The sequence below is a fragment of the Letharia columbiana genome (genome assembly GCF_014066305.1).
Source record: "Letharia columbiana isolate WasteWater2 chromosome Unknown Sc0000015_s1, whole genome shotgun sequence".
NCBI classification, from domain to species: domain Eukaryota; kingdom Fungi; phylum Ascomycota; class Lecanoromycetes; order Lecanorales; family Parmeliaceae; genus Letharia; species Letharia columbiana.
In genome coordinates, this window is record NW_023501055.1 from 1 (window position 1) to 72089 (window position 72089).

The 72089-nt window shown below is 25.6% G+C and overlaps 7 protein-coding genes across 7 annotated transcripts; 1 reads left to right on the plus strand and 6 right to left on the minus strand.

Annotated features, from left to right (window-relative positions):
* Positions 1-2557: 2557 nt before the first annotated feature.
* Positions 2558-3031, minus strand: HO173_005521 (uncharacterized protein; the record flags this gene model as incomplete). Its single annotated transcript, XM_037307437.1, has 1 exon — positions 2558-3031. The coding sequence occupies one exon, from the start codon at positions 3029-3031 to the stop codon at positions 2558-2560; it is 474 nt and encodes a 157-aa protein (XP_037165619.1).
* A 252-nt stretch (positions 3032-3283) lies between these two features.
* HO173_005522 (uncharacterized protein) lies at positions 3284-4607 on the minus strand (the record flags this gene model as incomplete). Its single annotated transcript, XM_037307438.1, has 2 exons — positions 3284-4328; positions 4417-4607. The coding sequence occupies 2 exons, from the start codon at positions 4605-4607 to the stop codon at positions 3284-3286; spliced, it is 1236 nt and encodes a 411-aa protein (XP_037165620.1).
* Positions 4608-7788: 3181 nt separating this feature from the next.
* HO173_005523 (uncharacterized protein) lies at positions 7789-8603 on the minus strand (the record flags this gene model as incomplete). Its single annotated transcript, XM_037307439.1, has 3 exons — positions 7789-7822; positions 7878-8389; positions 8454-8603. The coding sequence occupies 3 exons, from the start codon at positions 8601-8603 to the stop codon at positions 7789-7791; spliced, it is 696 nt and encodes a 231-aa protein (XP_037165621.1).
* A 2971-nt stretch (positions 8604-11574) lies between these two features.
* Positions 11575-12435, plus strand: HO173_005524 (uncharacterized protein; the record flags this gene model as incomplete). Its single annotated transcript, XM_037307440.1, has 3 exons — positions 11575-11589; positions 12200-12275; positions 12332-12435. 3 exons carry the CDS (start codon positions 11575-11577, stop codon positions 12433-12435), a joined length of 195 nt encoding a protein of 64 aa, XP_037165622.1.
* A 279-nt stretch (positions 12436-12714) lies between these two features.
* HO173_005525 (uncharacterized protein) lies at positions 12715-13515 on the minus strand (the record flags this gene model as incomplete). Its single annotated transcript, XM_037307441.1, has 3 exons — positions 12715-12924; positions 13070-13153; positions 13210-13515. The coding sequence occupies 3 exons, from the start codon at positions 13513-13515 to the stop codon at positions 12715-12717; spliced, it is 600 nt and encodes a 199-aa protein (XP_037165623.1).
* A 2250-nt stretch (positions 13516-15765) lies between these two features.
* On the minus strand, positions 15766-16350 carry HO173_005526 (uncharacterized protein; the record flags this gene model as incomplete). Its single annotated transcript, XM_037307442.1, has 2 exons — positions 15766-16115; positions 16221-16350. The coding sequence occupies 2 exons, from the start codon at positions 16348-16350 to the stop codon at positions 15766-15768; spliced, it is 480 nt and encodes a 159-aa protein (XP_037165624.1).
* Positions 16351-48520: 32170 nt separating this feature from the next.
* Positions 48521-48735, minus strand: HO173_005527 (uncharacterized protein; the record flags this gene model as incomplete). Its single annotated transcript, XM_037307443.1, has 2 exons — positions 48521-48658; positions 48721-48735. The coding sequence occupies 2 exons, from the start codon at positions 48733-48735 to the stop codon at positions 48521-48523; spliced, it is 153 nt and encodes a 50-aa protein (XP_037165625.1).
* Positions 48736-72089: the final 23354 nt, after the last annotated feature.

Here is a 72089-nt window from a genome sequence, read left to right on the forward strand (position 1 = left end):
TTACTTTTTTTTTTCTTAAAAAAATCTTTTATATATATCTTAATAATAGAAATAGATTTTAAAAGTATTCGATTAATAACGAGATTAACATATTTAAGAAATATTCGAAATTCTATATTTCTAACTTATTTAAAAGAAAGATTTTAAGTTATAGTCTATTAAAGATATAGATATTTTAGAGTATTCTTATCTAGATTAATATCTATTAACTTCGCTCTTCTTTTCTCTTTTAGTTATATATTAATTTTCGCTCTATAAAGTATAGCTATATTAATATCTATCTTATCTTATATTCTCTTTTTAGTTATTATATTAATTATAGAATTAATAAAATAATTCTTCTTTAAATATTAAGAGATAGCTCTTAAATCGCTACTATAATTATAGATCTTTAAGTATTAATTATAGACGAATTTATTATCGCGTATAATTCTATATTTATAAATTATAGAGATTTTAATTCTTTATCTCTTATTAGATATCTCTAATATCTAAGAGATATTAAACTTCGAGTTTAGTATTTATAGTAAATCTAATATAAAATTCTCGAATTCGAAGAATATAAAGGTATTTTCTCTATTATTAAGTCTTTTTATAGATTTAATAGATATCTTAATAAGTATTAAATAATTATTTAAGATCTAAGAAATAGATTATTTCTTTAGTTTAATCTTAGAAATTACTAATCTTTACATCTGCAAATCTGAAAAGTTCCTTTCCGCACGATTTCCGTCGGGTTCGTATTATAAGCACGATTTAGCACAATTTAGTCTATTAAGCAAACTTTACCTATATCTAACCCTTTTTACTAATTTAGTAACTATCTTAATTCTTTCCACTAGTTCTATCAGTTTAGCAACTTAAAAAAAATTTATAACTTTAAAAATTTTACGTAATATACTCTAATATACTCTACTAGTAAGTATTATTCTATATATATATAACATTAATATATATCATCATTAATATACGTATTATTATACGCTATATTAGAGTATTATCTACGTAACTAATTTTATTAAATTATTTAATTTCGTAGCTAAATTTAAGTTAATATTAATACTCGTCGTCGTAGAATCTTATCGTCATAACGTCGATTATTAGAACTTTTCTTTTTTTATATATATTACTATTAAACTAGTAGAACTAGCGGAAAAGATTAGAATAGTTATTAAATTGACGGAATTTTAACTGATTTTTAAGATAGTTATTAAACCGGCGGAATTTTGGCTGATTTTTGAGATAGTTACTAAACCGGCGGAATTCTTAATTTCAGCCCTATTCGCAAGATCAGCAATTTGAAATTTAGTAGGAACTTTTCAGATTTGCAGATGTAAGAGTCGATATTTCATATACGCTTAATAATCTTATTATTAAAGGCTATAAACTTTATAGTAATATTAAATAGATTAATAGTAATAGTAAGAGCCTTTAATAGCTCGAAATCGCTATTATTATATATTATAATAATATATATATTAAATAAAGAATAACTATTTATATAGCGTATCTTAGAGAAAAAACTTTTTTTAAGAAGAACTATTAAATAAAAAAAAAATAACTTAAATAAATTAAAAAAATTTATAATTTTTTAAAAATTAATTTTTAAAATAAAAAAAATTTAAAAAAAAAAAATAAAATATTTTATTTTTTTTAATTATTTTTTTTTAAAAAAAATAATTAATTTTTTTTTAAAAAAAAAAAAAAAAATTATTAAATAAAAAAAAAAAAAATATAAAATAAAAAAAAAAAAATAAAAAAATTAAAAAAAAAAAAATTTTTATAATTATTATAAAAAAAAAAAATAAAAAAAATTTTTTATTAAATTTAAAAAAATATTTTTTAAATTATTAAAAAATTATAAAATAATAAAAAAAATAAAAAAAAAAAATAAAAAAAATTAAAAATTAAAATTATAAAATAAAATTTAAATTTAAAAAAAATTTAATAATATTAAAAAAAAAAAAAAAATAAAATAATTTTATAATTTTATTATTTTTTTTTTAATAATTTATTATTTTATAATTTATTTTAAAATTTAATAAAAAATAAAAAAAAAAAAAAAAAAAAAAAAAAAAATAAAAAAATAAAAAAAAAAAAAAAAAAAATAAAAAATTTTATTTATTTTAAATAAATTTAATTAATATTATATAAAATAAAAAATAATTAATATTATTTTTATTTTTATAATTTTTTAAATTTAAAATAAAAAAAAAAAAAAAAAAAAAAATAATAAAAAAAAAAAAAATAAAAATATAATAAATATATAAAAAAAAAAAAAAAAAAAAAAATAAAAAAAAAAATAATATAAAATAAAAAAAAAAAAAAAAAAAAATAAAAATAAAAAAATAAAATAAAAAAAAAAAAAAAAAAAAAAAAAAAAAAAAAAAATAAAAAAAAAATAAAAAAAAAAAAAATAAAAAAAAAATAAAAAAAAAAAAAATAAAAAAAAAAAAAAATAAAAAAAAAAAAAAAAAAAAAAAAAAAAAAAAAAAAAAAAAAAACAAGGCCCCCCCGCCCGCCCCCCCCCCCCCCGCCCGCCCGGGGTCGTCTTCGTTCACAATCCATACTCCTCGACATGAAGATGGATACCCTGCGCACCGGTACCTTTATGAACTGCCCGTTCATCTGATAACGTAGCTACACAATTTCGTACCGTGGAGGTCACGCCCTTGCCCCCACAGATTGTAACGGAGGTTTCTCCTGCCGACGCCTCAACGGGTTTGCGCACAAAGCTCGCAAGACTTGGTCTCCCGAATGTATACTGGACTGAGCTGCCTTTCTCAGGACTACGATCGTGGTGTCCTTCGTTAACTCTGATCCCCACACTATGCTCCTCTCCTTCTATCGAGCCTTCCATTTTGGAATCGACAACGACCTTGTCGAAGCTAAAGGACGATTGTTCTGTCTTCGTTTGCATCAGAGTCTTAGCAGGCGTGTCGAAAGAGCTGAAATTCGACAGATTGCCGATTTTCAATGCAGCGTCGTCTTCACAGGCAGGATCCTCCTCATTGACTGTGACGGCAACCATGATATGCAATGAAACCTTCGGTTTAGAAGCTGCAGCGAGCAGCCGTGAAATGTAGCCGTCGATGTGCGATTTATGCCTAATCAATAAAAGGCAGTCAATCCTCCTTACGCAGCAAGGGTCTTTGAGGACAGTCTCAAGAATTGGGAGGGTAAATGAGGCACCGGTGGATGCGGAGATGAGAACGAGAGTCTCATAAGTGTTCCAAATTGGAAGGTTGCCGAAGGGACCTGTCAGGAAGGCTGTCACCGCAGCTCAGGAGGTTGCCTGGGAGGAAACAGCTCGTCGGAATAGCTTTCGTGCGAAACCAGAGCGAGCGCGTATGATCAATTGCACTTTGTTGGGGCTGTCCTCGCAATTTCCTCCATCGGGGATGTTTGCGATTGTGAAAGGGTGCGATTCCAGAGGTCCTAAGGTTGAGCACCACAAGAGCACGTGCTGCCCAGCCTTCCAAGAGAACCCAACATCATGGACAGTCAGCACTGTGATTTCTCCAGCCAAAGCCTGTAGTTCCGCGGAGTGGCCTAGTCGCTTGCCTGCAATCAAGCCGAACGTCTTTTTCCGAATGGCAATGTTACGGCAGAGCAAGATACAGAATTGGTACACTCGACCAGAAAGTGCGAAAGCCACTGCCATCCAGAGGTTATATGATGCATACGCAGGCACGTGGCTATGCAATAGCCACAGGAAAACGCCGGCTGAGAGGATATGCTGAAGCACGAAGAATTCGTAGCACAGACGCCGGAGAGGGATGAGAGAGCTGATCGTAGTCCAGGCCAATACTGCCCAAAGTCCAAGGCCGTACTTGACCATCGGCATCATCGCCAATTCAATGCGAATGAAATCCGCCCGCACCCATTCACTTAAGAAAAATGAGCCGTGGATTGTGACCGTCACAAAAAGGGTTCTAGACACCCATCTATGCAGCCAATTCACATCGACATAAGATGATCCGAGAAGGAAGCTGGCAATGTTGACTTTGCCAGCCAGGAGAAAGATAAAAGGGACCTGTGTGACAGACACCCATGCCGCTCTAAATCCCACACGCTCCCAATAATATGCATCGTGGATAATAGACCTTGTTATCAGGGACAAGGCAATGATAATCCAGTATATTAGTATGACCAGCGACGGCCCTAGAGGCGGAGGAGTCAACCACGCGCAGCCCGGCCGGATAAAGTGGACCACTTGAGGATAAGACACTTCTCTAAAGATTGCGACTGATGTGGCATATGCTCGGGATACCAAATCCCGAGGTCTCGTAGGATGAGAAAGGGAAAGCGCACGCGATAACCGTTTACTTGAAAAGAGCACAATCAGCATCGTTTCCCAAGGCTACAGCTTAAGGGCCCGAGATCGCAGGCCGTCAGGTAAGGCAGGATACTAACTGTGACCAAGACCCGAAGGCTCCAAGACCTTTGAGGAACAATGCAGACGCGAAGAAGGCGGCGACGAGGTACCAGTACATGCGAGCCAGCATCTGGTTAAGCGGCCGAAACATGCCATCTAAGCCCATATCCATCCCCGTACCCTCCATACCAGACATGCTATCAAAATTAGTCATAGAGGATGAGTCCATGTTCTCTTTCTCAATTCTTGAGCCGAGTCGTTTGCTTAGAATCTAAACTGTGGAAGACGCTGACGGCAAAAGGTGAAATAGGTAGCAGCTAATCGTATGGGAACACGCTTAAGTGTAGCGTGTTCCCATACGATTATTCTACGTCAGATGGTGCTTTGATGAAATTTGCCACATGGCGACACTCTTTGCTGAGTGAGGGACCGAAAGGGTCCGAACATCTCTCGTCTCGTTCAACTGCACATCGGCAGCAAGTGATAAAATACTAAAGTGGTATCATAACGGTCGGGTTACGGATGTATCTTTCGGACCGTTTACACTAGCTTCATGTCGACGCCCTGCAGAAACTTGCTCAAATCCACGCAAATAATCCGCAAAGTCTCCGTCGTTTCCCAGAGCACGTTTCAACGCAACGTGGGTATCTAGAGTAGTGCATGTTCACAGGGTCCAAGGGAACACGCGACCGAGGCAGACCGATCTTCGGAACGCCACCAAAGCCACGGTATAGGTTGCCATATCCGCCCTGATGCTCATATTATTATTCGGCTCGTCTCATCGGCCAATAAGCAACAAGACGGCGTTGCTTTCCATCGCCCATTCCTCACCGGCTTTGAATGGCATCCAACGTCAACGACATCTTTTACCGCCCCTCTTCCCCAAAACATTCTCAAACCCTCTCACATCTGACCATTGAAGGATGACAAAGCAGTCTCCTCTGCTGCTTCATCGTGCTCGGCCGAGACGTTACTTTATAGATCAGATACATGCAATTGCCATCAATGTCATGTCGTCCTCTGGGCATCAGCCTCGTTCGCCGCATGTTTCTGCTATTCGTTTGGGGACCCATGCTGACTACGTCTCCTTCTCCACATACGCTCCTAATGCTCCAGCAAAACATCTCTGACGAAATGAATATTTTCCATCTTGATGCACCTGTATTGTCTATCAATTCTCACGTCTCCAATATCACTCACTTCATCACATCGACATCATGGATATGTCCTCTTCGCCTTCCGCATCCATGCCCATGCCCTCCTCAAGTTCCATTACAGCCACGATGTCTATGTCCACCATGCAAATGGTCTTTTACACCTCTACCACTACACCGCTCTATTCCAGCTCTTAAACACCCTCAACCACGGGGCAGTACGCTGGCACCTGTATCTTCCTAATAGTCCTCGCCACCCTTTTTAGAGCCTTGTTCGCGTTACGGGCGGTCCAAGAGCGGATATGGCAGCAGATGAAGTCAAGGCGCCGGTACATCATTGTGGGCGCAGAGGAGAAAGAGAATAACAGTAGGTCGAGCGCGGATGATTCGAAGATGAGCGTATCCAGCGAGCAAAGTAACGAGGGGAGCATGGCTATCTTGAAGGGGAATATTTCGGGCGTCCGGCCGTGGAGAACAACGCAAGATGTGCCGCGAGCGTGCTTGGATGTGGTAATTGCTGGGGTTGGGTATCTATTGTAGGTTTCATTTCGGCTTTCTTTTCACCTTGATATTACTGACTATGATTCAGAATGGTGGCAGTCATGAGCCTGAACGTAGGGTACTATATGTCTGTTCTTGGTGGCACATTCCTCGGCAATCTGCTTGCTGGCCGTTTTTCAGCCGCGCCTACAAGCCACTAAAGCCTGAGCCGCGAGGTCGAAGCCGAGAGTATCTGACACTCAAGTATCCATGCGAACACTCTGGACTCACGTGTCATTTCCAACGCCTTAACGGTAACCCTGTCTTACCCCAACGACAACTCATCACCTTGAGCGTTTCGGAATAGGCAGCGAATGATTTTTGAGCAAGGGCAAGAGAAAATAATGACCGAGAGATGGCGCTCCCATTGACAAAAAAACAACACTAGTAATGTAATGAGGAGACAATTGTGACATACCTTTCAAGCGTCTCCGACATTTCGGACATCTTTGTGATGTTGTCGCGCTTGACTCCAAAGGCAAGCACGACAACGTCAACATCAACAAAGAAATCACCAGCCAGAGCTGTTTGCCTTTTTTCCTGCTCTTAGCCGATTGATTGCTAGCTTTATAGAAAAACAATGGAGCAGCTTCACCATGATCTGGCCACAGATCACAAAGTCATCATACAATGTCTTCGGTCTAGCGTGAGCAGGTTTGCGCATATACCCCGTTCCATGGCCGGTAACTTGAACGGATCAACGGTAAAATTCGCAAACTTGATCAACCAATGTGTTACATACATGTACCGTGTTTTGATAATCAGATGTGTGGCTGCGTGGTCCAAGAACGATGCCATCATGAACAAATATTGGAACAACGCTCGCGCAACAACCGTTTCTTTGGGAGCTGATATTCGGCTTGCCGAAAACCAGCACTGGCATCTTAGAATACCCCTGCCAATCCAACCATTGATCACCTTCCTTCATTTGGAGCTCAACAGCACTGCCATTACTAGCCACACTCTTTAGCCTATCTTACTCTTTGTCTTTACTCATCATACACCCTTCCCTTCAAGAAATGTGGTCTTTTTGAAATTCTAAAATCACGAAAGTTCCATTCTCAGACTTTAATTATCAAGACGTTTGAGCAAATCAATTCAAAAATATCTTATTGATCTTGGCATCCTAGATTATTGGGTCTTCTCTCTTCCCTTTGGCTAGATCAAGCACGTTTGTTTCTTTCTCTGCGCCTTCTAGTCGACACGGCGACCTCACAGCAGCGAATCCAGCAGTGGTGGATCCTGCATCAATGCTTCACACCATCCAAATCAAAGATACACCTAACGGCCAGAATGAATCAGAGCTAGGGGAGAGGCTAAACCTGGCCGTTGGAGGCAGTGGAGTAATCGGACGCTTGTTATCGGTTGTAGCTGGGGGGGGGGAGATTGGAAACGTGGTCATTGGGTGGGACTCGGCGGGTGTACTCGGACTGACTGGAGTTGGTTGGGTCATACTGTGCGAATAGTGAGGCATGAGAGGCGGTTATCCAAGCCTTCGGACTGTAAACACTCCGAGAGAATAAGACGCAAACTATTCATTGATGGAAAGCAGTTGAAGTGTATCCTACCGCATCTTCTGCGGTTATCTCCTGGTTAGTCGTGGTGGTTTCATGGCTAAGATTACATGCGTATTGTAAAGCATGTTCTGCTCTTGTTCCCCTTTCATTCCGAATATCACATTATGAGTTTTCTGCCATATAAACGCCATCGACCAACTCACGCGCAGCACGCGGCGTTCTCAGACGAAGTACTTGTCAAAGCAATCGTGGTCAGCAGAGTGCTCGGCTTGAAAAGAGGATACTTACATGCTTGCAGCGCCCGATGCATCCCAGGAGAAGATGAAAAAGCCAATAAATGCTCCTATGAAAACGCAGGCGAGTATGTATCCGTTGTAATACATGGCCAAGAGCATGATCAAGTACGCAACGGAAAACTGCAGCGTGTAGATGCCCGCGCGAATGGCTTGCTGGAGCACGCTTGGGACATGACCAGGTGCTCTCAGCGGTAAAGACCTTTCCCAGTCCCCCAGTAAAGGAACAGCCGAATGAGGAGGATCTTTCACATTGCTGATGTCATTGCTGTCGGCACTGCCCTTCCTGTCGGACTTAGAGGTATTGAAAGCACGACCTGCCTCGTAGTCATACGTGGCGTGTTGCTGGATCAGCCGGTCGTATTCGCGCTGCAAGCGGCGCGAGAATTCGAGAAGAAGCACAAGGCCGATGACGCAGATGCATGAGCCGACAAACATGCCTCTTGAGGTTATGTGCCATGTCGTCGATAGGAAGCACGCGTCGAGGGTATACCAGTTCCAGAACATCTATGATAAAATGTAAGTTACGTAAATGAGTATTGGAAAGTCGTGAGCAAAGGACGATACGTACTGAAGATTTGCAATTCACCGAGCTACCCATGTCCATACCGGGCATACCTGGCATGCCCATTTCAGGTGCCCCAGTGGCGGAGCTGGGTATTGGGATACCTGGTGTGTATGTTACCATGGCCGAACCCATTGAAGTTGTCATCATGTCCATTGCGAGTATGATCGTTCTGTATGTAGGCTGAATTCAGGGAAGCTGTCAGAGGCTCATAACATGTAGCGTAGCCTCGACGTGAGACGTGGCGATGATTTGCCAGGTAAGCGAAGTGAAGGTGCCAGAAGATGCTTTAAGCAAACGAAATCATGAATGCTGAAGCAGCGAGTCTTCTCACATGAGTGTCTCAGGCACGCTTTCAAATGGAGCTGAGTTGGGGGCGTCGGCACTATCGTTGAGTTTACATCCTTCTAAGTCGAGAAGGGTGGGCCAAAGACGCTTACGCAGGTCTGCAGGGTATGAATCACGGTTCGATCGTTTGTCTTGCTCGTTACAAGGCCATGTCACAACGTGTTTCACTGTAGGGTTGTTTGTCGTTGCATTACCGATCCTTGTAGCGGAAAGTTCGTGTGCGCAATTTTGAGCAAGTATTCGGTGAATCCGGAAAAATACACCGGCGAGCATGTGCGAGAGACGCAACGTGTGTATCTGGAAAAAAATCAAGTTGATTCAGTCTTCTCCGACAGGCAAAGATCTTCATCTAACTGTGGACTTTTTCATGGCACACCTGTTATTGATTGATAGTAACAGTAGTATCTTGGTCTGTTTTCCTTATTGCTGTTGATCAGAAACACCAGTCACAGCGTTCTAACATCTTTGATGGCCAGATACTCTTTCCTGTGTAAGAAGGCCCCTTCTCTGGATCTTTTCGATTACACTTCTTTCTCAGCAATGTTCGTCCGATAACGCCAGGTCATCAGAACAATGACATCAGCGGCTCATGTCATGTCAATGGCCTCAGGCGCCTCTTTACAGGCCTGGCCCACGAGAAGCAGAACCTTTTCCATCGCTGGGTCAGTTGTTTGGTGTTCGGGCTCACTTGCCTCGTACTGTGCCCTTCATAGTCGCTCCTCGGCATTATGGAGGATACCCGGCTCTGCACAAGCGATACTACAACCCTGAGGGTCCCGAGGTCAATTGACGCCCCATCTTCCTTATACGTGGTTGTGTCTATCCAGATAGTAGACGAGTGTACCAGCGTTGGCGAATTTTTTCGGGATTTTTGTCCCTTTTCTGCCACACATCCGTCACCGATTGTATGAGACATTTTACTTCTCCCATTTTTTCCTTGCTGTAACCTACGTCGGGCTTTGCTTTTGGCATCTTTGTCATTAGGGCCGTTCGTGGGCGTATCTTTGGGCAACATTGGCGTGGTGGATATTGTCAATCTTCGGACGTGTGTCCTAGCACAACCAGTCTTCCAGATTTAACAACCCGGGGCTGACAGGATTCTCAACTTGTGTCCGGGCTCTCCCTGACCGCATGACAAGGGTTGATGTCCTGGTTCCTCAACGTTTCCCTGGAGATCCGGCTAACACGGCTCCCTCCGTTCCCCGTCGCCCTCTGTCTTTTACACCCATACTTTCTCTATCGCTTCCAGTCCCCAGTGGGCAAGCGATCGACATAGTCAGAATACCTCAGAGGTGCAAACAGTTAGCTTTTTCGTACGCTCACATGCAGGATTCACACGCAAGCTCTCATGCTATACAAGCAATAACAATAATAGCCTATACACTTGTAGATAGACGGCCCGAACTGTGGAAACGGTCGTCGCATAGAGAATGAGTATGACACAATCATTCTTGTTGCTGGGGGCACCGGGAGTACACGCTGCCCCCCGTTACTACAGCACATTTGGCTGGAGATGAAGGAGTATACTACTCGCGCGGCAAATGTTAAGCTGCTTTGGGTAATGCGAGACACAGCGTCCCTAGGATGGGTGTCACAGAAGCTAGGGGAAATGTCCCATTTGGCCACTGGAGGGACAGTCGTGACGGAATTCTTCGTCACAGGTCAACCTCGGCCGGAGGAAAGGTTGCCTCTAGGAATATATAAAGGAAAAGCTGAAGCTGGCGATAGATAGGATCCTGGAAAGAAATCATGAGGGAGCTGCACGACCAGTAGTTCGGGCCCATAGCATTTAAGATGACCCAATCTGATTGAAAGGATGCCTAAACTGAGCCATTGCTTGATTTTTAACCTTAAGGCTTCGAATTTCCAATGAAGGAGTAGGTGGGGTACGATCCTCGAGCGAAGGAATAAGGGGAGGCTTGCAGGTATTGTGGGCGAAGAAAGAAACACCAAGTTATCGCTAAGCGAGGTATACAGGAACTTCACTTGCTACGAGTGATGGAAGGTTGAAAAGGAGAAGATAAAGCTCTTCAGTACTATTCTTGGTAGGGTGTGTGCGATTTTCCCTACGTTAAGGATTTAGCGTATTCAAAAACGTCTGGAGTGCTTGGCACCGGAGATCTTTCACACACCACACTGTACAAGTAGCATAGAAATCTCTCCGCAAAATTATTCAATAACACTGCTATCGTTTCAATAGGTCCCAAATGAAAAATGAAGCTATGCTTAAGTCTTGGCATGTTCCTCAGCCCCCCAGTCACCTGTTTCTGAGCTTCTTGAGTAGAGGCTATTTCAGTAGTTGTGGGGGGTTAGTTCTTGCTGCGACGGCGACTGAGGGACGGCGACGGCGGCGGTTCGGTGGCTGCTGCGTTATTGGTGCGTTCGGGAGGTATAGCTGAGGTTGTATAGCTTCAAAATTGATTAAATGCGACTATTTGCGATGTGGCTTTTAGATTTGAATGATTTTGCGGAGAGATTTCTATGCTACAGTACGTTCTCCGGTGCCAAGCATTCCAGACGGTTTTGAATACGCTAAATTCCGGACCTTTGTGCATACACTAATTAGCCCGGCGAGGTGTCGCAAGAAATCCCGCCGAAAGCTTTCGTTCTGCTACCATATTAGTCCTTTTTATTCTTCCCGGAAATCCATGTCCTATTATTCTCACAGGCTGTCAGTTCGATCTTTCTCCATGCTTCACGACTTCTCAAAATTCATTCTAGCGGCCGAAACACAAAGTGATGCCGGCAACCTTTGCTTCCTCTTTCTATTTGACCTCTAATGTCGATTGCCAAGGTATGCTTGGAAGACTACTTACAATATTGAGCATGTCAAATACCATCGTCGATCGCCGAGCCTATCTCTCTAAAGCTGCAGTCCTTTTTCTCAGCGTCCCGTCGTTGCATCGGCATTTGAAACATGGCATACGGAGTACTGCAGGGGCCCATACTGCCTGAGTATCTATTGGATGAACCCCACCGTACATGGAGACGCTTGCGTTGAACATGAGCTCCCCACCAATGACTTGCAATCTTTCCAGCAGCCACTTCCAGAAGAGGCAGTTGATCTGTGCTTTTGATCCGAACCCACCTTGCCACCTTCACCCTGTGACTCCTGCCTACAAATACCCGCTTCCCTCTGCGACTTTCCATGCTTCTTACAGTTTCCCGATAACACCTTCCAGCTTCCACGATTTCACCATAGTAGAGCAGCCGCGTCACATTCGCCCTCAAAAAATCGCATCCTTCACAACAATACTGACACAAGCCTCACTACCTTTTTTCACCCAGCAGTCTATACTCCAGAAACAAAAAAACATGGGTCAGTCACCCATTTCATTTCTCCACGTTGCCCTCTCGTTTGCCCTTCGTTTTCCCACCCTCCAAACATATTGACGTTCGCCTAGCTCCTGGATGCTCTTGCAGCTGCGGCAGCTCATGCGCCTGCCCAAGCGGAAAGTGCACTTGCAAGTAGACACGTTGGTGCGCACTGTAGAGAACGGTAGTCCAGTATTGATTGACTGACTGGCGGACGGCAGATGAGAATGTCGGGAGAGAGGCTCTTCCGAAGGGATGGTCGTTCGGATGGTGGTGCATTCTTATCGTGAGGGTTTCATGCATTGATGGTCGTGGCGGTGGCTGATGGCTGATGGCTGATGGTTATAAGTCAGCAGTACAAGTTGAGAGGCATGATTGATTATTGTTCTCTTCGTTACATGTCACATTCCTTTGAAAGCAACGGGTTATTTGTCCTTTAGGTCCTGAAGCAAGCTCTTCCTGTGTTGCTGCAGTAGTGCTTGAGAATACGAATCTACTACTGTCGTCCTTGGCAAAACAGCATGCAATTGTATATACTATGTACCTCGGAGAGCCCCGGTAGTCCGCCCCGTGGGTATTGAGCCCGCGTTTTCCCATTCTCCGCTCACAGGCGGCCCGCCATAAGTGTCGCTGAACCGATCGTAATGAGCCCCACGAGCATACTCAGTCCACCATATGGATCGATAGTCTGGGCTTCTGAAGCCTTGGCAGTGCTGGTAGCGGTAGAACCAGTGCTAGTACTGGTGCCGGTAAAAGTGGCCGGGTTTGAGGTTGCAGCTGCGGTGGCGGGAAGAGAGGAAAGCTTCGCATCAGTCTATCATCATGATTTGCTTGTCAGCGTTTTTTGTTTGAACAGGACTTGGAGCCTTGATCAGCCTCCAGAGAGTGTACTCTCACAGCATGTCTCAAGGCTCAAACTCGGGTTTGAAGAAAGGGACAAGCACTGAGGAAATACTTACAGTGTACGCCGCGGACAGGCCGGTCACGTTCTTGCAGATACCGGAAGGCGTGATGAAGCCGGCGATGAAGTTGACCGTTGAACACTTTAACATTCGGTATCAATCAGTAGACTGCGAAATTGAGAAATAAGCAGACTCACCTGATACAAAATTCCATCAGGCGCATCCTGCACAACTCCAACAACGCCCTTTGAACCAGCCCAAGTCGAAGGTACCATAATACCAGTCTCGCAGTAGTCTCCAAGACCCGTCTGCACGACGGCCGACAATAGATCTGACCAATTCCCTGACGCGGTCTGATCAAGCGTGGCGCGGAAGAGCCAGGTTGCCATGGGGTGGATGGAAGTCATTGCGATGAAATCACCGCCGACGTGGAAGTCTGTGACATTGTCCTTGGAGAAATCGACAGTGAAGCTTCCGCAGGGAGGAGTGGCCGAGACTGTCATCGAAGCCTATCGTAGGGGGGAAATTGAGGAGAAAGTGCGCTGTTGATTGACCAACTAACACGACCGTCAGGCAGAATGCTAGACTCGCAAGAAACCCCATCTGTACTTTGGGATCGCTGGCTTTCCAGTACTTTCGAAAATTGCAGTGCTCAAGTGAAATGGGGTTACTCCGTAGAAGGAAGAACAGGGAGGTTCTAGCAGAGAGTCTTACAAATGGAGATACAGCACGCAAGATCCAACAATCTGCAAAGCTAATGTAAGCTTGTGACCGGCCCTTGAAATGGTAAAGAGTAATTGTTCATTATTCCCTTTGCGCATCGGCAATTGAGATTCTTTCTTTCTTTTTTTCTTCCTTTGAGCGAAATTGGCCGACCTGAGCAAGTTTGAGCACATTATGCATGTCAACGGTATTAAACGGTATTGGCGTACCGTTACCGAGGTATTAGTACGCGTTCAGGTATCTTGCACATCGCTGAAAATTGACCTTATCTTATTCGTTCAGGAACCCATGAGCCTGCATCCCCACTCGGTCCTGGGGAGAGCTCATCCAGAATCTCTCAAGTCTCTCTTTCTTGTGCTTCTTCTCTTCCGCTCCTGCAAATAACTAGAGACCTTCCGTTGTTGTGAACCACTGTCAGAACAACATCCGCCAGATCATTTGATCCATAGCCATGGTACTCCTATCTCTTTTCCCCCTGCTGGGTCTGACTCAAGCCCGAACGTCTCCCACCGCTGTACCGAACAGCCTATCGATGCCGGCAGCGTCGACAAGCATGGCCATGAGTGCAGCCGCGACTTCCTCTTCCCCAGACTATAGCATCACCGCACTGGCGGCGGTCATGTCGCAGCCGTCCTGCGTATACAACTGTCCAATTCCGATCGGGTTAGCCGACCCGTCGGGTTGCGACGACGTCTCCAACGACTGCGCCTGTCTGAGCGCCCCCAACGACGTCTTGGACGTTCTTACCGGCTGCTTTCATACAGTCTGCAAGTCTAGCACCAGCACGTACGCTGCCACTGCGACGAGCCTTTATGAAAGTTACTGCCAGAGCATCTATGGCACAGCAAGCTTTTCGCAGGCTTTTGTCGCCGAGTCTTCAGCGGCAGCGTCAAGCAGCATAGCTGCGGCCATGAGTGCAAGTAAAAAATCGAGTACAAGCATAACAGCAACAGCAACGCCAAGCCCTACTGCAAAGAGCTTATCATTAATGTGGAGACCGTCTCTGTTAGTCGCTCCAGTCCTAGAATCTTTGCTTCTTGGTGTCCCAGAGAACAAAGAACAGTTTGGAAGCGAGCCTTGCTGCAATTTCTGGTATTTGGGTTCCCTTCGTTGTCTAGAAAATGAACGACACAGGAAAAGCTTGATCAAATTCATGTACATTGAAAGGCATGATCCATGGGGGTGTCATCAGCTAAGAATTCAAGTACGGAGCAGTACGCCTACACTATAGTGTCAGCGGAGGTGTGTTTCTTCATCGAGAGACCTTGCACCTCCCTCACGTTGAGAACTGATGTCCGAAACATTTTCCATCTCTGCCTGTTCAGTCGTTTCAAGTCCGTTTACAGATCAGCATTCGTAATCCAAGCGCTTTCTCGACGCTGATTTAGCCTGTTTAAAGAACCTGCCAGGCGAATTATCTAGTGTTAGAACTTCGCAGAATGAGTTTTGCCTCAGACTTGTGGAGTTTCGAGCCAGCATCTGAATTGGCCATCGAAACGAAAGCGAGTAGTGGAGCAACGACCCTTTTCCCCTGATTTCTTTCAGAGCAACAGGAAGCTTCCATGGGAGATTTTGCAGGATTCGACATGTCGGCGATTCCATCGGATAGCAAGGCATAGAGTTTCGACGAAGGGTTTCTGACCTTGAGATAGATCGTAGTAGAAGGAACGTTCTCTGTCGATTCTAGTAACGCATAGCAATCAGAAATACTGGGGGGCGACCTTCATCTTCTGTGGAGATTTACGACCGCCATAAGAGCGACGTGTGAGTTCAACCATCAAGCTAGTCAAGACTTTGATGGGGGAAAAAAATTGAGAGTCCCTCCACGTACGGCGCCCTCCCCCCTCTTTTACCTCTGATGAAGCTTTTGCAGGTTTGCAGGGGAATTCTACAAAAACCCGCTTTTTTGGAGGTCACTCCCACCGGAGTCCACGATTGGTGGAATTTCAAGTCTCGATGTACCGCTTCTCCGTCTTGAAAGGAGAGAACAGCCGGGACGGAGAAGTTATCGAAAGACTAATGATGATTAGTTACCGCTTGACCATTCTGACCTGCACCTTGCTCAAACGGCTAGGCATCATCTCGACGCTCTTCGTATGCGTGCCCGGATTGATGTATTTCCCACTCATGCTAGTCGTCGACTGGGCAATTGCCAGAGCAAAACCGCTACCACGAATAGTGGTATAAGGACTGCCACACTCTAATCCGTCGAAGTCAGTGCATAACAACTCGAATTTGGTATTGCCGCCGCGGACATTGACGTTTGAGGATGCGTTAGAGAAGAGAGGATCAACGCCAGTGAGGTACTGAATCTGATCTGTTTGAAACCGAATGTTGTAGAACCGTCGTCCGGGCGTTCCACCATTAGCGGAGACCGTCGCTGGTCGCGGTGAAGGTGACACAGACGCCGGTAAGACAGGCGCAGGAGCCTGCTAGCCAGAGCCTGAGCCCAAGCCCGTGCTTAGGCCAGGAGTGAAATTTGTACCTCCGAGGGGAGGAGCGAGTAGAGAGAGAGACAGCTGCATTTGATGAGAGTGAAGATGGTCGTGAGTAAGTCGGCCGGCGCCCATGTCCCTGACCCCCTCCTTGGTGTTCGAGGACATTTTAGGATCCATTGGGGCGAGAAGGAGTCTCACAAATGCATAGGCCAACGTCATATAGAGGGGCTTGTGCGTCGTATTAGGGGAACTAGAGAATGTTATACACCCGAGATCAGATTCAGCACTGGGCCGGAAAGTAGAAAGCAGAATGCTGAACGTGATTTTGTACTTACAAATGAGTGTATGCTTCTGGGCCTGCAGTGAAATGAGGGGGCAAGGACTGTCAAAGCGGTGAACAACGATATGAGAATGATATAGCCTTGAAGGTAAGCCACAATCCGCACAGCATCTGGCGTGCCCATCCATATCCTGCTTTTGCTGCCTTTTGTCTCTCGACGTCAGACTAGATAGGAGCTGAAAACGCCCAAGGCGTATATTTGGACTCCACTGCAAGTCTTGTCAAGCTTTGACACATAATAGTCGCACACGATCCAAGCTGATGAAAGTGCAATGTAACCGGCCTATCAAACCAGTTCATTGACTCTAAGCATTGTCTGGAGGAAACAAAGTCAAGATCTTGATCTATCAGTGTACTGTTTCGTGCATAAAATGACGGATGGCCTTGCTTTGTACCCCAGCATCTCAAATAATTCATCGATGTCGCATGCCTCCGTTCTCTCATGCTATGGAAGCTTGAAGCACAAGCGTATGAGCAATGCCAAATCTTTGCGACAGAGTATCAATAGTCCGCAGAAGCGCAGAAGCTTAAAAGCAAAAAGAGACCGCTGTTGTGAGAGAACTGAGCACATCTGAAGTGGTTAGAAAACCTAAAAGAGTTTCAGCTGGGCAGAGGGCAAAGATTTGCCATTTCCAGTCAATGATATTCAGAATTCCGAGCCCTGTACCACAAACCATGCTGTGGCATTGACTCGCGCTCTAGTCGTCCCTCCAATGGAATGTAGATGGACTGAATGTGTACAAGCAACGTGTATACATAACCGCCACAATCTTAGCCAGGTGTCCCAGCGGCTCTCGAAGCCCAAGAGAGGCAAAGCGTATTACCGAACCACTGGTGCCATTGGAGATTAGACAACGCTGCTCGTCGTTCGTAAGATCTGTGGAAATCCAAGAACAACTCGAGTCGCAGTTGGTTACCAGATCTACTAGATGTGGCTATCTCCATGTAGCGCCCTATGCCAGCGAAAATCGGATTGTTCCACTTGGTGCAATTTCTTTGCCGCCCTCCGTGCGCTATCACCTGCAGCGGCTTGGCCGCGTACTGGGACAAATGCGGATACATTGCAACAATTGACGTTAATGGCCGCTCCCTGGAGGTGGTGGAGACAACGATGGAAAAGCTGGGTGGGGTGGAGAGCGCCGGTGACGCAGCAGGGAACTGGTAAGAGATTATCATGTTTACACGTGACAGTCAGCGGGACGCTGTTGAATTTGGGTACTCTGTTCGACGGGGGCAAATTCAGTTCGGTGTTACTCGAGAGGTTTCTGCTACTGATAATCCGAATCGTTATCAAGCTCATCAATTGTCAGCGCGAATTAAGATTAGATCTCCATATCCACAATCCGGTCTAGGTCCGAGACTTTTGTGATGACGCGCTTCTGATCGCATCCTTTAATAGAAAACCAAATCGCCGACATGCTACCAGCGTGTCTGGTATTGGTAGACATGAGAACGAGTTGTCCTTGTTTCCTGAGCGAAAGGTTGACTACCACGGCTGAGTCGGCAGAGGTTATCACCAAAGGTTCTGCGCAGCGCTAAAATTAGCCCTAGCCCTACTACGAGTAAAAGGTCTTGTTTATGTTCTAAACCCACAGTAGGGAGGTTTAGCAATGTAATTTAAAAGAATGATTTAAAATGAAAAGGGTAATAATTTAATAGGCTAACTATATAGAGTAGTTATTAGCCTTATCGATTATCTATAAATTAAATTATTATTTTATATTATAAAACGAGTAAAGAATCTATGAATTAAATTTATAAATATTTTTTTAATTAGGGCTATCGAGTAAATAGGTAAGCGATCTTTAGTAAGCGAACTTTAATAAGCGATATTTGAATTCCTTACGCTTTAATAATTATAAGACTAAATTTAAGAATTCTTTTTTTCTCTAAAAGTCTATATTTCGTTCTATAATTTAAAAAAAAAATCTTAAAATTTAAATAGAAAATAAAGAAGTTATTTTAAAATTAAATAATGTATATCTGATTTTTAATTAGGGCTATCCGGTTATCGAGCGAACTCTAATAAGCGATATTTGAATTTCTTACGCTTTAATAATTATAAAACTAAATTTTAAAATTCTTAAAAATTTAAATAGCCTAAATAACGCTTTATAATTTAAAAAAAAAATTTTAAAATTTTAATAGAAAATAAAAAAGTTATTTCTATTATAAATAATATATATCTATTTTTTTAATATAGAAGGCGCGTAAGGGCGAGATTTTAATAGTTATAAATCTTTATTTATTAGTATATATAATAGAATAAGATAGAGTTAAATTAGAAAATCTTAAATTTATATATATAGCTAATTATTAATTTAAGATTATTACGTCTTTTAATTAAATTAACTAAGTTAGCTTACTAGCTCTCTTAAGCTCTCTTATTAAAAATTTATATTTAAAAGCTTTTTATAGATATTATTTCTTTATAATTTAATAAATTATAGAGCTTAATATACGCTTTCTAATGCTATAAAAATAATAAAGTTTAGCTTATTATTAATAAATTAAATTAATACTTAAATATTATAATTATATTAAACGCGTTCGAGATCGAATAATAATTCTTTTATCTATTTATATAATTATTATTCTTTTATTACTTTATTAATTTTATTAATTTTATTAATATAAATATAATTATTCTTAATATCTCTCGCGAAAACGTTATTAAACGCTTTAGATATATATATATTTTTTACTCGCCTTTTAGAGTCTTTATTAATATCTTTAGATTAATTATTATTAATAATCGAGGTCGTAATCTAATAGCTATCTATTATTACTTATAAATATATTAAAAGACTCTTAAAAAAAGTCTAAACGGATTTATAGCTATTATTCTTTTTTATATACTTTTTCTAAGTTAATAATACTCGATTAGCTATTTAATTAATATTATTTATTCTATTAACTTAATAATTTACTTAATTAAATTATTAATTATTTATTTAATTATTTATTTAATTAGTTATTTAATTAGCTATTTAATTTAATACTCTATAAAAAAAGTAAGAGAAGAAACTATAATAAATAAATATAAAGAATATTATAAAGAATATTATAAAGAATATTATGAAGAATATTATAAAGAATATTATAAAGAAACTAAGCGGTAATAAAGCTATTATCGTTAAAAATACGACTTAACTCTTTAAGATTTCACGTTATATACTCTTTATAATTCTATATTAAATTATTACTTAATAAGCGAAAAATATTATTATAACTTAGTTTATTATTTTTATTATATTAATATAGTATTTTATTATAATAATATTATAAGAGAAGAATTTATTATAATAATTATAGTTAATTAGATCTCTATAAAAGAAATATTAAATAATATATATTTAAACGAATTAAAACTATTTAATATCTATAATTATTTTATTATTCGAAAAATTTTATTATAATAGAAGATATTATAAGATTTATATTACTAATTAATACGTTATCTTTATTTCTTTTTAATATTTTAATACTTCTTATTATAAGAATATAGTCTTTCTTTATTTTTTATAAATAATTATTACGAATTAATTCTTTATACTTAATATATCTTTCTAATTAAATCTTAGCGCGCCTCTCTTTATATATATATATTTATATACTATATAAGTAAAGGCCTATAAATTAAATTTATAAAGTTGAATTTTTCTAAGTTAAATCGAATTTTAGCTCTAGCTCTAAGTTAAATCGAACTCTAATCGCTTGCTATACGTTTTTAATCTATATATAAATACATATATATAAAGAGAGATACGTTAAGGTATTATATAAATTAAATTAATTTTATAATAATAAAAGTAGATTAAAAATATATAATAAGCGATTAGAATTCAATTTAATTTAGAGCTAAAGCTAAAATTTAATTTAACTTAGAAAAATCTAACTTTATAAATTTAATTTATAAGTCTTTATTTATTTATTTATAATAACTTAATTAATCTAATTAAAGGGCGTAGCGAATTTTAATTTATAATTAACTATATATATAAATTTAAGATTTTTAAGCTTAGCTCTATTTTATTCTATTATATATATTAATAGTAATTTAATTATAAAGTTACTCTATATAATATTAATATACTTATTTATTTAAATATATAAAATTAAATAATTAGTTAATAGATCTATTAAGCTTTTATTATATATAAATAAAAACCTATAAATTAAATTTATAAAGTTAAATTTTTTAAAATTAAATCGAATTTTAGCTTTAGCTCTAAGTTAAATCGAACTCTAATTACTTATTATATATTTTTAATCTACTTTTATTATTATAAAATTAATTTAATCTATATAATATATAAATATATATATATAAAGAGAAACGCGCTAAGATCTAATTAGAAAGGTATATCGAATATAAAAAATTAATTTATAATAATTATCTATAAAAAATAGAGAAAAACTATATTTTTATAATAAGAAGTATTAAAATATTAAAAAGAAATAAAGATAATATATTAATTAGTAATATAAATCTTATAATATCTATTATTATAGTAAAAATTTTCGAATAATAAAATAGCTATAGATATTAAATAGTTTTATTTATTTAAATATATATCGTTTAATATTTCTTCTATAGAGATCTAATTAGCTATAATTATTATAATAGATTTTTCTTTTATAATATTATTATAATAATATACTATATTAATATAATAGAGATAATAAATTAAGTTATAATAATATTTTTCGTTTATTAAGTAATAATTTAATATAGAATTATAGAGAGTATATAATATGAAATCTTAAAGAGCTAAGTCGTATTCTTAATATTAAGAGTTTTATTATCGCTTAATTTCTTCGTAATATTCTTTATAATATTCTTCGTAATATTCTTCATATTTATCTATTATAGTTTCTTCTTTTACTTTTTTTTTTATAAAGTATTAAATTAAGTAGCTAGCTAAGTAGCTAACTAAGTAAATAATTAAATAATTAATTAATAATCTAATTAAGTAAATTACTAAGCTAATAGAATAAATAGTATTAATTAAATAATTAATTAAATATCGCTAGCTTAAAAGAAATATATAGAAAGAAAAAAAATAGCTATAAATTTATTTAGACTTTTTTTAAAAATCTTTTAATATATTTATAAGTAGTAATAAATAACTATTAGATTACGATCTTAATTACTAATAGTAATTAATTTAAAGATATTAATAGAAACTCTAAGAGGCGAATAAAAGAGTTATATATATCTAAAGCGTTTAATAACGTTTTCGTAAGGGGTATCGAGAATAATTATATTTATATTAATAAAATTAATAGAGTAATAAAAGAATAATAATTATATAAATAGATAAAAGAATTATTATTCGATCTCGAACGCGTTTAATATAACTATAATATTTAAATATTAATTTAATCTATTAATAGTAGATTAAACTTTATTATTTTTATAGCGTTAGAAAACGTATATTAAGCTCTATAATTTACTAAATTATAAAGAAATAGTATTTATAAAGAGCTGGTTATTTTAGAGTATAAAACTTTTATATATAAATTTTTAATAAGGAAGCTTAGAAGGGCTAGCGGGCTAATTTAATTAGTCTAGTTAAAAGACGTAATAACTTTAAATTAATACTTAACTATATATATATAAATTTAAGATTTTCTAATTTAGCTCTATCTTATTCTATTATATATATTAATAACTTCTATCTTTTAATAAGTAATAGCTAAATAAAAAGAGATTTCTAATATTTATATATTAAACGAGTAAAGGCCTATAAATTAAATTATATATTTTTTTTTAAATTAGAGCTATCGAGTAAATAGATAAGCGATCTTTAATAAGCGATATTTAAATTTCTTACGCTTTAATAAATATATAACTAAATTAAAAAAAATCTCTAAAAGCTTTTATTTCGTTTTATAATTTAAAAAAAAATCTTAAAATTTTAATAGAAAATAAAAAAGTTGTTTTAATATTAAATAATATATATCTAATTAGAGCTATTCGACTATCGAGCGAACTTTAATAAGCGATATTTAAATTTATTATACTTTAATAATTATAAGATTAAATTTAAAAAAAAATTATCTAAAAGTTTATATTTTATTCTATAATTTAAGAAAAAATTTTAAAATTTTAATAGAAAATAAAAAAGTTATTCTATATATTAATAACGTACCTTATATCTATTTTTTAATAATTACGAATATTAATTTATTTACTCGCGATATCTAATTAAAAAGCGTAGATCTATCGAATTTATAATTAATTATATATATAAATTTAAGATTTTCTAACTTAGCTCTATCTTATTCTTTTATATATATTAATATAAGATTTATAAAGAAGTTTTAGTCTAAAAAAATCTATATTATTCGAAGTCGCCTTTATCTTATTAGAAAATTCTATTCTATTAATAAGTTAATAACTCTTTATAATGTACAAGTAAAGGCCCATGAATTAAATTCATGGAGTTGGATTTTTCTAAGTCAAATCGAATTTTAGCCCTAGCCCTAAGTCAAATCGAACTCTGATCGCTTGCTGTGCGTTTTTGACCTACTTCTATTATTACAAAATTGATTTAATCTATGTAGTATATAGGTATATATGTGCGGAGAGAGGCGCGCTAAGGCCTAATTAGGAAGGTGTAATAATTGCCTACAAAAAACAGAGAAAGGCTATGTCCTTATGGCAAGAAGTATCGAAATACCGGAAAGAAATGGAGACAACGTGCTAATTAGTGGTGTGAATCCCACAATATCTCCTGCCGCAGTGAAATTTTTCGAATAATGAAATAGCTGTAGACATCGGACGGTTTCAATTCGTCCAAATATGCATCGTTCCGGAGTGATGATTTGATGTGGAACCGTGGAGAGCATATGACGTGGGATCTTGGAGAGCTGAGCCGTGTTCTTGACGATGGTGGCCTTGTTGCCGCTTGGTTTCTCCGCAGTGTTCTCCATAGTGTTCTCCGCAGTGTTCTCCGCATTTGCCTGTTGTAGTTCCTCCTCTTACTCCTTAATGTAGTGGGGATAATAGGCCAAGTTGCAGTGGTGTTCTCCGCTTACTGAGTGATGATTTGATGTGGAATCGTGGAGAGCATATGACGTGGGATCTTGGAGAGCTGAGCCGTGTTCTTGACGATGGTGGCCTTGTTGCCGCTTGGTTTCTCCGCAGTGTTCTTTATAGTGTTCTCCGCAGTGTTCTCCGCATTTGCCTGTTGTAGTTCCTCCTCTTACCCTTAATGCAGTGGGGATGATAGGCTAAGTTGCAGTGGTGTTCTCCGCTTGCTGAGTGATGATTTGATATGGAATCGTGGAGAGCATATAACGTGGGATCTTGGAGAGCTGAGCCGTGTTCTTAGTACTGGGGGCCTTGTTGCCGCTTGGTTTCTCCGCAGTGTTCTCCGCATTTGCCTGTTGTAGTTCCTCCTCTTACTCCTTAATGCAGTGGGAATGACAGGCCAAGTTATAGTGATGTTCTCCGCTTGCTGAGTGATGATTTGATATGGAACCGTGGAGAGTATATGACGTGAGATCTCGGAGAGCTGAGCCGTGTTCTTGACGATGGTGGCCTTGTTACCGCTTAATTTCTCCGCAGTGTTCTCCGCATTTGCCTATTATAGTTCCTCCTCTTACTTCTCCTCTTATAGAGTATTAGACTATATAGTTAGCTAAGTAGCTAACTAAGTGAATTACTGAGCTGATAGGGTAGATAGTATTAACTAAGCGGCTGGTCGAGTAGTATGTAGGGGAGGATAATGGCTGTAAATCCGTTCGGGCTCTTTTTAAGGGCTTTCTAACGCGTTTATAAGCAGTAGTAGATAGCTGTTAGGCTCGCTTACGGCCTCGATTGCTAATAATAACGGATTCGCGTTAGTAGAGGCTCTAAGAGGCGGGCAAAAGGGGTGTACGTGTCTGAAGCGTTTAGTAACGTTTCCGCGAGGGGTATCGAGGACGATTATATTCATATTGGTAGAATTGATAGAATTAATAGAGTGGTGAAAGAATAATAGTTACACAAACAAACAAATAGGTGAAAGAATTATTATCCGATCCCGGACGCGTCTGGTATGGCTATCATAACTACCATATTTGAATATTTATTTAATCCATCAATAGTAGGCTAAACTTCATTATTTTTACAGCGTTAGAAAGCGTAAACTAAGCTCTATAATTTACGAAATTATAAAGAAATAGCATCCGTAGAGAGCTGGTTATTTCAGAGTATAAAACTTCTATACACAAATTTTTAATAAGGGAGCTTAAGAGGGCTAGCGGGCTAACTCAGCCGGTCTAACTAAAGAGCGTAATAACCCTAAATTTATAATTGGCTATATATACAAATTCAAGGTTTTCTAGTTCAGCCCTACCTTATTCTTTTATATATACTGATAGATCTCTTAAAGCTATATTAAAGTACTATCGCGCTACTTTTCTTTTTTATTTATCTAAAATATAATCTATTATACTTTTAATTAACTCTAAGAAACCTCTAGTATATTATTAATAAGATAAAGATCTTATAATTATATAATATCTAATTACTTCTCTTTATAAGTAAAAAGAAAAGAAATAATATTATTTAAAAGCCTTTTAAAAGAAAAGAAAGAGTTTTTAAATTATATATAAGAGAAAGAGTAAAGAGAAGAAATATATATTATTAGCTGAGAAGAAAGATAGTAATAACTTATTTCTATAGAATAATTCTATCGCTATTAATATATATAAAAGAATAAGATAGAGCTAAGCTTAAAAATCTTAAATTATATATATAGTTAATTATAAATTTAAAGTTACTACGCTCTTTAATTAGATCGATTAAATTATCGCGAATAAAAAAATAGATATACGTTATTAATATATAGAATAACTTTTTTATCTTCTATTAAAATTTTAAGATTTTATTTTTAAATTATAGAACGAAATATAGGCTTTTAAATAAAGAAAAAACGCTTAAATTTAGTCTTATAATTATTAAAGCGTAAGGGATTTAAATATCGCTTACTAAAGTTATCTTATTAAAGATCGCTTATCGATAGCTCTAATTAAAAAAATGATTATGAATTTAATTTATAGGCCTTTACTCGTAAGATTATATATAAATAAATAAAAGTAAATAATAAAGAATCTATAAAATCGAATTAATAGTAATTAATTAATAAAGAACTCTTAAACTCTAGCTTCGACTTTTATATTATATATATTAAGAAAATATTATTATAAATAATAGCTAAATTAGCGTCTTATAATAGAAAAGCGATTAATAGAGAATAATAAGATTTTTATTATAGATATTACTTTTAAATATTAAGCGAGATATAAAGTAAAGTTAATAAAATAATTTTAAAAAAGAATATAAGAGAAGTTTATAAAGATTACTAAGCGAGATTACGCGAGTATTAAACGCCGTATAAAGAAGTACTTTAATTATAGATATAATTAGCTAAAATAGAATAAAAAAGTAGATTATAATTATAAGATATAAAAGAATATATAAACTTAGACGATAGATAATTAAGATATAATAGTTTAAACCTTTAAGAAGAAGAAGAATATTAATAAAGTAGCTAAAGAAAAGAAGCTATAAAATTTATAAAATTACGATTAAGATTATAAGCGTTTAAATAAGAGAATAGATAATAAGAAGAGAAAAAATAATAATGATAATAATAATAATAATAATAATAAGAGTAGTATTAATAAGATCTTAAATAACGACTTTTTTATACTATTTAACGATCTTTCTATATTATATAATCGCTCTATATCTAAACTCTTATTATTTAACTTATTAATATTAAAATTAAGATAAAAATCTTCTATTTTTAAAAACGATTCTATCTCTAATAACGGTTCTTTAAATCTACGTATATATACTATAATTAAGAATCTTAATAATATAAGCGAGCTATTTAGTATATTATATACATTTTTAAAAATTGAAAAAATTTGAAAAAGGAGAAATTTTTAATAAATCTTATAGAAAGAAGAAGAATTATAGAATTATAGCTATTAAAGAAATTATTAAATTAGAAATAATTTTAACTATATATCTTAAATGTTTAATAAATTAATTTATAATATTTATATATTAATTATTAACTCTATAACCGCTAGCTTAGTCTAATTAAACTCGAATATTATCTAATAAAATTTAAATAAATAAATAATTAGATATTATAATATATAATATTAAAGATTATTATAATAATATAAAGAATTATTTAATTTATATTAGATATATAGAGGATTAAGTAAAATAACTTATTTTTATATTAACTAATAAGTAAAGGCCTATAAATTAAATTTATGAAGTTAAATTTTTCTAAGTTAAATAGAGTTGAATTTTTTTAAATTAAATCGAATTTTAGCTCTAGCTCTAAGTTAAATCGAACTCTAATCGCTTACTATACGTTTTTAATCTACTTTTATTATTATAAAATTAATAAAGAAGATAAAAGCTTTAACTCTAAGTTAAATTAAACTTTATTTACTTTCTATATAATAAATAGATTATTTCTATTATTATAAATCGCTAACTAATTATATTCTTATCTAAAAAAGAAGTACTTACTTAATAATCTTATTTCTAATATATCTTATTAGTCGAGTAGATTATCTTTTTAATAGATTATTTAGAGTTATAATTAATAGATTAATCTTATTAATAATTTAGTTTAAAGCTATATATAATTAGCTATAGATAAAAATCTCGAGATATAAATATAGATTAACGTATTATAATAACTAGTTTTAAGATTTATTAATTATTATATTAAAGAGTAAGGGCGTAGTTTACTAGCGATTAGCTAGCGAATATAGACTATAAAAGACGTAGTATCGTTATAGGATTTAATAGTATATTTAATAATAGAACTAATCTCTAAGAAATACTAAAACTTCGAAGTATACGAAGTAAACCTATATTCGCCAAGCCCCTAGGTATATAAAACACGTTATTAAAACTAAACCCTAAAAGGGACTCTGACGTAGTATATGCGATGTCGGCGTCTTAATATAAATAGCGTCAAGGCCTATAACGCATTAGATCTAATAATTACCTTCTCTCTTAGATTTTAATTTCTAGACGCTTAAGTAAAGATAGAATACTTATTAAAAAACCTTTAAATTCTAGTAGAGAAATAAGGGAAAAGAGTCGATTTATTAAGATTATAATATCGTTTTAATAACGCGATAGAATTAACCCTTACGCGCTATAGGCGCGTTACTAATATATTATATAATAATATTAATACTATCTTTAAGAATAATATCGTATTTATAATATTAATTAATAGTAATCTATAGTAAGTCAATACGCTTAGTATTAACGTTTCTATAGCGCTAGTTAATAGCCTCTATAGCGAATAATATTAGATTTAAAAACTTATAATAAAATCTTAAAAATCTAGTAAATAAAAGAAGGGAGAAGTTTTTTTTATAAATAACGTTATTTCTATAGTATATTACGTCTATAGCGAAATAACGTAATAATAACCTTTATTATAAAAATTTAAAGGGAGTAATTAATAGAGCGACGCGTTCGCGATAACGCTCTTAATTATTAATTAATAATAGTAGAAATAATAACGATAGCTAGACGACGCGACTTAATAAATAGCAGTAAAATATTACCGCATCGCTATTATCTATATTACTAGATACTATTTACTAGTATTAACGCTACGATAAAGAATATAAAAACCCCTTTTAAATTATTTATTTTTATTCTTTATAACTTCTAACGTCTCTTTTATAAGTGCTTACTTTAGCGTAATAATATCGATATTAATACTAATATAAGTATAGTATATCTTATTATATTAATAGTCTACTTCTCTTTATTATAAGTATTTTATTATTATTGATCGCGTTGATACGTAGACTAATAATTTTATAGTACTCTTTTTTAATAATAATAATAACTTTAATAATAAATATATAATCGCTTTATAAACGTAATTACTAATCCTTAACTATTCCCGCTACTATCGCTTTATATATATAATTACTAATAAATTCTAGTGTCTAGTTTATTATATAAAACTTACTTTTATTAAAGCGACGATTTATATATTTAAGATAAGTCTTCTCTTTATAATAATTATAAAACCGAAAGACGCGATATTAGTCGCTATATTAAAATTCCCTTATATCTTTAGACGTAAATAAGAAAATTAATATAGCGCTATCGCCGCGCTAAATAATCTTAAAAGCTATCTTATTAACGGGCTAAGCTTAATAAGAAGATTACTTAATAATATAAGTTATAGAAATATACGATAGCGACGACTTCGGCCGCTCTTATTATAATTATAGATTTTTAAAACTAGTTTATAGCGGTATATAAGCGTATAAAGAAATTAAAGAGAATAAACGAGTTATTAAAGAAGAAGCTTAAGAGCCTTCGTCGATATATAACGAATATCGACGAGTATTAACTCGAAGACTATACTTTAACTATCTCCTCGTTAAAGAATTAAATTAATAAACTCAACTCGACTTTTAACGCTAAGATAGCGGAGGATATTTAAATAATAATCTTTTTTTAGTAGTAGCGCTAACGTAAGGTTTTTAGGTAATTTTTTAATAGCTACTCTAGATAAAAATATATTTATATTAATAATATATATCTTAATACGATAAATTTTCTTTATAATAGAGTTTAGTAGATAGTTAAATAATATAATTATTTTATTAATTTATATCTTAATAATAATAAATATAGAGGAGTACGCGCGTAGTATAAGTATTATCTAGAAATATATCTAATCTAGTCGATAATTATATCTTATTTTATCGCTTTCGCTTACTCGTTATTAATCTATATAATTAATTAAACTCTTTAATAATAAGAGACTTATTATTTATTACTTAGTATTTTCACTTATTACTCGCCTATTTATAGACTTAAATTAACTCGCTAATATTAATAAGTTTATTATTTAATAATTATTAATTATACTCTTCGCCTTAATTAATTTATTTAACTTTATACTAAACGCCTTTCTTATATTTAACCTTATTAATAATTTCTTTAATCTCTTAAAACTTATTATTATTAATAAAATCGAGAGTCTATATAAAGGCTTTCGCTATATTATTATAATCGCGAAGATAATAAAGCTTAAATAACGATATATAAAAGATATTATAGATTTTATATATCGGGGGTAGAAGTAGGCGATATATCTACGCCTCTACCTTATCTATAATCCGAAATAATCTTATAAATTTATAAGATAACTTCTTATTTAGGCGTTTCTACTTTAGATTCTTAATCGCTAATATTATTAAATCGCTTATATTATAGCTTTAAGATTAATATATTTTATTATAATATTTAGATTAAGCCGTAACCGCGCTACGAAAGCACTCTATTATCTTATTTCTTAATGCTTATAACTTCTTTATTCTATTATTTATAGCGGATATCTCCCCCTCGATAAAATCGTTTTCGATTTCTTAACGAATTTTAAGATAATATTCGTATATTAGAAAGAATAATATCGTTTCGATAGAGGAATATCAACTATTTATATAAGCGAACTCTACTATTAATAGTTATTTTATCTAAATATTTTACTTATCGTTAATAAATACGCGTAAGAAATATTTTAGTATTTAATTTTATCGCTTAATTTATTTATTAATTTACGAATAAAAGGCGATATTTAGATATCGCTTAATTTTAAAATAGAAGTAAATAGCGGACTAGAAGCTATTAATAAATATAGAGTCTTTATTATTAATAATATCGTTTAATATACTATAGCGATATACTATTTTAAAATAAAATACTTTCGCTAGCTAAGCGATATCGATTATAATAGATATAAAAATATATCTTATTATTTTTATAAATTAATTTATTATAACTAAAATAATATCGTAGATAATATCTTTATATTTACTCGCTAATAAGTCGATAATAAAGTCTATAGAAATTTTCTTTTATAGCTTAATAGCGATAGAAAGCGAGCTTAATTCGCTATATAGATAATATCGCGAAGCTTTAGTTCGCTAGTAAATATTATATATCTTAATATAGTCGATAATTTACTTTAGGCTTTTATTCTAATAGTATTTATAGATAAGTAGCTTATACGTCTTTATAGTGCTAAAGTATTCTAATAACGAATTATTATAATATTTACTAATAAGCTCTTTTCTTAAGATCTTATTTTTAGAGATATAAAGATAACTATTATATCTTAATAGTCTCTTAAAATCTAAGATTTATATTTAATTATATATACGACGCTTAACCGCTAACTTATTAATATTAATTCGAAAAAAGCTTATTTAATTATTATAAACTTATAGATCTCGAATTAATATTTTTATTAATCTTTAAAATATATTATAAGTAATCTCTTATATGATCTTAAACTCTCTTCTAGAAATAATTATTTAAATATTAATAATATAAAATATAAGTATTATCACCATTATAAGCTTCTTATTTTTTTATAACTATTTATTACTAATTTAAAGTACGAGCTTATTCTATAGTATCGATAAAAGTTTAATATTTAACGATAAAATTTTTTTATAATTAAGACGTCGCGATAGCGGGTTAATAGAATTTAATTTATCTATTTAATAAAAAATCTTAAAGTTATAAATAGCTAACTTTAGCGCTTAATAGACTTATCTAAAGTTTAATTTCTTCTACTTTATAAAGCTCTTAAGATTATTATAATTCGTTAGAATCTTAATATAAAACGTATTACTTTTTAGATAGTAATATTATTATTTTATAGACGCTACGATAGCGAGTAGCTCTTAATTATAAATCTTATAATTTTACTTTATAGAAATTATTTTCCTAGATTAGAATATTACTAGTCGTTAATAATTATTCTTATTCGATTACGAAAGTATAGTCTTTATATCGAAGTTAAAAGCGTCGGTCTTAAGATATAACTTTAAATTTAGATCGTAGTGGCGTAGAAATAACGCGGTTATAAAAGTATTTCGAAGCTATTAAAACGCTAGCTCCGCGTTATCTATTTATTTTAATAATTTAAATTTCTTATTATTTTTACTCCCTTTAAATAAGTTAATAAGTAACGCTATTATACTAAAATAGTTATAAATAAATCGTTAATAGAAATTAATAAAGTCTAAAAAGACTTATATATTTTAATAACTTTTTAATTTTAGCTACTTCTTAATAATAGCGATATATTTTTAATTTATCGCGATACCTTCGATAAATACGATAAACTCTAGAAACTTAATCTATTTAATATAGAATTAATACTTTTTTAGATTAGCGTATAGTTGAAACTAGCGTAAACGCTTAAGTACTTACTTAACGTATTATTAATACTTCGCTAAATTAGTATTATAAATTAAAATATTATCTAAATATACTATATATATTATATTTACTAGACCCGCAAGGGCTCTATTAATATATACTTAAAAAGTTATCGATATATTAACGAGCTTAAAAGATATAATTAAATATTCGAAGTAGCCGTAGTAACTACGAAACGCTATTTTCTACTTATTATTTTCTTTAATTTAAATTTAATAATAGATATTCTTAAGATCTAGCTTTATAAAGACTTTAGCGTTATATAAGCGATTTAGAGTCTTAATAATTAAAGATAATAAGTATCGATTTTTAATAATTATTATATTTAGACCTTAATAATTAATATAAAAATAAAATCCTTTATTCTTTTTAAAAACGAAAAGAATTAATATTTCGACTAAGAAAGTTAAATAATAGATCTAATTTTTCTAAAAAGAATTTTTTAAATAGCGTCGTAGCTTTATTAACTTCGTTTAAGATAGATTATATAAAGAACTATATAGCGGTTTTTTATCGCTCTTAATCTTAATAATATAATCTCTCTATTTAAGCGTAGATAAGATTTTTACTTTTTTATTAGAAAAAACGTTATTAAACTCTAGTAACTTCTAAGAAAGCTCTAGACTACGCCTATTTTTTGATTCGCTTCGTATTACCGCGGCATATATAATTATAAATATATTTAGCTTTTATTCGATAGTTCGAGTAAACTTAATCGATTTTTTAATCTATAATTTATTAGCGTTAATCTTAAATCGCTATTACTCCGCCGTTAAGTCTAATAATACTTATAATTAACTTAGTCTAAGTATATCTAATATAATATTAAGGCCTTTTTTAATTAATAATATAAAAAGTATATTATACTTTTTATTTTAATCTTAGCTATTTACTAACTAGTAGTTCAGCTAATACGCGCTATAGTAATATATACTTTAATCGCTTAACGCTTTCGATTATAATAAAATAATATCGCAAAATTTTAAGTTCTATTAAATTACGAACTTTTATGAAATTAAATTAATATATATTCTAATATCGAGTAGAGTAACGAGTTACCTCTATTTACTTTAAAGCTTTATTCACCCCTTTATAAAAATAGAAGAAATTATCTCTATTAATTATCGTTCTTATCTCGCTTTTAAGGCGATTATAAGGCTTAATCTTTTTTTGCTAATACTATATCGATATAAACTATAGGCGATTTATCGAGATCTAGATACTTAGATATTTAATAACTTTATTTATTATAATAGAAATAACTATTTTTCTTATAATTAGAATTAAAGGATTTAGCTTTACGCTTTATATTATTATCTTAGATACGCGCTATATAAGCGCCGTCGTTTAAAGCTAATTTAGATTTTAAAATTTAATTCTTTAAAGATTTATCTTTAATAAATTTTCTTAAAGACTTCGAATAAGAATCGTTATCGAAGCGTACGCGTTTTAAAATCTTTTCCTATATAATAGCTTAAGTAAGAATTTTTTCTTATTATTTCGATATATTACTAGTACTTAGAATCTTATCTTTAAGCTCTAATTTAAACTTAGTTAAGAAGAAATTAATTTAATATTTCTTAGAAAATAGAGTTATATAGGCCTTTAGCTCCTCTAAATAAACCTTAAAAATAGATATCTTCTAATTAAAGCGTTATTTAGCTTTCTCTTACTTTTTATATATAAGAAAATAGCGATTTATTAAATTCGCTATTAAATTAAGTAAAAACTACTTAAAGAATTCGAAAGTTATATTCTTTAGGCTATAAACTTAATAATATTTATATTATTAAGTATTAAAATCGTCTTCTAAAAATTATATATAATAGATAATCTTTAATTAATTAGTAGTAAAATACTTAAAACTAAAAAAAACCTAAATTTCACCTCCCCAAAATAAAAAAAAAAATTCTTATTATAATTTTTTTAAAAAAAAAATTTTTTTTAAAAAAAAATAATTTTAATTAAAATAATTTTTTAAAAAAAAAAAAAAAAAAAAATAAAAAAAAAAAACCTACTCTTATAAAAAAAAAAAACTTAAAAAAAAAAACCAATAAAAAACAAAAATAAAAATAAATTATTTTTTTTTTTTTAATCAACAATTTTAACCCCTACAATAATAAAAAAAATTTTTTATTAAAAAATTTTTTTTTTTTAAAAAAAAAAAAAAATAATTAAAAACAAAAAAAAACCCCATTATATTTTTTTTTTTTTTTTTTATAAAAAAAAAAAAAAAAAAAAAAATTTTAATAAAAAAAATATTTTTTTTTTTAAAAAAAAAAAAAAAAAAAAAAAAAAAAAAAAAATTTTTTTAAAAAAAATAAAAAAAAAAAAAAAAAAAAAAAAAAAAAAAAATTTTTAAAAAAATAAAAAAAAAAAAAAAAAAAAAAAAAAAAAAAAAAAAAAAAAAAAAAAATAGACCTATATCCCCAGCACTGGCACACAGTCGGGATATAGAACACGTTATTAAAATTGGACCCTAAAAGGAACCCTAACGTAGCATATACGATGTCGGCGCCTTAACGTAAGCAGCGGCAAGGTTTATAAAGTAACCGGGCCAAAAAAAAAGGCTAATCGAATTAGAAATTAAATAAATATTAAAAGAGAGTATATAGATTATTTAAATCAGATGAAGTTAGAGGGATATATAATATATAATATTATTTTTATTATATTCGCTTTTAAAAATCTAGTTATTAATATATTATATATCCCATTCTTATATCAAATATATATCTAGCTTAGGGTATTATTAATAATTTAATTTTCTAGAATAGATAGCTATAAGGGATCTAAAGTATCTTATAGAATTATTTTATTAACTGTAAATTAATGGATTATCAATAGATTATTAATGGAGAAGAATAATACTTATCGAAATAGCGTATTTATAATTATAATATCGATAGATATAGGCGATAGAAAGCGTAAATTAATATTATATAATACGTATATAATATAGTTAACTTAGATATTCGCTATTATAAATAGCGTTTAAGCTAAAAAGTAGCTTAAACGATAATAACGAGGTATTATAATTTTTTTAGATCTTAAATAAGATTAAAAAGTATAAATATATTGATAATATAGGACTTATAGATATAAGAATAAAATTCTATTAATAGAATACTTATCTATTAAGTTTAGCGATAAAGATATATTAATTATTCTCTATATATTAAGTCTTCTCTAATTCTTCTTTATATCTAAAGATATTAGAGAATAGAATAGCTATATTAGCTATTATAATTATTATTTAACCCCTTATCGTAGTTAATATAAAGTATCTATTTCGTAATTTTAATAGTATTATCTTATTCTAAAAAGATTATATAAACGATATAATTTAGTTCTAAAGAGACATCTTTAAAGTCTAATTAAGAATCTCACCTATAATATAATTAGCTTTATCTCTAATATATTTAAGATATTAGCGTTAATTAGTTTATAACTTATCTAAGTATTATTATACTTATTCTTCGTTAAAGTCTATTACTCTACTCTCTCTCTCTTTAACTTTATAATCTTATTTCTTAATATTAATATTTATATCTTCTTCTCGCGTAAGATAGACTTAATCTCATATACTTTATTCTAAATAATATTATTAGATTTCGCGTTATTTTAAGCGAGGATTAAGGCGTAAAGCGAAGAGGTAGTATTCTTCGAGAAATTAAAGTTATTACTATATCGCAAGTTAGTTATTTAATCTTATAATTTTAAAGAGTTAGAAATAGTAGATAGATAAATAAATATACTATTAATAAATATATCGATTATTATAGTATTTATACTTTTAAAAAAGCACTTCGTAGTATAGCTAGTTAGTTTATTAGATAAGTAATAAAGCTTATTAATACTAGCGCTAAAATCTAAAATAAAAGATATTATTTTAAATTAATATACGTAATATCTAATATATTATATTACTTACTATTTAATTAATATAAAAATAATATAAGATTTATAGAGTTTAAATAATCTACGTAATATAGAGTTAAAATTAAAAACGATTAAAAAGTTATAAGACTTTAAATCTTATTTTATTAATTTAGATTTTTACATAATAGAGTAGAACTTAAAGAAAATTATAATAGTATATAATAAAACGAAGTAAATAAATAATTTATCTTATCGCTATTATCTTATATAAAGTCTATATATTTCTATTTATACTTAATATTATTTAATAATTATTCTTTAGAATTTAAGATTAATCTTATTAATATTTTATAATAAACTTTAATTTTATCTATTCTATAGCGAAGATATAATTAGAATATTAAAGTAATTATATATATAAGAAATATTATAGCTCTTCGAGAAAGTCTAAGAGAATACTCTTTCTTCGTTATCTTATTATTATAAATTACTCGATATATATATACTAAATAAATATCTTAAAAGTATAAAAGCTATTCTAATATTATATTCTACTTAAATTATAAAATATAGTTTATTTATTATATCTCGAGATATTATTATTATAAAAGTAGATATTAATTTTAACTCTTTATTTATTATAAATTCTTAAATAGCTTAATAGATTATATTTTTTTAAAGATATAATATATATAAAGTAGAGATAGATAGTAAATTATAAGTCTAGATAAATAAGTATATATAGAGATAATAAAATATAGATCTTAAGTAGTAATAGATACTTAGCGTACGATCTACTTCCCTTTAATAAAGATATTATTAATCTTTTTAATACGTCGAAAAGATGATAATAGCGTTCTCTTAAAGTAATAGTCTAGATCGTTATTCGAGAAGTCTAATTTATTCTCTACTTTACTATTATATTATTACTTACTCTTTAATATAATAAGATTCTCGCCTTAATAGTTATTATACTTCGATAAAGAGCTTATTTTATTTATTTAAAGAAATAAATTATAATAAAAATAAAAAGACTTAATATATCTATCTTTATTTTAAAGTTAATTTATATATAGCTTAACTCTAATATCGAAGATTAATTAGATATTTTATAAAAAGATTAATATTAAAGTATTAAAAACGAGTATTTAGACTTAATCTACTTTTAAAATAGAAGTGCTATTCTTTATTTATTTTATTTAATTTAGATATTAATAATATTATTAAAAAAGTTAAAAATCTAGATAAAAGAATTAGATAAGTATTTACTTATAAATTAATATATTAAAGCTTTAGATCCTACGATAATAGCTAAGGTATCTATTATATTCTTTTTTAAAAAGTCTATAATCTTAATCTTTTTATAAAAGTTAGTTAACGAATAAACTACGAAAATAATATTAAGATAAATTATACTTATAACTATATTCGAAATAAATTAAATCTTTTAATTTATATCGTTTTAATTAAGGTGATATCTACTCTTAATTTATTTTTAATTATATTATTTAATATTATCTCTTTAGATAGATTTAATAATATATATAATCTTATTTAAATTAAAATATATAAGATATATAACTCGATAATTATATAAAAGCTTATTAAATTTAATTTAAATATTATTAATAAAGCGCGATAAGCTATTAATCTTAGATATAAATAATATATTATCTTACTAAAACTTCGACTTAAATATCTTAAATATCTATTTAATACTCTTTTTAAGAATCTCTTCTTAATATATAATATTATTAAGCTCTTTATCTACTTTATTCTCTTTTAAAATACTATTACTCTAGATATTATATATTAAAAATATTTATATTTTAGAAAAAGAAAATTTACTTCTCGCCTATTCTTTATAGGCTTTAATTTATTAAATCTCTTATCTCTATTCTTACTCTCTTCTATATCGCTTAATAGAGTAATTTCTTAATAATTTAATTATACTTTAAAGAGTTTATATATTTTAAACTTCTTTATATTAGCGGGCTAAGAGGCTATCTTTCTTTTTTTTAAAGTCTTCTCTAAAATAAATTTAGGCGGAGGGCTTATAGAAATAGACTAAGATTATATACTTATTCTCTTAATTTATTTTATACTAGATATCTTAAAAAACTTATTATATATCGTAATAAATAAAAGAATAACTATTATTACTATTAGAATAAATAAAAAGAATAAGAAAAGTAGAAGATTACGGAGAATAATAAATAGTATAAATAAACTAATTTCTCGAGCTATAGATTTTTTATAATAATATTTATCGAAGAAGCGAACTTAGCGATTTTAATATCTCGAAAATATTAAAAAATTAGCTATCTTTCCTTTATTAACGATATTACTCTTATACTTTATATAGATTAAATATCGTTATATTTTAATCTAGAATATTTTATAAAACTATCTAATATTTTAAAAGTTAGATCTAAGTATTTACTCTTTTTATAGAGAGCTTTTTATAGCGCGAGAGTAAGATTCTAAATTTAATTCTTAAGTCTTAAGACTAATTATCTTTATAATAATAAGATATCTATATAATTAAAGAAGGTTTAAAAAGATTTATTAATAGATATTAGAATAAGCTAATTAAAATATTTAAGCTATTTAGAAAATCTAATTATATAATATCTAAAGCTAGATAATAATTTAGAGAGTTAATAAATATATTTATATAATATAGCGAAGTATTAATAATAATAATATTATTTTATAAATAATAGAATTAAATCTTATAAAAAGAAATAATTAATATTAAGTAGATAGATAATCTCTTTATTTCTCTTAATAATAATATTAATAAGAATTTAACTAATTAAGTAATAGTAATATTCTAAAAAAAAAAGCTATTATTTAATTAGGTAATAAGCTTAGATATCTATTATAATATAATTAATTATCTTTAAAATATCTTTATATTCGCCTATTTCCTCAAGACTCTTCTTTATTTCTTTATTTTCTTATAAAGATAGTATATTATTAATCGCCTTTTTAAATCTATAAGTATCGTCTATTCCTAATATTTATTTATTCTATAATCTTCGATCTACTAAAATCTTAATTTATTAAATTAATTTACTTTAAGTATTTTAGTATAACTCGCGATATTATATAATATATATCTCTTCTAATTAGTGAATATATAGTGGGATAATAATATATAAGCGCTAGATCTCTAATATTTTAATTTTAGATCTATTATTTTTCGAGATAATTATATTAGAAAATAATAGAAAATAGTAATAAAAGAAGAGACTTAAATAGAGTAAAAGAGTCTAAATAAAATTATATTTTTAAAATATCTTAAGAAAGATAATATTAATAAATATTCTAAAATATTAAAAAGCGTTATAAATAGCGGAATAAATATAAGTATACGAAATTATATTTTAATTAATTAACTTTAAACGTTTATTAATTTTAAAAGAATATTATTATTATAACGAATAATCTCTATTAAGCTATTAAGAATACTATATTAAATAATAACTTAAATACTATATTAAATTAAAAAAACGAATCTAATAATAAAGAAGATTTTCTATTATTTATATTAAACTCGCCTTTAACTCTTACTTCTCTAGAAATATTAGTATAAGACTTTAAGAATAATTTTAAGAATAATTTTAATGAGTTAGTATTTAAGGATAATTCGCGTAAATAGATTATAAATATACTATCGCTATTAAAACGCTTTTTTATAATTAATCTTTTTAAGACGATTCTTTATAAGAGAGTCTTTATAGAGCTAAAAATCTTTATAATAGTTTTTAAATTATAGTATTAAGTAATTAAATTAAATAGATAAAGTTATTAGAGCTTATTAAAGATATTTAATCTATTAAAAAATTTAAAGACTCTAAGAAATCTATTAAAGTCTATTTTTATTATTAAGAAATATATTAAAGTATAATTATTATTTATTAAACTATAACGTTAAGAGATAATTATAATACTTTAGAAACTATCTATTTAAAGTTCTAAGAGCGTTTCTTATATTAACTAGAAAGATATATATTTCTTTAATCCTCTATATCTCTTTAAGATCGTTTTATTATCTATTAATTTTCGTATAAAGATATATATTAAAATAACTTATTTTATAAATAAATCGATAGAACTCTATTATTCTATAATATAAGCGATATTAATAAAAGTATATTCTAGAGATTATATTAAAAATTATGATAACTCTTTTATAATTCTCTTATCTAATTTAGTTTATTATCGTTATAAAAAGCTAAACTACTATTATTTAGCTATAATAAATATTAAATTTTATTTTAATAGAGTTTTCGAAGTTAAGAAAGATTTTATTAAGATAATAATCTCTCTAAAAATAGTAAAGCTTATTATTAATTCTCTTTACTTCTTATTTTATTTTAAATTAAGTTAATTAGATTATTTAATTTCTTTATAATCTATAGCTATAGAACTATTTCTCTTAAAAAACGAGTTTTATTATATTATTTAAGATTAAATCGATTCTCTAGAAATAGAAATATACTATAATTATCGCTATAAGAGTTTAAATATAGATTTAAATAGAAAGTTAGCTATCTATAAGACTCGCTTTATTATATAAAATATTTATAATATTTAAATTAAGTTAATAAACGCTTTATAACTCTACCCTTCTTATCGCGATAAATTAAAACTTCTAATTTATAATCGACGTTATCTTCTTAATTTCTCTAAGTCTTCTTATATTAATATACCTCTTCTTACTTTTATAAATATATTTAAATTATATCGAAATATATATAGATTAATTCTTAAAATATATATTATTATTATAAGATTAAATTAGCGCGAAAGAAAGAGGAGAGCTAATATCTTATCGCTTACTTTAAAGTCTTATAAAAGCGAATTTATAGATATTATTAAAGTTATTAAGTCTAAAATAATAAAATTAAATAAAGAAATCTTAATAAAGATTAACGAAGTAGAGTATATAATATATGTTTATATAATAACGTTTATTAGAGATATAAAGTAATAGATATAGAATATAGAATTTAGCTCTTCGCTAGTAAATCGAGACTATATGAAATATCTAATTCTTAAGAAGTATAAGTCGAATTTAATATTTAATATTAAATTTAATAGACGCTTTTATTAAAGGATTTTATATAAGAAATTAAAAGTAGAGTCGTTATCTAATTTTATTAACTACTTAAAAACGCTAAAAATAAATTTAAAATAAACTCCTCTTATTAAAATCTTATTTTCTCTAGATTTTATTTAAAGTAATTTAATTAATATAGTATATTTAAAGTTCGTTAATATAGTAAAGTAAGTTTAATAAGTTTTAATTAAGACTATTCTTATAATAAAAAACGCTAAAGCCTATATAATTAAACTTTATTACTTTTCTTTTTTATTAGATTAAAATAGATTATAATCTTTTATTTATTATTTATAAAGCTATCGAATATAGAAATATATGAGAATCTCTATTATTATATTACTACTTTTAAGAATATAATTATATTTAAAATAAATAACATCGCTCTTCTTAAAAATTATAGAGAGTACTATTTCTTTAAATTTAGAATATAACGCTATAAATTTTATTATATAATATTACGCTTATATAATAAAGAGTAATATTATTATTTTAATTTATAGTATAACTAGCGAAGATAGAAATAATATAATTACTCTATTACGTTAATTAAAAAAGTTATTTTAAAAGCTATTTTAATATATCGCTCTCGCTATATTATCGAAGTTTAAATATAAAAAGAGATTTATTTTATTTAAAGATATAACGTTAATAGAATCTTAATAAGAATTTAATAACGAGTTAGACGTTTTTAATATATTTAAAAATCGTAAGATATAGAAGATAGAGCGCTTAAAGTATAAGGATCTTATAAAGTTTTTTATTATAAAAGAGATATTATTAAAGAAGATAATAGTATTTTAAGCTTTTATAAATAGACTAAATATTTATACTAAATTATATTTTATTAAAATAATATAAAAGTATATAACTTTAAATAATTTAATAATTTTTTTTAAAGAAGATAAGTATCGATAAGAAATCGTTTTAATAATTATCGTTATATTTCGCTAATTTAAATATCTAGAAACTTTAAGATATCTATTCTATATATAAATTACCGCGATATTATTAAGATATTATTATTTAAAAAAAGCGTTTATTAAATACTTCGCTTTATACTTATTAATTTAATATAATATTTCGAGTTAAGATTAATAATAAAGCTATAAAGAATTTATACTTAATATCTAATACTATTTAAATAATTATTACTATTTTTTAAGAGAAAGTAAAAGAATATAAAGAGCGAGTTAAAATTAATTATCTTAGAGGACGAATTATATAAGAAGCTTATTATTTTAAACTATCTTAATAAGAAGTTTATTAGAAAGTTAAACTAGCCGCTTTAGTCTATTGATCTTAAATATAATAATTTATTTATTTTAATATTATAATAGATATATTAGATTAACTATAATAAGTTTAATATAATCTTTTCTCATAGTGCTAGATTATAATAGTATTAAAAGTTAAGCTTTATAAATAGATATATCTTACTTCTTTTTAAATTTATTATATTAAGATATTAACTACGCTAAAGATAAATTTAGAATAAGATTAGAATATTAATTACTAAGATATAGAAAATCTAAATATTAAATCGTATTTAAAGTTAATAACTTTATTACTATTAGAGCGAAAGAACTTACTCGTTTAAATAAAGTATTTCTATATTAGCTTTTTTATATAGTAAATTAAAATATTTACGCGTATTACTATAGTAAAGAACTTTTATATTCTCTAGATTAATTTTATTCTAGATGTTTTTTATTTTAAGCTATCTATAATTATAGATATTATAAAACTTTCTAATATTAGAAGTAAGAAGTATTATATTATATATATTAAATATATAAAGTAACTTAATAGAACTCGGCGATTAATTTATAAAGAAATTATTTTACTTCTAAGTTGAGATTATGATATTTAATTTATATAGAATAAAGATAATTTATTTTAAAGGTTTTTATCTCGATAATAAAGAATATATTTATTTAAGCTATAAAATAATAGAACTTATAAATACTTACTAAGTAAGCGCTCTCTATAGGAAATTCCGCTATATTCTTCGCGTTTTAGAATTATTTATCTCGATATTAGATTATTAAATTTAAAATATAATATATAAAATATAATATTTAAATATAGATATTAAGGCTTAAAGTATAAATTATTAAATTTCTAACTTAAAAACTACTAGAAAATCTTTAAAATATAGACTTAGCGAAAATTTAAGAAATACTTAATATTTAATTTAGAAGAATTTCGAGAAGATGGATATAATTCGTTTATTAACGATATTATTCTAAGCTCTATTATATATTTATACGCCTATATTCTAATCTAGATAATTCTATAAAATAATCTAAGAAGTAGAAAGTTAATTTTAGCGTAAAGCTCGTAGTATTAATAGATATATTTAAATAATAAGTATCTTTCTAAAGTATTTAGTAATAGAATTCTCTCTTAATTAAGATATTTAATCTAAAGTTATATAAGTATTTATATTATCGAAAAATATCGAAGAATAAGATTTATAGATAGCTAGGGTTAGTTAATTAAAAGTTAGAAAATAATATAGTATCTGCAAATCTGAAAAGTTCCTTTCCGCACGATTTCCGCCGGGTCCGCACCATAAGTACGATTTAGCACAATTTAGCCTATTAAGCAGACTTTACCTATATTTAACCCTTTCCACTAATTCTACTAGTTTAGTAACTTTAAAAAATTTTTAGCAACTTCAAAAATTTTACGTAATATACTCTAATACACTCTAAGTATTATTCTATATACATATAGTATTAATATATATCATTATCAATATGCGCATTATTATATATGCGTATTATTGTGCGCTATATCAGAGTATTATCTACGCGACTAATTTTATTAAATTATTCAATTTTATAGCTAAATTTGAGTTGACGTTAATACTCGTTATTATAGAATCTTATTATCACAACGTCAATTATTAGAACTTTTCTTTTTTTATACGTATTGCTATTAAACTGATAGAACTAGCGAAAAAGATTAGAATAGTTACTGAACCGGCGGAATTTGGGCGGATTCTAATCAGATTTGCTGATCCGGCGGATTTTGTGATTTCCGCGACAAACGCGCGATCAGCAATTTCAAATTTTGCAGGAACTTTTCAGATTTGCAGATGAGATATTTATCTTTTAAATGCTATAATTTAAGCTATAATCTCTTTAAAAGATAAGAGTCTAGCGAGCGTGATTTATATATATAGAAAGATATTAGATATAATTATAAAGCTCTTCTTTAATAGTAAGATATATAAAAAAAGCGATTAGTAGATTAGTGCTTTTTTAATAGAAAAATTATATAAATAAATAATATCTTCGAGTATTCTAGAATAGGCGATAATACGTATTTTCTTATTAATATAATATAGAAGCCTCGCGATAGAATTATTAACGGTTTTAATATTAATATAATATTTTCATATATTAAATATCTTTATTCATTTTTAAAGGTATCTTTAGCTTTTTCTACTTTTTTCACTTTTTCTAGACTTCTCCGACTTTCCTATTAATTAGATATTTATTAATTTATATTTTATTCTTATAGATCTCGTCTATAATAATAATAACTTGATCTTTAATTTTAGATTAATTAGAATTTTAAATTTAGATTCTTAAGCTAATATAGCGATAATAACGATAAGATATAAAGTATATATCTATCTTCTTATAATTAGCTAGAGTAAATAAGTAAAATAAATAAATTAAATATATAGATTATTATTATACATCTTATTATCGATTTAAAGAAGATATTATAATATAATATTAATAGCGATATAGATAGAGGAAAGGCGATATAATTTAAAGTAAAAAAGAGATTTATATCTTATAAAATATTAGAATAAAATAATAATATAGAATTATTTAAAGTAAAGAAGAAAATAGAATAACGTAGTTAATATAAATATTATAAGTATTAATTTCGGAATATTAAATTTTTTTCTATTTTTAAATATATAACCGCGCTATATTCTCCGCTATTTCGATTATATTTTATTAATATATTATATATTAATTCTAATAACTATTCTAAATTAGATAAGATAATTTCGAATAATATATTTATATTAAGAGATTTTCGAGAAATATACTTTTAATATTATTTCTACTTCTTCGCTAATATTAAGCTATACGATATTTTATTATCTAATTTAAATCTTTATATCGAGCGTGAGAATAAGAAGTTAATATATATTAATAGTAGCGCGTAAGCTATTAAAATACTCTTAAATTCACTTAATCGAGTAGTAAAAGCGTATAAAGGAATTTACTTAATAGATTATAATTATATTAAATAATAAAGTATTATAGTAAGTTACTTAATAATTTCATATTCTATTTAGATATTTTATTATACTATTATACTACTATACTACTATACGATATATCGCCGAATATATAAATATTATAGAAAGCTATTTTAATCTTAATAGGGGCTTATTCTAAAAAAAAAAGTAGCGTTATAGTTAATGCTATAAATTGATTATCTTAAGCGTATATTTATTAAATATAATACTATTTTTCTCTCTAGATAGATTAGTTATATTTATTTATATTATATAATACTTATTTGATATATAGGCGGATATATAGTTAAAGCTTAGAGAAATAATAGTATTGCGTAATAATATTATATAGATTAATAGCGTAGCGTAGCGTTTATCTTAGTTATTTAAATAATAGATATAATAGCTATTAAGTAAACTAAGTAGGTATTTATTATCTAGATATACTAATATAAATGTATAGTTAAAGATATTAAATATAGTTTATATAGGGTTGCTTATAGTGGATTAATATATAATAAGCCTCTAATATAAAATTAATATTATATTATTCCGTTATCAGTATGTTATTAACTGCTTATTAACTGTTTATTGATACGTAAGTTTAAAAAAACGATAAGTTTTATTAAACTTTTCATGAGCGAGAAGAATAGGTGCTTCGTATTAACACATTATGAAAAATGTAAATTGTTCGAAATAGGTTATTTCGTCTAATCCGGTGTGTAGTCTTTATTATACAGTTCACACCATTCGTTAAAATGGCCAATCTAAGTAAAATAGACCTAAAATTCCCGTCATTACTAGGGCCCATAAGGTAATAAATAATAAATCTAAGTTTAAAAAAAAAATTATATAAATAATATAGATTAAATTATTAATATAGATATAAATATAATATTTAATTAAATAATTTATATTAAAAGTGTTTAAACTAAGAACTCTCGCGTAATTAATTAAATTTATTATATTAAAGATTCTTATATAAATCTCCGCGAAGGCGCTTTTTTATTAATTAATTAGAGAAAATTTAATCTTAATCTTATAAATATTAAAGATCTTAAAATTATTAAAAATTTAATAGCTATTTTAATTATAAATATAACGTCTTCTAATACTTCTTTAAATTTAATATTTTTCGAAATATTAATAATACGCTATTTATTTAATATCTCTTCTATAATAAATATTAATATTATTAAATATTATTATTTATTTAAAAGCTTATAAATCTTAATTTCTTCTTTTAAATTTATAATTAAAAATTATTTTTTTACGAAGTATACGCTATTAGCGTGAATAACTATCTTCTTAATAAGATTATATAATTAAAAGATATACTTTCTCTTATACTTTAGTAATATATATTTTTTATTTTAATCTATAAACTTTTTCTAAATTTATTTTATTATATAAATAATAAAATTAATTATACGTAAATAAAAAAGAATAAACTTTCGTTAATAGAAGGTCTTAAAAAGAATTATAATAGTTTTAATATTAAGTAATTATATTATTAGATAATTAATAATAATAATAATTTTAAATTAAAAGAATTTATTAAGATTAAAGCTTAAAAGAATAAGATATATCTTATATAGTAAAATTTATTTAAAACGCTTAATTATATTATTTATTTAAGAATTATTAAAAATAATAGATTTCTATTTAATACTCGATAGAGCGAGATAATTAAGAAAGACTTTAGATATATATTTATTCTTATTATTAAGATAAATATAAGAAATTTTATAATTATATAATTTAAGATAAATTTTAAATTATAAAAATATAGCGAAGATTTTACTTTTATAATAAATATAGTAAACTTTAAAATAAAAGATAAAATTATTTTTAAATATTATAAAGTATTTATAATTATTAAAATTAATAGAAAATAAAGACTCTATAAAATCGCTATAAATAAATTTACTTAATTATATATTAAGCGTAATAGAATTAATATAAAAAATAACCTTCTAATATCTTATAATATAATATTTATAAATATATTTATTCGCGATATTCTTAATAAAATCTATATCTACCGTTATAGCGAAGAGTTTATTTAAATTTTATTAATCTAAATAATTTATATAAATATATTAAAGTTAATAAATTAAATTTAGAAAAATATTATATATCGTTAAGATATTATTTAAATTATTTTAAAAATCGAGAAAAAATAAATCTTAATTATAAGTATTTATAAGCTTTAAATCGTCTTTAATTAAAGCGTAATTAATCTTATAAAAAACGATTACGATATTAAAATCTAAGAGTTTATTAATAAAAAGAAGATTAATATTTATATTAAATATATATAAGATATTAAGTAGAGTAATATTTATACGCTTATTTTAAACGAAGTAATTTAAATTAATAATATCGCGATTAAGAGATTAAACTTAATTACTCTTAATATCGCGAATAGAATAAGAGTAAATCTTTTTATAAATAATAAATATTAAATAATTAATAAAAAAATAGTGAAAGTAATTAAAATTTATTATTATATTAGAATATAGATTAGCGAAATTAGCTATTATTAAATTATATTCTAAATTAAAATTAATTACTATTAAGTTAATAACTTTCTTATTATTAACTATATTAAAAATATTAAAATCGTTAGAATTAAGATTTATATAATATATAATTAAATCTAATTCTTTTAGAAAGATATAATTAATATTAAAATACTTATTCTTCTCTAAAATAAAGATATTAAAAGATATTTTTTTAATATACTTACGCTTAATATTAAAGTTCTTCTCTATATTATTAAAATTAATCGCGATAATTTAAATCTTCTTCTTCTTTTTCTTATTTAATATAAATTTTTTAGATTTTAGATAAAAAAACTTAATCTAGTATTTAGTAGAGAAATATCTAAATTTATATTTAACGATCTTATATAAAAAGTAAATTTCGCGATTAATTTTTAAATTATTAATTTTATAATATCTAGCGAATTACTTATTTTTATCTTTATCGCTATTATTATAAATACCTTAGAGGAAATACACGATTGGGGTATATCACGTGACTGTACTATCAACTCGATATTTGTTATAACTTTCAATCAACTTTCAATCAACGTCTCATTGATATTAGGATTTCGATAACATTAAATTATTCGATATTCGAAATTAATGGATAATTATTTCGTAATTCCCTTATTATATATTAAGGTTTATACTAATTCGGGTATCTCGCTTCGCTTATAATAGCCTATTCATCAACGTCACGTGATTTATTTTTCGATTTTTGGATTTTTCTCGAAATTTGATATACAGTCTACCTGGGCTATAACGATATATCGTTTCATGGAGATAGTATCGTTACAACCAAATTATCGTTAAGCCTAGATTTGCACTAATTACTACTGAAATACGCCTGAATCGATGCCTACTTTTGCGCAGAAGCCTTACGAGCCCTGATCTCTCTTTCATATCGATTTAGACGTGTGATTAGTACATCATCGCCGTCGTTTTGTTGTTCCTCGTATAATTGTAGACGTTCCAGTAGCTTTAGGGCCTCTGAATCCTTGACACGAGGTAATTTCTCCAAGAACCAGGCCTGAAGCGCCTGTGTCTTGCGCTTATCACCTGATTCAGTCGCATTGTATAGACGTAGGTCTCGTCGTTCAGCGTCAGTAACTGCCCGGCGTCGTTTTCGAGTAGAATTAGGCGGTGGGGGGGAGATAGGTGCCCTTGGACCACTGAAATCCTGTTTCAATGGCGGCGATGATGGCGAGGATATATTGTTTAGGGCTATTGGATATAACGATATTACTGAATTTACTGGGCAAATGCTAACGATATCGTAGTAGACAAGTTATCGTTATTCTACACCAAAAATAATCATTGCATGGCTGTGCAATCGTTACAACCAGAATATCGTTATGTGGCGAATCGTTATAGCCCAGGTAGACTGTATAAGTAAGATATATAGCCCTATAGGGCTGTGGGACTTAGAGAAATCTTCGAAAAACTTTATATATTACCGCTAGCCATTAATTCTCTACTAGTAATATATTAATGTATTACTTTATAGCGTAGTATTGAAATAATAACAAATCGATATCTCTTTCATATTTCATTGACTGTCCATTAACTATCCATTAATAATAAATTTGACTGAATCTACTATAAATAGAAAATTTTATATAACTCTATTCGACATACGTTATATAGAACGTAAAATCTGAATATATCCGGTGTGTAGTCCTTATTATACAAATCGTATAATTATAGTTAATGACTTATTAATTTTCTATTAATAGTAAATACCCATGTGTAGTAGCTCCCGTAAGGTAGCGTATATAATAATATTATTATCTTTAAATAATAGTAGATAAATCTCTTTATTTATCGCGATATAAATAATTTTATTAAATTTAATAATCTTATTATTATATAGCTTATAAATTTAAGTATAAATAATTATAAAGATATTAAAAGAGTTCTCGAGTTTTATAAGAAAGAGTTAAATTAGAAAGAGTTTCGATAAAGCGAGCGATTTATATAGACTAGCAATTTCGATAATAATTTTATAAAAATCCTTTTTATATTAATAAATATCTCTTTTAAATATAAAAGTAATATTAAATAATTAACGAATTAGCTTTATATAGAGTTTAAAATTTTAAAATTTATAATATTTAACGATAATATTTAATATTATTTAAAAATCTTTATTATTATAATTAATCTCGATAAGCTAGCGATTATTATATTTAAGATATTAAAAAATAGCTATATAAATCTTAAGCTTTATAATTTTAATAAAAAATAAAAGATTATTAAGTATTAATTAGTTTTTAATATTTTATCTTTATTTAATATATCTTATATTAGATTTTAAAATAGCGATAAAGATTAAAGAGAAATTATTTTTATTAAATTAGAATTAAACCTTAATCGTAAAGCGCTATAATTAATTATTTAAATTTATTATTATTAAAAAATAATTTAGATAAAAATATATAAAATATTAATAAAGAGAATAATAGCGATAATAATAATAATAATTTAGCTACTATTTTAAATAAAATAATAAATTTAAAAAAAGATTTTAAGAATAACTTCGAAGTAAATATAATAGACTTTTTAATATAAAGATTAAATAATTTAATATCGCTTAAAGAATTAAAGGTATTTTCGCTAGCTTTAAATTTAAGATTAATAAAGCTATTATTTAATAAAATAATAAAAATAAAATAAATACTTTAATTATTATTAAAGATTTTAAAAATTTTATTAATACTAGTTAACTATTATCTTTAAACTTTAAATTCTTATATAAAAAATAAAAAGTATTTATATATAGAGTTGCGATAAATATAGATAATATAATTAAAATAAAAAGTACTTAGTAATAAGAATAACTTATAAATAAAGATTAATTTCTAATAAAATTATATAGAGTATAATTATTATAAATATATAAACCTCCTTCTTAAAGAGAAATTAATATTCTTCTTATATTACTTATTTAAGAATTTAGATTTAAAATATTTATATCGCTAATTATTATTATAAGACTTCGAAGATTATTCTAGCTTTATAATTACGATAATAAAATATAAATAATTATAAAAAAAAAGTTTAATAATAAAACTTTAACTCTCTTTTTTAAGAGGCTTTTAAAAGTTTAGAAGCTAATATTAATAAGATATTCTTATTATTTTAATCTTAACAAGTAAAGGCCCATGAATTAAATTTATGGAGTTGGATTTTTCTAAGTCAAATCGAATTTTAGCCCTAGCCCTAAGTTAAATCGAACTCTAATCGCTTGCTATGCGTTTTTGACCTACTTCCACCACTACAAAATTAATTTAATCTATATAATATACAGGCACATATATGCGGAGAGAGGCGCGCTATCGAGTGTAGAGGATTAATCCATAATAATTACCCATAAAAAACAGAGAAAGGCCATATCCTTATGGCAAGAAGTATCAAAATACCGGAAAGAAATGAAGACAATATGCCAATTAATAATGTAAATCCCATATTATCTTCTACCGCAGTGAAATCTTTCGAATAATAAAATAGCTATAGATATCGGACAATCTTAATTCATTCAAATATATATCGTTCGATATTCCTTCTACAGAAGTCTAATTAACTATAATCGTCGCAGTAGATCCTCCTCTTATAACGTTATTACAGTAATATACTATATTAATATAGTGGGGATAACAAACTAAGTTACAGTGGTATTCTTCGCTTACTAAGTAATAATTTAATATAAAACCGTAGAGAGTATATAACGTGGGATCTTGGAGAGTTAAGCCGTGTTCTTAGTGCTGAAGATCTTATTACCGCTTGGTTTCTCCGCAATATTCTCCGTATTCGCCTGCTATATTAACTTCTCTTATACTAATTAAGTAGATTAATATGAGATTGTGGAGAGAAGGCCTATTATATTACTACTGCTGATAACTATCTCCGCAATATTCTTTATAGTATTCTCCACATTCGCCTGTTATAGTTCCTCCTCTTATTTTTTAATATAGTGAAGATAACAGACTAAGTTATAATGGTGTTCTTCACTTATTAAGTAATAATTTAATATAAAACAGTGGAGAGTATATAACGTGGGATCTTAGAGAGCTAAGCCGTGTTCCTAACGATGGTAGCCTTATTAACGCTTAATTTCTCCGCAGTATTCTCTATAGTGTTCTCCGCAATATTCTCCGCATTTGCCTATTATAGTTCCTTCTCTTACTCCTTAATACAGTGGGGATAATAGACTAAGTTATAGTAATATTCTCCGCTTACTAAGTAATAATTTAATATAAAACCGTAGAGAGTATATAACGTTAAATCTTAAAGAGCTAAGCCGTGTTTTTAACGATAATAGCCTTATTACCGCTTAATTTCTCCGCAGTATTCTCCACATTTACCTATTATAATTCCTTCTCTTACTTCTCCTCTTATAGAGTATTAAACTAAGTGACTAGCTAAGTAACTAACTAAGTAAATAACTAATATAACGTGGAATCTTAAAGAGCTAAGCCGTATTCTTAATAATAGTAGCCTTATTACCGCTTAGTTTCTCCGTAGTATTCTCCGCATTCGCCTACTATATTAACTTCTTTTACATTAACTAAATAGATTAATATAAAATCGTAAAGAGTAAGTCTATTATATCACTGCTGCTGATAACTATCTCCGCAATATTCTCCATAATATTCTCCATATTCGCCTATTATAGATCCTCCTCTTATTTAACTAAGTGCGAGGATATTAAGAGTAAATATATTTATATTAATAGAATTAATAGAATTAATAGAATAGTAAAAGAAGAATAATTACACAAATAGGTGGAAGGATTATTATCCGACCCTAAACGCGTCTAATATAATTATCATATTTTTAAAAGCTTCTTCTTAACGATATTCAGAATCTAATACGCGTTAAAAAGCTTTAAAATAGAGTAATAAAGAACGAATAGAAGAGAAAGATATATCTTAAAAGGTAGCATCGCTAAATTAGAAGACACCATCGCTAACTTAAGAGGAGTATATAGAGAAGAACGTATTCATTCGGGCTCTTTAAGAGTTTTTTAACGCGTTTATAAGTAGTAGTAGATAGCTATTAAGCTCGCTTACGGCCTCAATTATTAGCAATAACGAATTTATCGAGAAATAATCTAGGGGTGTTAATAGAGGCTCTAAGAGGCGGGTAATAGGAATATATATATCTAAAACGTTAAGTAACCTTTAGACGAGGGGTACGGAAGACGATTATATTTATATTAATAAAATTAATAAAATTAATAGAATGATGGAAGGAAGAAGAATAGTTACATAAACAGATGAAAGGATTATTATTCGATCCTAAACGCGTCTGGTGTGGCTACCATAACTATCATATTTGAATATTCATTTAATCTACCAATAGTAGACTAAACTTCATTATTTTTATAGCGTTAGAAAGCGTATACTAAGCTCTATAATTTACAAAATTATAAAGTAACAATATCCTTAGGGAGATAGTTATTTCAGAGTATAAAACTTCTATATACGAAGTTTTAATAAGAGAAGCGCGGGAGAACTATCGGGCTAACTCAGCCGATCTAACTAAAAAGCGTATAGAACCCGAATTTATAATTGGCTGCACATACAAATTCAAGGTTTTCAAGCTTAGCCCTACCTTATTCTATTATATATACTAATATATATATAAGCGTATTAAGAGATAGTAATATTAACTCTAGAATACTTTAAATTATAATTAGACTATTAATATTAATATCTAATTACTTTTAATTAATAACTATTAATTTAATAATTAATATATAATTTTAAAATTAATATTAATATAAAATAATTTTATTTTTAATAGAATTAAGTATTCTAATTTAGCGAAAGCTAATAAGATTTAAAGAGGTTTTAATAATATAATTTAATTATATAATAATATAATTATATATTTAATATATTTAGCGAGTTTAATATTTCGACTAAAAGCGATATATTTTAACTCGCTTAAAATAAAGACGATAGCGACTCTTAGCCCTTTATATTATTAATAAATTATACTTATTTAAATTTATAACTATTTTAAAAGAAAAAAATACTCTTATTAAGAAGATTAAAAGAATATCTTTATAGCTGCTATTACTTCTATATAATAAACTTTAAATATTATAAGATAAATATTAAAAGCTTAAAGATAGTTATAGCTATAGAGATAAATAGTAATTATAATATAATAGTTATCGAATAAAGCTCGAGCTTATAATCTATAAAAATATAACTTATAGGGGCTAATAGTACGGAAGACGATATATCTATAGATAGTGTATATAGCGTAGATGACTGGTTTTTGATATCGATCGTCCCCACTATTCAGTTATAATAGGCAAATCCTCGGCTAGTTAATACACTATTTTATGTAATATATATTCCTATAGTCAGAGAGTCGAATTAATTATTTTTATAAATCTTCTATTAAGATAAATTATTTATCTCGTATAACTCTTTATCTAATTTAACTCTATAATTTATATAACTCTATATTTAAATAATAATTATCGACTTATTACATACCTTTCAAAAATCTATTAAAGATTTATCGAAGATCTATTAGAGATCTATTAAAGATCTTTCAATTCTATCTTTATAGATATTAAATTATTTAAATTAAATACCACTTTTATTTTATATAATAAATCGAATCTAGTCGATATTAATTTATATATATATTTTATATATTAATAATTATTATTATTTATAAAATATATTATATAGATAGAAGTAGTTATAATCTTCGTATCCCTTTAATCTTATTTATTTTATTTTTTTGTATATTTTATAATATTTATCTAATCTCTAGCTATTATAAATTAATTAATAATTTTTTATTAATAAAATACTTATAGAGTAATATATTAAGGTTAAAAAGCGATATATATCTAATAATATTTATATACTTCTTATATTTATTAGAGTAAGTAATTAGCGATATTAAAATATATATAATAAAAATATAAATAAATTATATATCTTAATTATATTATATTATTTATATTAAATAGAATTTTATTTATAATTTAATCGCGTTATAATTAATATATCTCTTTTATTTATAATATTAACTTATTATATATTAGAAAGCTCTTTAAACTTTAAATATAGGCGCGCTAAGAATAAAGAAATAAAAAGAGATATATAATAAAAATATAATATTATTAAATAGATAATATATTAAAAAGAAAGCTAATCTAAAAAATAGATAGTTTAATATCTTCGCCTTATTCGTTAGCTTAATTCTTATTAATAATATAAAATAAATATATTTACTTTCTAGTAATAGAAAAGAGAAAAAGATTAATTTATTTATATTACGAGATTAGCTATTTAGATTATTATATTATATAAATATTTTTAATATATCTATAAACTAGATTTATAAGTTATCTAATATTATATAGATATTTTCAGCTTATTTATAAATTAGACTTATAAGTTATCTAATTTATAAAATTATAAAAATTATCTATATTCTCTATATCCCTATTATAATTAATTTATTACTATTATATAATCTAGAATAAAAGGTACTTATATATAAGTCTATTAATATATTAATATTTATTATTATAAATATAAATTATAATAATTAATTATCTCTAGTTATTATTGATTTAAAAGAAATATTAATTTAAATATAATAATAAATAATATAAAAGTTAAAAGTATAAGAATACTATATAGCTATTAGTAAAATATAAAAATATTATTATATAAAAGAGCGTTATTAATAAATACGAAGAGAGTATAAGAAAGTGGGGATAAAAGAGATATCTTAGAAATAATTTAAGAATAACTTACTATACATTAGAAATACCTTATAATTATTTATTATATTTATTTATATAATTAGATTATAAATTAATTATATCTAATTATTACTATTATAATATAAAGAAATTTAAAAAAGAAATAACTTATCTCTTTAATATCTTCTATTTTAATCTATATTAAGATCATTATATAATTATAATATTCTATAATCTATTATCTTCTAATTAAATAATTATTTATTTTTAACCCTATCTAATAATATATTATACTCCCTATAAGTTTTTAAATAATATTCTTATATCTAAAAATAATTAAGCTAAAAATATCTCTATTAAAATATTAATATTCTATTTTAAAGAAGCTTTCTTTAAAATAAACTATATAAATTAATAATTTCTACGCTCTAACTATCTTAAATAAGCTCTTTATTATTATTCTTTAAATAAATATTAAAGATAGAATTAGTAATAAAATAGAGGCTAATAAATAAACTTTATAGATAAAATAAAGAATTAATAGTTTAATATTATAACTCTATAAAAATAATCGCTATATTCTAAAGATATTTATATATATATATTTAGAGAGATAATAAGTCTAATTTATTAATTATATAAAGACGTTAATACTATAATAGCTAGCTTTTTAAAAAAAAGGAATATCTTAGAAAATCATATTATACTCTTTATATATCTAATAAAAAAATTATTTAAAATTAACTTTATTTTTATAAGTCTAATATTTTAAATCTATTTCTTTACTAGATTAGCTAGTTTATAGTAGATAAAATATAAATATAAAATAGAAATATAGAAAATTAATAAAGGGCTTATTTATCTATATTATTTAACTTATAATATACTTAGTAACTTCTATCTTCTTATTACCTCTATTTTTAAAATATCTTATTTAAAATAAAATATCGCTTACGTTAATAGCTAATCAAAATATATAAAAATAAAGTATTTAACTCGTATATTAATCTAAAAGTAAATTTATTAATTTATATAAATTAAATATCGTAATTATAATTTAATAAAAGGGCCTAATCATCTTTCTTTAAGCCCTCTTTAATTTTATTATTACGCTCTTTACGACTTATATATAAAATATAATACTTTCTTATATTAATATTTAAAAATCTAACGATCTATACTATCTTTAATAATTTCTAATAAAAAACTTTAAAAATAGAATTAAGCTTTAATTCTTTAAAGTTTTATATTATAATTACTTTAGTAAATAGTCTAATATAATTTTTAAAGAGCTTATATAAGAAGATATTATTAATTTAAGCTAAGTCGAAGTTTCGAATAATAATAAAATCTTCGATATTAAATATAATTCGATATTTAGATACTCTATTATAATCTATTAATAATTATTTATTCTAAATAGCGATTTTTATAGCTATTATTAAATTTATATATATAAATAAATAATAAAAATATAAAAGCTATTAAAGGGAGAAAAGTTAGATATCTTATTAATTTATAAAGCTAAGCTTTTAATACTATTATAATTTAACGCGTTTAAATAAAATAATATTAAGCTCTTTATAATTTATCTTATAAATATATTATAATAATATTAAAAATAAATTATTAAGAGTAAACTAATTAGACTATAAAGACTATTCTAAATTCTTTATAATATATTTACAATCTAGGTATCTTAGCGCTAGCGATTTTTTATAAACTATATCTTTAATAATTATTATCTAAAATTAATATAAGTTATTTTCTTTAATATCTAATTTAGAGTAAAGTAATAAGTTAATTAAAAGAATAAAGTATTTTAAATATATTTTTATTATCTTTATAGTTAATCTAGATTTAATAGATATATATAAATCGATAAAAATAAAGTATATAGTTTAATATAAGCTCTTTTTATTAAGTAAAATCTTTTCTATATCTTAAAAATTAATTTAAATTATTATTTTCTTAAAGAATCTTTTTTATTAGATTAGCGTAGAGATAATAAATAAAACAAATTCTATATATATATCTATATTTATCTTTATTACTAAAAATAGTATAATTATTAAAAATAATATATTTTATAATTATATTCTTATAGTATAAAGTAATATATATATTTAGATATACTATAACGTTATAAAATACTATTATTTACTTTATAATATTATTCTTAATCTTAAAAATCTCTATTAAATATTTATATTCTAAATAATTTAAATATTATAACTTATTATTCTTAAATATACTTTTTACTTTAAAATTATTATCTAAAAAATTAATTAATATTATTTATTTAAAGAAAATAAGATAATTATTATATTTAAAGTTTTTAAAATAAATAAAAGTAATATATTAATAGAGTCTTTAAAATATCTTTTAATAATAATAATATTATATTCTATTAATTTATTTAACTTATATTTTATATTAAAATTATAATATTACTTTTAACTATAATAGCGTAATATATAATAATTAAATTAACGCTATTAAAATTTAATATTAAAGATATTATTATTTCTATAATTTTTAAATATATAAAATTAATTAATTTAAATTATAGTTAGATTTATAAAAATAGAGATATAATAATTAAGATTTTATTAAATTCTTATATTTAATAATTAATAAGATAATAATTAAATAATTATAATTAATATTAATTAGATAAAAAGAGAAAGTATTAAAGCTCGATATAATAAGTATTAATACTAATATTAGTGAGTATAATAGCGAATAATATATATTACGCTTATTTAATAATTTTAATATATTTTAAATATATTATATTTCTAAATTAATTATATATAATATTTAGAGATAATATAATAATAATTAACGAAGTCTATTTAGATCTTATCTCTATACTTTAAAAGAATTTAATATTATTTATAAACGCGTTATCTTTAATTTATTTATATAAAATTTAATAATAATAATAAGTATTAAATATAATATTAAAAGTTAAGTTCGCTTTTTACTTCTTTATAATTAGATATTTTAAATATTTTCTATTAATAATTAGAGATATAAAATTAAAATTCTTTTATTATTATTTTATATCTTCTATAAAAACTATAATATAGATATATATAAATATATTTACGCTATTAAGATTAATTCTAATATTATAATTTAAAATTATTAATTTAAACTCTAGAATTTTAATTATATCTTTAAAATTATTAATATATAAATTAAATACTAAAGATAGTATATTAACTCTTTATTTTCTCTTTTATTAATTTAGATTAGCGATTATAATATAAATCTCTATTAGAAATTAATATATATTTTAATATAAATTAAATATATTAATAAAGATAAAAAGAGGAATTAAAAAATATAAAGATATAATAAAGCTAGCTAGATATATACGCTTATATATATTTAATTTTAATATTTTATAAATAAATATAAAGAGCTATAATAAATAAGTACTTTTATTATTAAACTCGAAGATTTAATATATTATAAATCTTAATTAATATATCGATATATTTCTACTTAGTCTAATATTTAACTTTTTATAATAATAATTAAAATATATATCGATTTCTCTAATATAGACTTATTTTTAATTTAAATAAAGAGTTTTTTATTTTAAGAGAAATAGTTTTTTAGCTATTAAGTACGTTAATATCGAAAAATCTAATTTTTTTAATTTAAAAGCGCTCGCAATATAGAGCGGATTTATGAGAATTCTAACTTAATTAATTATTTCTCTAATAATTATTTTATCTCTATTAATTATAGCGATACAAGTTATATAATATTTATAATTATTTTAATAAAAATAATTTTTTTTTATAATAATAGTAGATAATATTAAAAAAAAAGATCGAAGATTAATTAAGATAGAATATATATTCTCTTAAATAAAACTTAATAAAAGAAGTTTATATTAAAAAGTAATAGAGCTTAAAAAATTAATTAACGAAATATATTATCTCTATATAAATCTTAGCGTAAAATTTAATTAATAAAAATATAATCTTAAATAGCTTAATAAAATTAAAGAAATATATTATACTCTTTATAATTTAAACTTTCTTCTACTTACTTTATATTAAAAACTACTCTTATATTATATCTATTTTTTAATATTATAATTATATTAATAATAGCTATATATTAATATATTTTTTAAAAATTATAATAAAATAAAGAAGATCTTTAAGTATTTATAAATTTTTAAAAAAATTAAATATCTCTAATAAACTTTAATAGTTTTATCGAGTAATATTAGATATTTTATATTATAAGTTTAATATTATTAAAAATATCTTTATCTCTTAGCTAGCTCGCTTATATAATACTTTTTTTAATAAATTTATTATTAAAGAATAATATAAAGATAATAATATATTTTTATTAAAAGATATAGTAAGCTCGTTTTTAGCTAGCTTATCGAAATTATTTAAAAAAATTTATTAAAAAAATTTAAGAGATAAAGAGAAATTAGATAGCGTATTAATAGAGATCTTTAAAAATAAAGAGTTAAAATTATTAGCTAAAGCTTTATATATAAAATCTTCTACTTTTATATTCTTTATATATTTAAATAAATTATTAATAATAAAGATAGTATTCTTAAAAGTTAATAAAAGCGTATATATTAATATTAAAGAATTTATATTAAAATTATTATTAGTAATAATCTTAAGTAATATAGATATCTTATCTTATAATATAATTTCTATAAACCCTATAAATTTTATAAATTTATTAAACTTTATAAACTTATTAAACTTTATAAACTTATTAAATTTATTAAATATATTATTATTATATTTCTATTCTTTACCTTTATTCTTTTATTTAGAATTATTTAATTATTATCGCTTAATAATATCGAATTTAAATCTTAAAATAAAATAATATAATTAAAATTATAAATTCTTACTTAATATTATAAGTTAAATTTATATTTTTTAAAAATTTATATTTATATATATAATAATAATAAATTTTTAAAATAAAGAATTATAATTATAGAAGCGAAGTTTAAATAAGTAATATTATTAGAATTATTAAAAAAGCTATATAGAATATTAAAAAGATTTAAGATAATAAAGAAGATTAAGAAAGATAAGACGAGATAGAAGATAAAGAAGATATTTTAGAAAATATTAGAAAAAGCTTATAAATAGCTAGATTATAAATTAGAATATTAAAAATATATATAATAAATAAATACTACTATAATATTATTAATCTATATTTAATATTATTATAATATTAAAAAAAATAAAGAAAGTATAATTTTATATCTTAATCTTTAGAATCTAGAAATATTTATATTTCATTTTATAATTATAAAAATTTATAATATCTAATTATTTTTATAGCTATTTTATTTATTATTAATCTTTTATAATTAAATTTTATATATCTAATATCTCTTCTAATAATAAATCTAGAATAATAAATAATAAGAATAATTAGATTCTTATAATTTTATTTAAGAGATAGATTTTTAAAATTTATATATAGTAGTTATATATAGACTATTAATATAAATACTTCTCTACTCTTTAAATATATTAGATTTTACTCTTTTTAAATATATATTAAATAATAGAAAATAGCGTTCTTAATAGAAAGATAATAAAATATTAGAGAGTTAATAAAATATAATTAATAATTTATATAAGAGCGTTAGATAGCGCTAGAATAAGAGAATAATTTAGATATTATATAATAATAATATTAATAATATAACTACGATAAATAAAAAGATATTAACGTTATTAGATATAAGAAAAAAGTTAATTATACGTTTATATTCGAATCTATTAAATTAAAAGTAAGTAGAGAATATTCGAGTTTTCTTATCTCTCTAACTTTTTAATTTATTATCTCTATTCTTTAAATAGAGCTTATATTATTTATTTATATATTTAAAATTTAATATATAAGATCTTTTATTATCTTTTATTTTAATATATTTTAAATATATTAATAAAAAATATAATAAGAAAGAATTTCGTCTAATCTTAATTTTAATTAAATTTTATTTTTTTTAAATTAATCTCTAATAAAAGACGTTAGAAGAATATATCTAAGATTAATATAAAGAAGTAAAAAATTTAAACTCTAAATTAAAAGAATAGATATTTAATTTCGTAAAAGAATTATTATATATTTTTATTACCTCGTTAATAGAAGATAGATTTTAAAAATAAAAATAATAATAATAGCTTTAAATATACGCTTCGAAATTTTATTATAAATTATTTAATTTAATTATATTATTAATAAAGATTAATTCTAAATATTTAGAGTTATAGTATATTATTAAATAAAGAAAAGAATAATAAGCTTAATAAATTTAAGATAAAGATCGCTTTATTAAAAGATAGCTTTATTATTTAATTTCTAATATTTATCTCTAAATTTAAAAAAATAAGCATTTTTAAAGATTTTTTTAAAAAAGTATTAAATAGAGTTAGTAGTATTTTTATTAATATATATATAATTTTTAATAAGCTTAAAATTCGTTATTAGCTTATATATCTAGTAAAATTTAAAATAGCTTTTTATACTTTTATTATTAAAGCTATATAAGAAGATAAGATTATAAAATAGAGTTAAAAATAAAAAAAGAGTAATAATAGAATTAATTAAAATAAAAGTAATTAAAAGATTTATATTATTTAGAATATATAGATATAATTCTTAGCTCTATACTTATTATAATATTTATATTAATAATTTATAAATTAAAATTTAAAATTATATTAAGAATAATAAGAATTATACTTTCGAAAGTATCTTTAAATATATATTACTTATTAAATTCTTCGCCTTTAAATATTCTTCTAATATATTTAGTTAAATCTTTAATTTTATAAATAAATATATTAATATTATAGAGTCTAATATAAAGCTAATATTTTATTTCTACTTTAAAAATAAATTCTTTTATTCTATTCTCTACTTTTTTACTATATATTTATTTTTAATATATCTTAAAATATATAAATTAACTTCGCTATAAGAGTTAAGCTCTATATAAATTAAATAATAAATTTATAAATCTTATATAATTCTAAGTATAGTCGAAATTTTCTTTTAATATAAATCTTCGTTATAGCGAAGTCTAAGAAGTATTATATTAATATTAAAGACTTTATATATATTAAATCGAAGAAATATTATTCTAAATACGAATTTACTAATTTAATTAAATCGAATAAAAATATTAATTATTTATTTCTAAAAACTTTACTTTTAAAATAAATATATTTACTTATACTATAAGCTTTATCTTAATTTAAAAAATATATAATCTCTATTTTCCCTATTTTCTATATAACTCTATCTACTTTCTTATTATAATTTTATAAAAATATTATATTTTATTATATTTTATTATTTTATTAAATTAGAAGAGTATTAGATTTTTAGCGAAGATATAATATTATAAGATCTATAATATATAATATTTATTTTATAAAATAGATATTTCTTAAAATATATATCTAGATATATTTTAGATAGATTTAATTTTATAATATTTATTTAATAAAGTAAGCTTATAATATATATAGAATTAAAATATTAATTTAGAGAAAGAGCTACTTTTAAAGAGTATTTTTATAAATTAAATAATTTTCTTCTATTATCTAATATTATATTATAAAATTATATTTATTATAAATTAATTAATATAATAAAATATATAATTATTAGATATTCTTAGAATAAAACTATTAGATATATTCTAATTACTATAAAATTATAAAGAATATTTATTTAATATTACATTAATCGATATAATATATTTAAATAATAAAAATATTTTTTATAGTAATAATATATTCTATTTCGCTATTATAACTATAGAATTATATCTAATATCTATCTATCTTATTTATTAATCTTATCTATTATACTTACTTAAGTCTTATCTTTAAGCTTTAATATTCTTTATATATTTCTATAGATATTAAATTTTTTTTTTTATATAAAAAAATATAGTATAAATATTAAAGAAGTATATGCTATTATACATTTTAACTCTATTTAAAAATATTATTTATATTTTTATTTACTCTATCTTTATAAAATAAATATTATAACTTTAAATAGAAGACTCGCTCTTATAATTCTTTAATATTAACTTTAATTAAAATATTAATTTAATAATATATCGATATATTATAATAACTAGATGAGAGAATAATATAGTATTAATAAGTTTTTAATAATTAATTATAATATAAGATAAGATAGATAGATAGAGTATATATAGTATTTACTTTTATCTTTATCTTTATAATCTACCTACGTAATCCTCTAATAAGCCTTATTATTATCTTATAACTTAGATTAAGAAATATATAAAGCTAGCTATAACTCTTATCTTTTCTTTTAATTAATTACCTTAGGCCTAAAGATATAATTTATTATTATAGACTATTACTCGCTTAGTCTTAATTAACTTATATCTTTCAGAGATATCGTCGATAATGATAACACATTCTAGGGGCGCTAATAGCGGCGTCTAGCTAATAATACTCGAGTTTATATATAATATCTTAACGTAATAACTTTAAGAGCTTAATATCTAAGGAATCTAGCTATAGACTCTTAGCTATTTTCTAATAAAATATCTCTATACCTCTATTAAATATTTAAAAAAAAAAAAAATTATATAATAGATAAAGTCTTTCTACTATCTTAATAGATTACTTTACTTAATATCTCGCTATTATTATATTATTCTTTAAGATATATACGCGTTATAATATAAAAAACTTTTCTATTAAATTAAGATAATTAAAAGAAATAATAATTAGAATTTAAGAGTTAAGGGTTTTATTAGAAGATATATTCTAAAAAATCTAAATTAAAATATAATATAGATAATTAATATATTATATTAATTATTAATATAACGCTATAATATTAATATCTAACTCTACTAAGATTATTATAAAAGAGTCTTCTCTAGATTAATAACTTAAAATTATTAATAAATAATTTATTAAGAATTAATTAAATAACGAAGTAATATAAAAAGATAATATATTATTAAAGCGTAGTCTATCTTCGAATAAGCTATAATCTAATAATAAAATAAATTTAATATCTATTAAATTTCGTTAATCTTCTTTCTTTTAACGTAAAAAACGTTTTAATCTAGACTCTCTAAAGAGGTAAATTACTAATAAAGAGAATATCGATTAACGCGCGCTAAAGAAGTAGAAGAGAAAGAAGTAAAAAAGAGCTAAGAAGAATAAATAACGCGAGAAGAGATAAAAGATAGTAGAGAAGTTAAGACGAAGAGGAGAAGATCTCTCTTAATTCTATAAATTTTATAAATAGAATTATTAATCGTAAGACTGCGATAGATTAATAGGAAAAATAATCTCCTTATCTTCGCCGCTCGAAATATTAATCTCTAAATAAAGGCGAGCTAATACTCTTAACTCTCTCTAATTATTAGTAAAGAAAAAGATAAAAAAGACTTAACTATAGAAGACGAGCTTAATTCGCGCTTTATCTTCGATAATAAAAAGCGAGATATCGAAAGAAGTAATCTTATCGAGTTATACTAAATTGAAATCTAGATCTAGATTAAGATCTTTATATATATTAATATAAGAGAGTAAGATGATATTTATTCGCTATAATAAGAAAGAGGAAGATATTATTACTTTAGTAATATCGGCCCTCGAAGATAATAGATAGCTTTATCTAAAAATATTATCTAAACTATAAGAAAAGCAAAATAAATTAATTTTAAAATAAATTATAAAGGGGTTAAAAGAGATTATAGAGCTTAAAAATATAATATTTATAAAATCCTATAACGTTAAAGACTAAATAATATATTATTACTCTTCTATTATCGTAAAAAAAAGCTAAAAATCGAAGCTTTTATATTAGTTTAGCGATTATATACACTATTAAGTATTATATAAAAAAGCTTTAAGTATATATAATAAATAAGAGTTCGCTAAGCGCTATAGATTTTTATCTTTTAACTATATAGATAGTAGAGATAAAAAACTTTAAGAGTCTAAAATTCTAATTAATATATTAGAAATTTAGAGGCGTTATAAATAGTAAGATTATAATTATTTTTAAGAAAAGCTTTAAGATATATAGCTTCGAGTTTACGATTAGATAATTAAGATTAAAATATAATAAAGCGTTTAATATTAGATTTAAACTAATAAATCTAATTAAGATATACGATATTTATAGAGAAGCGTATTTAATAATTAAGTGTAAGGAATTATAAGCGCTAAAACCTACGAATACTATAAAGTTCTTTCTTATAAAGAATAAATTTACTATATTATAATTATAGCTATATATAAGATATAAATAATCTTACTTAATATTCGTTTAATTCTAAATTTAAATTATTTTAGAAAAATATATAATATAATATAGAGTTATAGAATTAATATTCTACTATTTTAAGAGGTAAACTTATTCGATAAGATTACGGAATATTATAAAAGACTATTTTTATAAATAGTTATTATAATCTATCGAGTCGAAAAGAATAAAGTCGCTATTATTATAAATATCAAATTCACGAAGTAATAGAAAGATAAGAACTTAAATTATATTCTTTATAAAGGGGGTAATAAAAGAATTTTAGCTTACGAGGTTAAATATAAAGAATATATACTTATAATAATATCGATATATATCTTAGTTAAAGAAGATATAAAGCTATTATAACTAAAAGCGAATATAAAAGCGCTTAAATAAATATTATTGCGAACACTCTATAACGTAATAGAAGAAGATTAAAACTTTATATTAATCGTTATAAATAAAGTCTTTATAATCTTTCCATCTCTCTTATAGCTATAAGCGCTATCCAAATTATTATTAAAGCTTAAAGAAGATAAGATATATTATCTAATAGACGGTTAAAGGATTTAAAACTCGAATCTTAAAGTCTTTATATACTTTTTAAACGATAAAATCTTAATTTCTAGAATTAATTAAATCTATATTCGAGATAATTAAATAGAAGAGTTAAAGGATTAAGAAGTAATATTTAATAGTTTATTTATCGATTATAAGACTATAATAGCTATAATAAGAATAATCTCTATAATTACTCGAGAACTCGAACGATAAAAATTATTATCTTTACTTCTATAAAGAAACTAAGTACGAGCCTTATATTTAGAGATATTATAAATACTCTTAAAGGAAAATTCGATAAAAGAGTAAATAATTTATAAGGTATTAATAGCGTAATTTATAAAATATATCGTAAAGAATAATTATAGAGTAGATTAGAAAGTTAAATATAATCTATAGCGCAATCGCCTATAACTATAAAAGAAAAGATATCTTAAATTACTAAACTTTAAGCTAGAGAAAAGAATAGTAATTATTAAAACGCGCGAGGAATAGCTTATAGATATATATAATTAATTCTATTTCTATAATACTATAGCTAAATATCTTATTCTTAATAAGAAGTTAATAAGATAGTTTTTCGCGAGGGCTAGATATATAAATTATAGCTTTATTAAGACTTTAAAAAACGATTAAGAAGAGATATATATAGACTTAAAAGATATTCTTAGAGTAATAATAGATTATTATTAAAATCTTTATAATATAAAGTCTTTAGATAAGAGAGTTTAAAATAAAATTCTATAATATATAATAGATCGAATAAGCTTAATAAATACTATTAAAATAAAAGACTTTATTAAAGCTTAAGAGATATAGATCGCTATTCATCGAGCGTTCTTAAAAACCTCGCTAGATAAAAACAATCTTTTAAGCGAGTTCTATAAGACTATTATAGAATATAAAAAGAAGAAGAAAAAGAAAATCTTAATTATTATCGCGTAATTAATCTTTTTCTATAATTAGATATAGCGGAAGTAGAAACTCTTAAAGTATTAGATAAATAAGATTTTTATTATTCTTTTTAAAAATAAAGATAAATAAATTAATATTAAAAACTATCGCTCTCTATTTATTATAAATATAAATTATAAGATCTTTATAGATATTTTAATATAATATTTAATAAAGACTCTAGGCGAGATAATTAGCGAATAATAATTAATCTTTTTATCGAAAAGACTTATTAATAATAATATTAAAATAATTTAATTTCTAATAGCTAAGTATAAACTTATTAAAAAGTTATTATAGAAGTAAGAGAAAATCGCTATTCTTTTTCTTAATTAGAAAAAAGTATATAATTAAATTAATTACGAGTTTCTTCTAGCGATTCTAAAAGAATTAGATATATTTAAGAAATTTATTACTTAAATATAATTTATTTATAAGAAAGCTAAAATTAAGATTTATATTAATAGTTATATTAAAGAAATAATTATAATATAAAGTAATATAAGATAGAGGAACTCTCTAAGCTATCTCTTATTTATAGCTATAATTAAAAATCTAATTTAATATATCATCTATAATTCTTAAATCTCGAGGATATAAATAGAAAATAGGATATTAAAGATAACGATATACGCTAATAATATTATAATTATAATATAATTTTAAAAAGAGATAGATATTATAATAATAATCTTAAAGATTTATTATATTATAATCGACGTAAGAATTAATTAAGATAAATTATATATATTATATATAAGAAATATCGCCTATATTTATATTATCGATATAAAGAAAATTTCCTTTAATAATTTCTATAAATATTTAGAAATATTAATTAAGATAAATATTAATCTTTAATTAAATAATTTTTAAATTAAAATCTTATAAAAGGCTAAAGAATTAATATAAAATTAGTCGCGATTTTATTTATTTCTTAAGAGTAGAGTAATAATCGAGACTACCTTTATAATATCCCTTTTTAAATTTATTCTATAATTTTTATATATACTCTTAGCGATACGCGATAAATTAGAAAAGAAGTATTATAAGTTAATATAAGATAATAAAATCTAAAATACTATTCGCGACCTCTACTTTTATTATCTAATAAAAGAAGATAAAGTTAGAGTAATTAATTTATAAATCGTTATTAATAAAAGCGTTATAGCTATAATTAGTAGAGTAATTAACTCTTCTAAATTAATATAAATTATTCTAATTAAAAATATTCTAATATTATATATATAAAACTTTTTATATACTTTAATATTTATTAACTTTTAAATAATTTAATTTTTTAATTAGTTTAACTATATTTTAAAGCTAATACGAGTTATTTAATAGCGATAAAAAAAGATATTTATATAAATCCTTAAAGTTAAACTCTCTTAAATTATTATGAAACTATTAATAACGCTAATATTCTATTATCTATTATTAGAAAAAGATAATTTAAAAAATATAAAAAAATTTAACTTCGAGATTTAGCGAGCTTTATAAAATAAGAGTATTAGAATTTTAAAAGATATATAAAATCTAATATACGCGGTTTTAATAATTCTAGCTAAAATAGTATATAATAAATATCTTTTCTAGATTAACTATATTATTAATAAATTAATTTTTAATATTATTTTATTAAACTAGCGCTTATTACTCTCGATCTTATATATATAAAAATTAGATATACTTTAATAAGAATACTTTATAGAGATTAACGATTATTTTATTCCTCTATTAAAAATTAGCTTTCGATAAGCCTATCTTATAATCTTAGATAAGAAATTAAAAGCTATTAATTTTAGCGATAAAATTAAAGGCTCTATTCTCGCTTATTAGCGTCGCTATAAATTAAGAGTCTCGATAAATAAAATATAAGTTATAATTTATAATAAGTTTAGAATATCGCGTATAGAAGACCTTCTTTAATAATTACTTTATAAAAAGATTTAATTAAAAACTAATTTTACTTAGATATTAATATAATAATAATTATATCTTATTTATAGTATTAATTAATCTTTATCTTATATATAGATCGAGTATATAGTATCGAAAGCGGTATAAAAAGAGTTTTCTATTATTTTAGATTAATTAATCTTTAATTCGATATCTAAAATAAAGACTATTAATAAGATAATTATTTTTATAGCACTTAGCTTTAATCTAAGAAGTATTAATAAGAAATAATAAAATATCCTCTATTAGATTATTATTTAATTTTTATAAAAATATTATTTATTATATAGTTTTAGCGATTTAGTTATATACTAATTCTTAGATATCGCCCGAAGTTATTATCGAATTCTAATTCGAAAGTAAATTCTTATAAATCGAGTTTTATATCTCTATAAGAGATATTAAATTAAGAAGTATAATATATAAATATTTAAGAATCTTTAAAGCGAGTTTCTCGATTAAATAAAGATTTGTAAAAGCTCTATCTACTTAATATCCAATTTTCTTATAATAATAAGTTAGGTTAAGCGAAGGATAGTAGAGATAATTAAGAAGTCGAATAATATCACGAAGAATTAGAATATAGATATAAGCGATATTAGCGATTAAGATAAGTTAATAAGCCTAAACCTACTATTTAAATAGTTTTTTCTAATTTTTTATTATTTATACTCTTTTATCTCTAATTTTATTAATTTAGCGTTAATTTAATAAAGTTATTTAATATAGTCTTTCTCTATAAAGACCTTCGCGCGGTACTCTATATATACTCGAGCGAGAGCGATTTACGGGTTTAAGTTCTTATAGATTTCCAGATAAGATACCTTCGTTAAGGCGACTATCTCAGCTAAATAGCCGAATAAAATAAACAACTTTCAAATCAATTAATTAACTTACTATATATTCTCTATTCTATATTATATACTAATAGAGATATATATAAGAATAATATAATAATATTTAATAATATATCTTTTAAAATTATATCTTAATAATATATTTCATTTAATATCGTATTAATATACTATTTAGCTAGAGATATTATTATATAAGATATAGTACTAATAGGCTTCGAAAGCGACTTAAGAAGCTTAATAGATTTCGAATAGATTTCGGACAGGTGTACTCGGCTAACCTTTCTTATACGAATCGTTCACTTTTCGTCTTATATATAGGTGGACTCTCTAAGATAAGATAAAATACTTAGTTATTAACTATAGAGTTATTATAAAGAAAAGAGTAATTAAATAAAAATACGCTAAGATGTATTACGTAATTATATTATATAATTACTAAGACGCTAAGAGTTACGTAATTCGAATTTTAATATTTATAAGCTATATAATAATAAAGCTATTAAATTTAATAAAATTATTTATATCGCGATAAATAAAAAAATCTATCTACTATTATTTAAAGATAATAATATTATTATATATACTATTTATAATAATAATAATAAAAATAAAAATAAGTAATTCGCTAAATATTATAAAATTAATAATTTAAAAGCTAATTATAAAATTTATCTTTTATATAAAGCCGTTAAATATAAATTTAGATATTCTCTTATTAAATATTAAATTAAATTTTTTTATTTAAAATTTAAAAAGTTTATATTAAATAAGAAAAAGAAGAAGAAGATTTAAATTATTATAATTAATTTTAATAATATAAAGAAAAATCTTAATATTAAGCGTAAGCGTATTAAATTTTTTTTTTTAATATTTCTATTTTAAGAAAAAATAAATATTTTAATATTAATTATATCTTTTTAAAAGAATTAAATTAAATTATATATTATATAAATCTTAATTTTAATAATTTTAATATTCTTAATATAATTAATAATAATAAAATTATTAATTTAATAATTAATAATTTTAATTTAAAATATAACTTAATAACTATTAACTTCGTTAATTTATATTCTTATATAATAATAAACTTTAATTACTCTTATTATTTCTTTATTAATTATTTAATATTTATTATTTATAAAAAAATCTACTTTTACTCTATTCGCGATATTAAAAATAATTAAATTTAATTTTTTAATTATAATATTATTAATTTAAATTATTTTATTTAAGATAAATATATAAATATTAATTTCTTTAATATCTTATATATACTTAATATAAATATTAATTTTCTTTTTATTAATAAATTTTTAAATTCTAATATTATAATTATTTTCTATAAAATTAATTACGCTTTAATTAAAAATAATTTAAAATTTATAAATATTTATAATCGAGATTTATTCTTTTTTAACCTCTAAAATAATTTAAATAATATTTTAATAATATATAATATTTCTTTAAATCTAATTTATTAACTTTAATATATTTATATAAATTATTTAAATTAATAAAATCTAAATAAACTTTTTATTATAGCGATAGATATAAATTTTATTAAAAATATTATAAATAAATATATTTATAAGTATTATATTATAAAGCGCTAGAAAATTATTTTTTATATTAATTTTATTATATCTAATATATAATTAAATAAATTTATTTATAACGATTTTATAAAATCTCTATTCTCTACTAATTTTAATAATTATAAATACTTTATAATATTTAAAAATAATTTTACTTTTTATTTTAAAGTTTATTATATTTATTATAAAAGTAAGATCTTCGCTATATTTTTATAATTTAAAATTTATCTTAAATTATATAATTATAAAATTTCTTATATTCGCTTTAATAATAAGAGTAAATATATATTTATAATCTTTTTTAATTATTTCCCTCTATTAAATATTAAATAAAAATTTATTATTTTTAATAACTTTTAGATAAATAATATAACTAAGCGTTTTAGATAAATTCTA